Source organism: Drosophila novamexicana, unplaced genomic scaffold (genome assembly GCF_003285875.2).
Source record: "Drosophila novamexicana strain 15010-1031.04,08,12 unplaced genomic scaffold, DnovRS2.1 tig00004555-arrow-pilon, whole genome shotgun sequence".
Lineage (NCBI taxonomy): Eukaryota > Metazoa > Arthropoda > Insecta > Diptera > Drosophilidae > Drosophila > Drosophila novamexicana.
Window position 1 is genome coordinate 4225712 of NW_020825052.1, and position 60948 is coordinate 4286659.

General features: G+C 42.2%; 2 protein-coding genes across 2 annotated transcripts; one reads left to right on the forward strand and one right to left on the reverse strand.

Annotated features, from left to right (window-relative positions):
* Positions 1-38926: 38926 nt before the first annotated feature.
* Positions 38927-40204, reverse strand: LOC115770336 (odorant receptor 67d). The gene is made up of 3 exons (XM_030715574.1): positions 39444-40204; positions 39190-39379; positions 38927-39136 (listed from the first exon to the last, which is right to left on the reverse strand). Exons 1-3 carry the CDS (start codon positions 40202-40204, stop codon positions 38927-38929), a joined length of 1161 nt encoding a protein of 386 aa, XP_030571434.1.
* Positions 40205-45642: 5438 nt separating this feature from the next.
* LOC115770338 lies at positions 45643-51838 on the forward strand. The gene is made up of 6 exons (XM_030715575.1): positions 45643-45792; positions 45911-46799; positions 46872-47001; positions 47067-50722; positions 50942-51690; positions 51770-51838. Exons 1-6 carry the CDS (start codon positions 45673-45675, stop codon positions 51836-51838), a joined length of 5613 nt encoding a protein of 1870 aa, XP_030571435.1. The 5' UTR covers positions 45643-45672.
* Positions 51839-60948: the final 9110 nt, after the last annotated feature.

Here is a 60948-nt window from a genome sequence, read left to right on the forward strand (position 1 = left end):
TAATTTAGCCGGCGTGTGGGTGGCTCGGCGTGCCAGCTCCGTGGGGCACGGGTGGGCGTGTGTCTCGACTTGGCGCGCAGACTTTGCCAGGCAGTGTCTTTTTGTGTGTTGGCTTCATTTGCGCGTTTTGCCTCTGCGGCAAGGCACGGCAAGGCAAGCCATCCTGGCATTCTCTGCTCTTTCGTCCTTGTCGCTGTTCGTTCATTTTCTTGCAATGAAATTAAAAACAGCAAGGAGTCGCTGCAAACACACACACAGTTACACACACACAGAGGGAGACGTTGCCAGGCAATGACACAAGGCATTGGGATGCCTGGCAGACGTTTGGGCGCCGCTTGCAGCTTTCAAGTTTGTCGAGCGCCTTGCCACAGCCCACAGGACTAAATGAAAATGAGTAAAGTTTGAGTTTTTCGCACCCACAGAAAATGTAGGATGTGGCAGAGGCTAGCAGGCTGCTTTGGAAAGCGCTTCTTCTTGATTATATGCACTTTCGCAGCATTATCGTCGCTGCCTACGTCATCATCATCATCATCATCTTCATCATCATCGGCATTATCGTCATTATCATTTTGCTTGTTTGCTTATTAACCCAGTTTCAGTGTTTCGGCTTGGTTGTTGCCACAGAGCTGCCGGCTATGCTGCCTTGCTCTGTTTCTCTCTCTCGCTTACTAGCTCTCTCAGTCTTTCTATCTCTCTCGCTCATTTGTGTGGGTTGTGGTGTTTATTTTTTGTGTCCTTGTTTTAATTTTAATTTTTGTCTGGTCTACGGTTCGTTTTTTTGCCTGCTGCCTCCTCTCACTTCTCCTGTTGCCAATTTGATGACGTCGTCGATGGTGTTTCCTCTTCTTCGCTCTTCTTATGGCCGTGGTTTATGTCGTCATCATTTGCCTGCCTTGCTTTGTTTCTAGGTCAAGAACTTTACCGGCTTTGTGACTTGTTCGGCGACTGCCATTGCCAGCGTTGAGATTCTGTTGATGACATTGAAGTTCGTCATTTGCGTGACTGACAATTGAATATGGGTGAGAAGTGGGCGTGGCTGTCATAAAAGCTGCAGCAGTAATGCCTAAAGGCGTACGAATTTACACCATATAATTAGTGGGTGTTATTAGAGGGAGAAAACATGTCTATTCGACGCCACATGGCGTATACGTAATATTTAAATATAAACTGAAATGCACTGGACACGTCCAAGAAAGAGGTTCTCGGAGTTGTTATACCATCTTGGTAGCTAGAAAAATATCATTTGTCCAGCACTTCGACGCCAAAAAAGAGATACACATCGACCGGATACTTTCTCGCATTCGCTGGAGCCGTCTTCGCTTTTGGCAACTGTCAAGCAAATGGCATCACGCACTATAATCATCAATTTTACTGACTTGAGTGTGAAGCTGGCTGAAGCCAAATCCCCGAAAAACGCAACCAAATTGTACCAAAAAAAGCTCAAGCAAAAAATGAAAACCTCCCACTTAAAGCTTAAGCAGAGACTTTGACATCGTGTGTTTGAGTTTGAAATATTCGCAATTGCGAATCCTGACGTATTTGTCACAGGATACACACACACACAGACACACACATAGAATCAACTACGTGTGTGTGTATACTAGTATTTAGATTGTAAACTCCGCCAAGGAAGACATTATTATGATGGAATCCCATTTGTTACAAGGCAAATGGCAAAGCGAACATAGCTGCCAGTGCCAATGACAGGCGAGACGTGTCGCTGTGTGTCGTCGGGCTGAGGGAGTGACGGGTGTGTGTCATTTTGAATGGGAGGATTGTAATAAATGGAAGGAGATGAGCTCCCAAGTTGCGAGGCGCGCAGAGTAAATTATGCTAATGTCTAAATAATGCATATTCGATGATGTGGGAGCTTCGATTTTATGTACGCCAGATATGTATACCAAATTTCTTATATACATGCTCACATTTCTATTTATAGCGAAGACTTCTACAGTTTGATTTTAAGATAAATATTTAGTGTGTATGCGTAGATGATGATGATATTAATGGCTGGACAGTAGCCGCAAAAGCCTGTATAAATCACATTTATGTTCGGCTTCAAGTGCCGCAACTAATGATGGAAATAAATTCACGGTTGCCGCGCCGAAGGACGACAGCAGCTGACTTTCAGCTGCCAACTGCTAGCAGCAGCCAAAAAGAAATATATATATATGTATATATATATATATATATATACATATTGTAAGCAAGTATGGGAATGGGCACAGAAATGGGGCTGCGGGCTAACTCCTGGGGGGCGTTGTGTGTGGGCCGGGAGGTCAGACTCGACTTACTCGACTGTGCCGCGCAATTTTTTGGCTGCTTTTGACGCCAGGCCAATATGCAGTAAATCTGCCAGAATGTGCCTCTAGATTTGGCAACACAGCAGCAGCAGCAGCAGCAGCAGGAGCATGTGCCTGCTTGCCGCCCTGCCTGTGATTGCTGGCTGGTCGCTCTCTTTGAAATGGGTTACATATTTTATGCTTAATATTTAACATTTTATTTCGCTGATGCGCGAATGCAAAACTGAGAATGAAGGAGCCAGGACCAAAAGGCAACGGCAACGGCAACGGCAACGTCAAACGCAAAGGCAAAGGCCTTTATGGCATCTTGAGAAAAGGAAACTTTTAACAGCCAACTGTACTTCAGCTACAGTTGTAGTTGTTCCGTTGCCTTCTTGTGTGTCTGAAGCAAAGGAAATTGAAAATTTGCTCTAGCCAACAACAACTGATTGTGTTGTATTTAGCTTGAACTGGGAACGCAAAGCACGCAGATAAAACCAAATTATAGCTGAAGCTCTTCAGCTCTGACAGCTAAACTTGAGAGTTGGATGGGCTCTACGGGGAATCGCTTCAAAAATGTAATCAAAATGCTGTCAAAAGCTGGCTGAATTTAATTTTACATTTTTTCGAAATATTGACAAATACTTGTAGCTTCTTGATTCAGTTCTATATTATTTCTAACACTTGGCCTGGGTCCTTCTCAGTTTTAATGCTTGCAAAACGCAAAGTTCTCTGCTCTAACCTTTAAATAAAATCGATAACAATTTTTCGCAAACACAATTTGCTTATCAAGCTGGCGCTGCCGTTGCCCGCCGCAGCAACCCTCAAGCGTCAACCCTACAAAAAAAAAAAAAAACGCAGTGCCTGACAGCGGGCGGGGTTGGGGTGCCTTTCAATAAAACGCAAAACACAACTTGAAGTTAATTTGCATATTTGCCAACACTGCGAACACGCACATCGCAAAATGTAAAGAGTCGAATGCAAAACTAATAAAAATTTGTACGTAGGTGACAGTAAAACTGTGGAAAGTGCCGGGCAACCAGGCAACCGGGCAGGGTGTCCTCTGTCTGACTGACTGACTACTGACGTTTGCAGAAATTTATGCAAATTTTTTGCGATCGAACACATGCGACGGCACACACAGAACTCGATCGTACTGACTCGGGTCTGTTATTGATTTGCCACGGTTGCAGCAGCGGCAGCAGAGGAAAAAAATAATATAAAAAAAGATACCCTGTTAATTTGCATAATCGCCAGGACGACGGATTGCGCAGCCTGTTTGCAGTCTGCCTTGTTAAAGGATTTGCGAAAATAACATTTTACTTTCTCTCGTTCTCTCTAATAAGCAAATTGATTGCATTGTTGACTTGCTGTATGTGTGTGTACATGTGTGTGTGTGTGTGCATTTGGTTAGGCAAATATTTTAGCTTTGAGTAGCCTGACAGCAACTGACAGCAGCAGTCAGACAGTTGGCAAGAAAACCTAAGTGAAAATATTTGAAAATTGGTTTTGGCGGCGCACCTGACAAAGGAAAACAGCAACGAAATCCGTGCAAATACAAATACAGATAAATTGCCACAGCAGCTAGTCGAATATTGAATGCCCTGCTCGGAGCGTGGCAGCTTGCCATTCGCCGTGCAGTCATAACTATTTGACTTTTGCAAGGACAACGCCCGAGAGGAGTCTCATGTATGCATAGATATAAATTCAATTCACTTCAAGACGCGCGACAGCAAGAAGACAGCTGCACAGGATGCGATGTGGCGTCGCGGGCGTGAGGAGAGTGAGGAGAGTGAAGCACTTGGCAATCCTGTCAGGCATTTTCTACATTTTGATATGTACTCGTATTTTTCGTTTGCCTGCTAAAAAGGATTACGCTAACACAAAGCAGTTGCGCAGACAGGGACGGCAAGCGGCAGAGTAGCTGGGACAGACAGATAGAGACAGCCGCCGAGACAGACAGAGAGATGGAGACTGAGTGGAAAACATATATAGAATATTTGGATTTTTGCACATGCCAATATGAAATGCAGACCCACCCAGTGAGAAACGCACAACCACCCACCCACCACCCACTTCCCAACAGCCTCGACCGATTCAGTCTCGGATTTTCATGTGTGTTCCACGCTTTTGTCGCATTTTTCTCGATTTTTTTTTTCTTTCTGTCGACGTCGCTCTTTGCTTTGTTCGCCAACGCAATCACCCCCGCCGCCATGTGTGCGCGTTTGTGTGTATCTAGAGATATGTGAGTGTGTGTGCGAGTGATTGTGTGTGTGCGTGTGTGTGGCTGTTGTTTGTATTTGTACAGCAACCATCAAACATTTGCTTATGTCTCTTGTACAAGAAAAACGTTAAATTGTAAGCTCGAATGTGCGTGTGTGCTTGTGTGTGAGCAACAAATTTGCACAAGCCAAAAGAAAATGGTTGTTGTTGTCGCGCGGGGTAGTCTGAACGGGGTGCTTGTGGGCGGCAATTTCGACTTTAGTTAGCGGGTTGAAACGTTTTAGATTGAACTATGGCTGTCATAAATGGCTTTGCATGGCATATCTAAAACGGCTTAAGTGCAGATTGATGGCAATACCCACAAAGAGGGAATAACCATAAAAACAGGGTAGAAGTGATTCACAAATATGGACGAGACAATATTGATTTTCTTATACGTAAAGCATATAAGCATATATATAGGAATAAAGGAATATATGCATTTGATTAAGTCTTATTTTAAATATAAAATATAGCTTAACTTATTTAAATATATCTTGATTAGAGGAATTACTAATCTATCTAAAGCTTATCTATGCTATTTGATGGCTGAAATGTAGAAATTCTCTTAAGTATTAAGAAGATTGTTTCCTACGTTCCCCTTTCCAACAACGCTGCTCTATTAACCATATCAGCTGCCTTTTATCACGATTTCTATCCGCTTGGGACCCGGGACATTTATCCTTTCGAACTTGTTAGTAAACTCTTTGCCCAGCTACTAAGTCCATAATTGCCAGCGGATAGCCCCTGGCGCTCGACAAGCACTCGAGTGCGTTGTGCAAAAATCCCAATCAATAGTTGACAGCGGAGTCGCGCCTGGAACATGATTTGCAAATAATGCACTTGAATTTGCATAAGGTTTGCCAAAAAAAAAAAAAAAACTGCCAAACAATTTATGCAAATTAGCTGCAGCTCTTTGCAATTAAATCTCAAACCCAGCGGAGACAGCTGCACAGCTAGCCCAGGGGCAAAGTAATCAGACCCGTATTCCTCTCAGGTAGACAACATAAAAAAGCTCATTTGCATAAAAACCGACAAAATAAAAACGAGAGTGCGTAGAAAGTGAAAGGGGTTAGCTAGCTTACCCCTCAACCCTGACCCAGCCGTACCTCATTAACAAAACCAAAAAAAAAAAAAAAAACAATCCAAACGAGAAATTCTGATGCTCTCTGGCAGCTGGCTGTGCCTGCATCCTTGTTGCCTCTTCAATCTTCCATCACATCCAGTGCTGCCAAGTTCAACGAACTGCGCCAAGCTGTCTCACTAACCCAAATTAAAATTATGTTAATGAATGAGAGAAGCCCGGCAGAGAGCCGGCAGTCAAATCACGGCCAAGGACGACGGCAACGTTTTTTCGTCCTGTGCTTCATTTTGCCTAATGAGCGCGCGACTGCGACGGCGACGACGACGGCGACAGCGACTGCGACTGTGATGAGGCGTCGTCGTGCTGTTTTTTTGGCTTTGGTCCTGGCTGCTCCTGTTACAGACGGCGCTCATTAATTTTGCCGTCGCCGTCGCGTTTTCACATCTATCTGCGCTGCCCTTCATTTCCGCAACGAATTTCTCCTCGTGCTTAATTTTTGTGTTTCATTTTTCATTTTGTACCGCGCTCATTTGGTGACGTCACAGCTTGTGTCTCTCACTTGCTCTCGTTCTCTTCTGCTGTCTCTTTCAGAGGCTCGGCTTCTGCCTCTGCCTCGGCCTCATGCTTGCTGCCGCTGCCGCTGCCAAAGCCTCTGCTTCCAGCAGCGAGCGCTGCCTTCGCATAATTAAGATTTTAATTTATGCAATTATTTTACCGGCTGTGAGAGTCCTTTTTACTCCCATTCGCCTGCTCAAATGTAGGCCAAAAGGTTTCGCCTTGCTTTGGTTTTTTGTTGTGTGTTTTTTGGGATGTGAAGTTATTTCGTTGCGTTGTTTCGTTGGGTGAGGTTGATGTTTTGTTTGAGCTGCTTGCGTACTTAATAACAACATTAGATAGTAAACAATCAAAATAAATAACAAATTGAAATCGTGTTGTTTTTCATGTGAATGTGACTACGATTCAAATTATAAAAAATAAATCCCAATAAATTCAACGTGAACGTACGCAAAGATATATTATATTGTGCTCGTGAAATTAACCAAGTTTATTTTAATCGAAATACTTAAAATTTAACAAAAGTTACGAATGGAAATAATATGTCAAATATGATTGTATTATCTTCACATATTTTTTAATTTTTGTTATAAACTTTTTTTGTTAAGCAACACATCTAAAAAACACTCGAATATAATTTTCTAAAACCACAACCTAAAAATCACAAAATGTCTTGGATCAAATATATGAGTTCAAGAATTGCAATTCAGTTTTTTTAAATCAATGCATCCACAAATAAATTAAATATGAATTTATAACTGATCGTTTGCTCACAGACTCGTTAAATTAAAAACCATCAAAAGTAAAATATTTGTTCACTTTACATTTCTTTAGCAATAAATGTTATTATTCGGAAAATAATTTAAAATAACTCAATTTTGCGCTTACCTGAACTTGCTTTCATTAATTATTTAAAAACAATTTTATTGTGCTATTCAGTGCAAAGAAATTAATTAAATATTTTAATAATTTTTATAATGTTTATAAAAATAGTTAGTGTTGCAAAGTTTCACAGTTTAGTCACAGTGTATTAGTAACAAATATCTTGTATTATCCTTGGCACTAGTAACTAAGCGCTTAGTAGCTACGCACACAACCGAACTGATACGCGTCGCGTTAAGAAATGATTTCGACTTTGACTCCAAAAAAATACTTTGGCGCTCAGTTCAGTTGGGTTCAGTTGGCGTCTCGTCGCGTTTCGCTTTCTTATCACACACACACATGGATTGGAATTGGAGTAATCACGTAAGAAGCAGGCGTACATGGAGCAGACGTCGTCGTCGGCAGCGACGTCGCTGCCAAAGATGAAATTCAGACGAATTCACAGACACAAAGCCGCCAAAGCTCGAGCGAGTGTCTTGAAGAGTCGCGTCTCTGAACTCGAGTCTAAGCCGGCGACGAGCCAAGAGCACACAGGAGACACCACAGCACAGCACGGCACTGGTCAGACCAGGACAGGACCAGGACAGGACGCACCAGCCGGGCACATGGCCCAACTGCTACTGCCCACAGCAATGCTGCCTGGCATTTGTTTTCAGCGTGGACGACAACGACGACGACAGCGTTGCCGCTGGAAGCACTCAAGCAGTCGAATTGCCACCCCCGAATGGCTGGCAAGTGCTGCGCTGCCGGCAGCGTCGGCCATGAAGTTTGAGTTCTGCGCAGGCGCACTTGATGTCCCTTCATTCTCTCGGCAGCAGCAGCAACCCCCTCAGGTGGATATTTCTTCTCCGCGCTGCTAAGGAAATAACTGCAGCACGCTTCCAGGCTTTGATGCCAGACCAAGCCGTCCATGGAAAACGCAGTGCGTGGTGCGTGGTGCGTGCTACCCCTCTGATATGGACCTGGCAAATCCACCACAGTTTTGAAATCATGTTGGCGACTATTCGCTGCCGCTGTCGTTGCCATTGTCGTTCTGGAGCTGTTCAAGTTGCGCAGCCGGCGCAGCTTTAAGGAGCAGAGCAGTCAAGCCCATCAATAGTTAGAAGAGCTGGCGCCTTATCAGGCAGCTGCCAGGCCACGCATTTTGTCATTTTTTGGTTTTGCGCACGCAACAAAGGCAAACAGAGGCGCCACGATGAGGCCGAAATGGGGCCAAGCACTGGGTATTGGTTGTGCGAGGGGGTAGGTGGAGGGGCGTGGGTACAGGAACGGGATGAGGCGGCGCTAAACTGAGCAGCTGAAGTAGAAATGCTTATACGCTGGGGATTTGAGCTTTACAAGCGTAACAAAATATGTAAAAAGAAATAAAGTAAAGCCCTGGCATGAGAGCACACGCAAATACACACACAGACACACACACATATATATACAATTGATGGTCTGTGTGTGTGTGTGCGTTGTATAGCCTCACGTATCTATGAAGTTCCTTCCGTTTGCCGCAGACATTTGCGCCAAGTGTTCACTGCAGTTGATGAATGATAGATGGATTATGATTTTGTTTGGCGTAAATTGAATTTCGCATATTTTTTACGCTTTACAAGCGACTCCCATTGCCCTCAGCAGAGGCAACAAATATTTAGACAGCAAAAATATTTAAAGCACAACAAAAATAGGAAAAACTAAAATTTTAAGTTAAGCTTTCAGCCGCTTCAAGCTGTCAACTTTTTCGATAGCTGCATTCGTTTGCCAGCGGAAATCAAGTTAACGAAGTAAAAATGTAAAATGCAACAGCGACAACAACAACAACAACAACAACAACAGCGACAACCGTATTCAACATGCCAGGAGCAGCAGCAGCAAATACAGGCAACAGCCTCAAATCGATGTGAAGGCTGGTCCAGGACCAAAAATAATAAATAACTACGGCCGGTAAAGCAAGCTGACGACTTGCAGCTTTAATAAACTGATTGGTTCGACTGAAAATGGAATTTAAGCAAAGAAACGTAAAATTCCTGAAAAAACTACGAACTACCTGCATTCAATTTGACGATAAGATTTCCATAAATAATATTGTTGAAAATGTTAAGCAGCTGACAGCCATAGATAACAAGGCAAATTCCTTTCAGAGCTAAAACGATTTTTACGCTTAACTGGGAATATGATTACGATATCGATATTTAAAAAGAAATCTGGACGCTTAATTTTCCAGTGGAACGCATTGATATATTTTCATATAAGGGTCCTTAATTCAAAGCATTTTTCGCTTATTAATTAACGTTAAATTTATAAATTAAATTATGCTTGGTATTTAATTTGGTTCTTTAGTGACTTCTCTGACCTTGATAGTTGAGTGCAGTGCTCAGCCTGTGAATTGCATTGCTCATGTAATCACTGCAAAAGTGATGCAGTTGATTTTGGTAGCAACCAATACTTGAGGTTAAAATCATGTTGCATGCTGCATTCAGTCAACCCACTCGGCTGTGCCACAATTTGTTATATGCCTTACGTTTTATGAGGCACTCGGCAACTACTCGTAAGTAGCAGCACTCGAGCAATGCTTTTGTGTTGTTGCTGATGTGGTTGTTGTTGCTGTTGTTGTTGTTGTTGCATGCACATACTTTTATGGATCAGCTGCAACTTCAATGCAAAGCAAGCATGCCTCGGGGTAGGTTTAACTTTCAGTTGTGATTTGCCCAGTGAACGCTTCCCGTTCCTGTTCCCATGCCAAACCCAAAGCCAAAGGCGAAGCTTTTGTTAAGCACACGCACACACAAACACAGATAGAGACATTTTTTTTTTTAACTATATAGTCCCTGACTGTGTGTTGTTGTCGACTTTTATAAGCAGCAAATTTTTATTTCCATCTCATACTTTTGCTTACAATTCGCATGCGTCATAACTCAATAAGCAGGCAGCAAAGCCAAGCATCAAAAGCAACTGCAGCAGCAGAGGCAACAGCAGCTAGCCGAGCTAGCTGTAATCCTAATGAAACTACAACACATATTACATACTTGTATTGCACTAAAGTCTGCTTCCCTAGCAACATTTGCATGCAACAATTTGGCCAAAAAAAAAAATAGAGGAAAGCCAAAAAAAGAGCTATGTGAAGGCAACTTCTGGCAACTCCTGGCGCAACTCATCAGGACTTGGTTGCACATATGAAACCGAATAAAAGGAGCCACTCATCGTTGGCATCTTGTTGCCCCTAGTGGAATTTATTATAAGATCCTTTTCTTTTCTTTATGTGAATGCAGAAAAGTTGTAGTTGTTGCCTGCATGAATATTTTCTACAACATTAAAAGGCATTTCGAGTTATTTGGCTTACAAAATATTTTATTATAATTTGTGTATAGTTAGCCCGGTATGTCAAGGGCATGTGGAGGGGCAAGAGACGCCTCGCACTTCACATGCCCCCCATCCAACTGAGTAGTTGGCGATTTTGTGCACTCAACTTTGGCATTCAATAAGCCAAATTCCTGAGCAGCGACTAATGACCGTAAAGCCGCTGGCAAAAGCTAATCAGAAGTGGTTTGGGCATCCAGAATTTATGCTGTGTATGTTTGTGTGTGTGTGTGTGAGTGGCGGCAGGCAAATTGCGTTTTTAGTATCATTAATCTGCCACACTCGGCGCAGACGTCAGCGGCAGGCATCGACTCAGTCAAAGAGATGATATGCTACCCAATCCACAAAAGGGCACATTAATTTCCTCTGCCCGTCTATAGAGGCATTACCTAGGCAGCGATTTCCCAGACCCGATAGCTTTAGCTGATTGCACAAATGAATCTGCTGTGCAGCCGTAGAAGCCGCGCCTCGAATATGCCCGTGTATTTGGGCCAAAAGTTTTAAACGTTTACACCAAATGCGTTGAAATACGATTATGTGGCATCCTTTCAAAGAAATGGGGGGAAGGAAGGCCTTGCGCAAGCAGGTTATGAAGAACTGGCATTTAAGTGCGCCATGGTGTGTCTTCACATTACGTATACGCAGCGTTTTGCGTTATGCCTGTTTGATGTTTCAACCGGCCTGGATTGAGTGCGTGTGTATGGCTCGTTCCTCATGATGACATGCCAAACATTTATGTAAAATGCTAATTTTAAGCCTGGTCCTAGACATTAGAGCCGTTTGGCGTGCGGTTAGAGCCAGCAAGGCTGTCTCTCTTGTTGTTTTTGTGCGGTTGAGAAAGCACTGCGACAGTAGGATATTTTATGCTATTAGTTGCACCAAATCGAACAAATCTTAAAATATTTAAAAACGTTTACATAAAGTTTTGAATGCTTTCTGATTTAAGCCGAAGTTCGACGTCCAAAGAACACTTAGGTTGATTTCAACCAAACAATAACAAAAATTGTTGTATAATTGTTCACGCTGAAGAACAAAGATAATTGAGATAAAGTTGCCAGTTAAGAATTAAGCCTTAGCAAGTTCCTTAAGATATATAGTTTACTTAATTCGTTATTCCCTGTCTTGATTTCAGAAAGTGAAAAATAGATGAAATGCAAAAATGGTTTATACTACGGACTATATAGACAAATTATGTACTTCTATAATCTTAAGCTTATAGAACGATTTTTGCATTTCATTTTACAAGCGTGAATATAATTGGTTCCACTGTGCTATTAAGTAAACGCCTCCTCATCAGCATAACTCGTCATGCATAACTCTCGAGCTGCCACACACTGGGGCGCATTTCTACAAATATACCAGAGGCCGGATGGCCGGATGGCTGGCTGACTGATTGACTGATTGACTGACTGACTCAATGACTGCCTGACTAAATAGTACTGAACACTGTGAGCTGAAACTGGTCTGTCACTTACTTGCCACGCCTTTAATGCATTACGGTGCCATTTTGCTGTGCGCACAACTTCATTACACGAAATATTGAAAATGGCTTAACAGGAAATTAAGCAAAAACAGCAGATAGTCGGATAGGCAGCTATATAGAGAGAGTGAGAGAGAGCGAGAGAGAGAGAGGAGGGAGATTGAGCTGGACTGATCTCTATCTAAATCTAATGGATATCTAACTGGCTCAAATCTTGAAGGGAAATTAGCTGCGAGAATGCTTAACGAATGCGAAATCGAATGCGAATTCGTAGCTTATTATAAAACCCCTCTCTGACTCCCCCGCAACGCCCCACAACCTAGCCACAATTGTGTGTCATTGTTGTTGCAAAATGTTTATTGTAATTCGGCAAGTATTTGTGGAATATGAATTGCGAGTATTTGCATAAATGAAATGTGTATGTAAATGGCAACTCGTAATGCCAATCAATCACCCCAGAAAGACCGGGCACACACACTCTCACACACACTCTCACACATGATTCAGCTCCTCCCACAGTCACACACAAAACCAATAAACTAAATTCGCATGAAAAAATGTGTTGGGCGAAAAAAAAAAAAACGAGAACAGAAAAAGAAAACGAAACGTAGCAGAAATCGTCAACAACTCAAAACCCATACATGATGTGAAGAAATATGTGAGTGTGTATATTTTAGTGTGTGTGTATGGGGTGTAGTCCAACCCTTATCCTTGGCAGGATATTACATGCTTCAACAATGTTGTAGCATTCCCAATAACAACAGCAACAACAACAACAAAAACAACAACAACAGAAACAACGCCTTAACATTCCTGCCGAAAATGAAATTCTGTTTTGCATTTTATGTCGACGACTCCGAAGCCAACAGCATAAAGAAGCAGCAGGACGAGGAGCGGGACCAGGCCCAGGAGCAGAAACCGAATGGGAACGAGAGCCAAACCAGCCAAAACATGACGAGAACAGGAGGCGACTCAGAATGATGGAGCAAAAGCAGAAGAAGTTGCAGAAAGGACGACAAAAAAATGAAATCTAAACAAAATGCGTTCGAGCGTGTGTGTTCAATTACAATGTGTGTGATTGCTGGAGCCAGCACGGGGTCAGAAGACGGGGAAACGCCCACACATACACACACACACACACACCAACACCCACACAAACTGGCATAAAAATTTAAAATGCGAAATAAGCGAGCGAAACGCTTTTTGTTTGCTGCTGGTCTTTGCCCGAACCCAAAGCGGCACCCGGACCCGGACTTGGACCCAGACCCGGACCCGGACCCGGACCAGCAGGCCATCCTTATGCAAATAACAGCGAGGGCACATAAAAATAAAATAATAACAATACAATATTTTTTGATGACAGCCGCCAACACAACGTTGTTGGCCAGGTCTGCCCCGCCCTTGCCTCAACGCTCTTGTTGCGCTTCGGTTTCAGGATCTCGACAAAGGCGCCCTTCAAAAAGACAGCGCATAAAAGAAAGGTTTAATCGACGCGCATTTCACGAGCGGAGCAGCCACGACATGGGCAGAGCGGGTGTAGGGGGGGCTAGAAGGTTGGGGACAGGGCCGAGGGCTGCCAACACTTTAAATGGGTTTTAGTGGAAATTGTGAAAATTTTCTTATGACACCATCATGATGCGTCATCAATTTGGATTTTATGTTTGCGCTGTACGAAATTTTGAAAGGGCCCATAAACAGCTAAGAGACACACTTGCAACAGTTGCCCCAGAGGCAATGACAAAAATTGACTGATACATAAATATGCGGCAGACAGGGTTTACTTTGCAGATCCAAGTTATGAAATCTAAAGCGACAAACTCAAGATAAAGTGGATCTAGTCGTTAATAGAAAAGACAATACTATAATGTAGAAAATATTCATTAAAAGACTCATTATTCCAGAATTTAGAAGTATAGTATACTATAAATCAAAGGAACTTCTACATGCGTGTTATACTTAATGTCAAGATGATTTAAGTCAGACTTGGTTTAAATTTTAAATCCTATTTAATTTAGGGAAGAATCCACATTGTTTTCAAGTTCATTTGAGTGCATAAATCAAAAGGTCAAAGCCAGCAGCCCGCAACAAAGCTCCTCCTACTTGGGGCCACAACTTACACGTATGCACGGAACCCAAACCCTAGAATCGCAAATCACAAATCAAATTCCTCGCATGCCAAACGCAACAATCTAAATAATTATTTTTGAATACAAAATGTTAAACAAATAACATGAGCAAAGGCTCTTAAGGGAACGGGCACAATGGAAACGCGAACCGGAGCGGCCAAAGGATGCGAGGATACGCTTGACGAGGACATATGTATATATTTAAAAAGAAAAAGAAAATAACTCAACACAGAAATCACATTTGAATAACAATCATGCCGCATGCAAGTTATTTCGATTGGGAGGGAACTGTAGTCCTGAAGAGATATTGAAAATATGAAAGGAAATAAAAGCAAGAAAAAAATACACACAAAATCACAAAGAATTTATAATAAGCGTCATTGTCATGCGAGAAATGAATAAAAATCAAACGACAACAACGAGTGAAGCTCGTTGAAAAGGTAAAAGGGGTACGGGACGTGCTATGGAAAGAGGGGGCAGGAGCTGTAGGGTATGTTGAATTGAATGTGTCGCACAGGATGCGTGTTTCGTTTTTGAGTGTGTATGCAAGTGTGTCTGTGTGTGTGTGTGTGTGTAGGTATCCAAGGTTGTACTGGATCGTCAACAAACATCATCTGCATATGTGAAAGGAGAAAGCGGCAGGCTGCGTGGGCTGCATGAATTTTAAATACCATGCCAACAACTTCAGCCAGGAGCAGCTGAAGCTGAACGAGCACAGGACCAGGAACAGCAGCTATGGCCATTGTGTGTGTCAGCTTGTACTGCTTGCGCAACGGAACGCGCCACTTGAAGCAGGATGTGCCCGGAACGAGCGTACGAACGAGCTGAAAAGAACCATACCCAATGCCAGACCTCAGCCCACAGCCCAGGTCGTGGACTCAGTGAACCAATCCTTGCTATGATGTTGCGCCTTTGTGCGTTGACAAATTGTTGCCAGTCGCTTGTGGCATTTAATTTTCATCAGACGCCCGCCAACAGTTGCTGTCATAATTGATTTCATTAAATATACTCCAGGGAATCAGCAGCAACAAGTGGCGCACGCCCCGCAAAACTTTCAGCTGAAAGTAAAAACAAATTAAGCTGCAAATAAATGAGCCGTCGACCACGTTGACTCGACGTCGAGAAATAATTGAGGGAATTCCCACGAACGCTCCAGACAGCCCAAGGACGTAGATGAAGACGCAGGCCAAGCAGAAGGAGCAGGCAGCGCCAGACACTTTGACATAATTTCCCAGCCAGACGACGAGGGCGACGAAAACGACGCCCGCACAAGGACACGACCATAACCAGCCCCAACAAAGTTTTAATTAATTGCGCTCAACTCGCACACACACACACAGAAGCCCACACACAGAGACACACACACACACACAGATGCCAAGACAGCAGCAGCAGAATGGCAAATGAAAATGAGCCAAAGCACAAAAAGTTAAGAGCACATTTTCTTACGTACACAACCACTGAAATTTTTAGTCTTGCCACGGTGGTTGGGTGGCTTCAAAGTGTGTTGGCCAAACAAGAGATACAAGCCAGCATTAAAGCCGCTTCATGCAGGTCCTTGCTGGGGTTGAAAGCTTTATTGAGCTGTAGATACAACTGCAGAGTAAAATTAATTATTTTCATTTAATTATTTAAATTAATTCCTAATTCATTTAAAAAAGGTTTCAGTCAGAGTTTCGTTGTGTGTATACAGCGCATATAACTGTGAGCAAAACTATGATGTAAAGTTATGTCCAAATTAATATTATTTTTATTGACAAAGAGCGAAGCTCTTTCGCAAATAGAGCGAGTGAACCCCTGGACAGAAACTTGACTATACTTTTGTCTTTGTTTGATGCTTGCAATTCGCAACTGGTTAAAGCTACGACTCAGTCGAATGCAAACTCTGCTGTTGACTTTATGCTAAAGCCTTTTTGTTAGTTCATACAAGTATTTATTAAAATTAACATCAATCTCTAATCCAGCTTAATTAATCTTTTACATCATAATTATTCATTATTTTCACAAAGTCTTGGCTATTAAATAATTGACATATAGGGAGCTCTCACACAAATATAAGTATATTAACGATTTAATATGCTTTAAGAGCTTAAGTGAGAGTTTCCACGACGCCTATGTACCTTGTCCCTGCCTCGCTAACTAGAAAGTTTGTAAAGTTGCGACTTTCAGTTTTGAAATTTCGCGCAGACAGAAATTTTTCTTTTGGCAACAGTTTGCAAATGATTTGCCACAGTTCAGCGGCAGCCCAAGCGCCATAAAGAAGCTGCATAAAATTATTAAAAATAAAGCATAAAATCCTCAATCAAATTCATGATGCGTGAAGAGCATGCGGCTCAGGTAGCAAAGAAAATGCCAGGATACCCTTAGAAATAGGGGCAATGTATGCAGATGATGTTTAACCATATGCAAAGAATTCTAGAGACCGTCGCATCCCACATCAGCAATTTGAGCATGAAATCTACTCTGAAACTTTGGCATCTCTTTCTGTGTGTGTGTGTGTGTGTTTGCTGTTTATAAAACTCTAATTAAATACAACCACAGACACTCGAGTCTGTGTTTGTGCGTAGCGAGAGGTAGAAAGTCAGGTACCACAATGCCAATACCCATATGCCTGTGCCCGAATTGTCTAACCCTTTTGGCAACGCATTTGACAGCAAAACCAACAATCACACACACGCACACACAAGGAAAAAGGATGCTCTTGAAACCCTTTTGTCTGGCCCATTGTCTAGTGTGCCATCCGAAGGCGATTTATTGCCGATTTGCGCCGAAAATCGAAAGTGGTTTATCGATATTCCCGTAAGGGGCAAGGGGTATGTTATCAGTTGGGCCAGGGCACGGGGCCAGAGCCATGGCTAGGGGAAGGGGGTGCGGTTGTGCATCGCATTATTATAAATTTGCCTTTTAATTTACGTTACGCCGATTCTAAACAATGTCGAATCAAAAATCGAACTATGAATATTCATAATGCCCCCTTGCCAACTGACAATTGTTAATGGGCGAGCATATGTTAAGCTATTGCCAGGGTAGGAGCAGGGGTAGGGCAGAAGCTGCATTCTGAGTTCTCTTATCTCTGCAATTGCATAAAAAAATTGTTGATTTATGCGCGCCGCTTTGAATTTTATGCCAATTTTTCTTTATGTCCTGCGCGCATTTAACAAAACATTTACATGGTAGTTTTTCCCTATTGGTAATATATTTTGATGGCACGGGCAAAGTTTGATAGCATACTGTGTGCCCAAAGGGTTGCCGATACATTGGCCCTGAGTTCTCTGAAGTGCCTGACATGTTTTATACAAATGTTAATATTATGTTATATGGAATATTTAAATTTGTGATTTTAATGTGGAAGGTAACTTGTAGGGCCAAGCTAAAACTATCAATAAATATTATAAGCTTACCGGTTACAAAATCTATCAACAAAATAAAATCCTGTGGCTTAAAATTAATGCCTCCGAAAAGAAATAAACGCCCGCTCATCAATCAAACGCCACATAGCTAGCCAAACGCACGGAAATTTGTCAGCTGATAAGCCGACCAGAAGGACGAAACCTCCAAGGGCAGCCAGGACCATTTCAAAGTTGGCCATTCAAATTCGCTGAGCTACGATTGATGTGGGCATTACGTGACCTGCCAGCCGCAGTAGCTGCATGCAACGCAGTCAAAGGGGTTTTTTTTGGCGTAATTTATGCGCCTGCGTAAACGCCTCAACAGAGACAGACACACGGAAGCTGAGTCTGCCTACCTGTGCAAATGGGCAACCCCTCTCGCAGCGGGCTCTGCTGCATAAATTAAAATTTATTGCGATTTGCATCACTGAAACAGTCGCTCGACACAGCTGCCAATCCTGCCCAGCCAGCAGCTCCTCAGCGCTGCCCCGTTCAGTTTGTGCGTAAAGTTCGGAAGTGTTGGTTGCGTTTGATCCGTGGCTAGCACTTATTAATTAACAACACATCGTAATGCAGTCGTAATAGAAATATTAAAAGAGGCCACGCATGCGTAAACTTTACGGTCAAGTAGCATTGCGATTAGCTCAGAGGCACTGAGGAGCACCCTCATAGGCCGCACATTCTGTGGGCGGCCACTTCACAGGCGGCTCTTCAGCTGTGGCAGCTCTCTTCACATGTGAGCTCCATGGCACATACTACACTCAAGTCAAGTTAATAATATGAAAGAAATCACTTTGCCGCTTTGTGCATTGTTAAAAGTTTTTAAGCTGCGCCTCAAACAGACTCAGCCTCGCTGCATATGCAGAAGCAGAAAAAAAGAAAGGAAGAGCAGCTCGCATGTGGCAAACAAAGTTGTTTGTGGTAGCGCTTTTGTGGTCCCCTTTCAGCGCCTGGGCACAAGGTACTCGGCAGTGGGTAGTTGCTTGCCGCACATTGGGCGCCAGCAAACTTTGCTGTTTATAAAGTTCTTTTTTTTCCGCAGCAGCAGCAGCAGTTTTTTGCTACGTCGACAAGGAAGGAGCAGCCGCTGCGTAAAACTTTTCACTTTGACTCCACTTTATTGTATTTCTAATACTTTGCCTTTCAGCCAAGTTAGTCGCAACGGCAGCATGTGAACAATGTAAGCGGCCAGCGCGTTGCCAAACTGAGCAAGCAGCTATGAAAATGTGCTGGCTATTGGTGTGCTCAGTCCCACTCTCTAGATTGGTTGGCGCCTCAATAAGGAGTTCAAGCGCACACCACACAAATTGTAGACAATTGAAAAATTTTACATTTTATGACGCTGCGCAATTTGGTGGCTGAGGTTGGATTCTTATACTCTGTACACAAGGTGAAAAGCAGTATATTGGCTTTGTGCAAGGTCAGCTGGATGGACCATCTGGTCGACTGACTGTTCTTCTGTTTGTATGAAACCACTTTATTCGGCGCTATAGAAGTTAAAGATTTTAAACTTGGAGGAAGCAGACATTAACAAAGATATAAAGTCTTAATCACCAACAACAGCTGAGAATATTATTCTTTTGACTACACTCGCTTTTCCACTACTTAAAAAATGAATATATGTTGCTTCATGGTACACTTATATTATATAGTTAAGACCTTTAAAGCAGAACAATCGCACAATAAGTGCAGAACTAATGTTTTCTAATGTGAGGCTGATAAAAGAAGAAGCACTTCCACGACTAGGACAATTGTTCTAAATTATACAGGGTATTTCAGAGTCGACTGCTACGCTCTTACTTGGCTTTTATTCAACTTTTTAGAGTTACATACTTGGCAAATTGCTCGTTGAATTTGTTGAGTAGGCGTGGCCAGGTAGATGGAACATGGAAAAGTTCTGATAAGGCCGGAAATTCGCTGGTCATCGAGGCATATTTAAAAATTGCATTTTCTTACAACTTTACATGCATCGAAACAATTTATCAAAAAAAGATTGTTAAGATCATATAATAATTTGAAAATAGTAATTCTCGCTACCAATTGGCAGCTGCTAGCACAGCTTTTATCCATTATTTGTCCGAAGTTCCGAAGCTTGAAATATCAACCTTCTTTAATATCATAACGATGAATCCTAAATACAGCAGGTGCTAATAAATGAACTTTTTGTAGTGTAGAGCGTCAAGAAATAGAATGTCTTGCCTAGTCCTTTAAATAAATATGTGCACAATATGTGTTGTATTCCACTCTCTCTCTCCACTCTCGACTCAAGTACTTCTTGTTGTGTATTTGCTGCATATTTTTTAATCATTCGCTCGCCATCTCATATCGTGTGCTTGCCATTAAGTAGAGTTAATAGAATTGTTTATATCGTCAAATAAAATTAACTTTACGTGCAATAACAACAAAATGTTTGTTTGCAGTTAGCATCAATTGAAGGCTTTCGTCACAAAAACCCATTAGAAACTCCGACTGGCAATTTTGTGAAGAAAAAAAATAAAAGAAAAAAGCCCCGAATTGGAAACACATTCGCAACGGGAGCCAGGATTAGGATAAGGTTGAGGTTGAGTGCAAGTAGAGTTGGGGGCGAAGAGGATGCTCTGTTGGTCTCTTTGACTGTTTGACTCGAGTCAAGTCAAATGAAATGTGATGAATTGTGTAATTTTGACTGAGAAATGGCATTTGCATGCGAGGCATGCCAAAGTGAGCGAAATTTGTTTGGTCTGCACTAAAAGCGCAAAAAGGCGAAATAAAAACCAGGACAGCAACAAAAAAAAAACGCGTCAAACTGGCAAGCGACAGTTGAAGTTGGCAAAAACAGAACGCGTCAAGCTGGCAACCGACTGTTGGAGCTGGCAAAAGCTGCGGCACTCACATCTCATTAATTTGTGATTGATACGCTCTGCCACCCCATCCCCTTCCCCTGCAATGCCAGCGTCAACCACTTGGCTGTTTGTCTGACGCACTGTCTGTCTGTCAGTCTGTCAGTCTGTCTGTGTGTTTGTGCGTAAAGCGTCACAAATGAAATTGAAGTGTGTTTGTGATCCCATTACAAATAAGCGAGCACTGCCGGGCTCGGTGGGGTTCGCATTTGATGGATTTGCACGCGTTGTGACACAAGTCACTAAAATATCTTATTACACACACAGGCACACACATGGCTGCCTGGCAGCCATTTTAATTTTTTGGCGCACACACGCATAGGCTGTATAAACAAACAGGACACGGCAGCGGGACTCGGACGAGTCCAACATACAACTTCGGCAGTTGTCTTCCATTTATTTTTAAACTTCGATTTTTGCTCAACGCAAATTTTTCGATTTTTTTTTTTGCAAATTGACACCCTCACGCAGGCACACACAAACTCATATGCAGAGAGCTTGTTAGCGAGTCCTGGCTTGCTCTTGTTGTTGTTGTTGTTGCTGTATCTATCTGGCTGTCAAGCTGCGGCTGGGACGGCAGCAGCTTCATCAATGTTGCTCGCACGCCGGAAGCGTGAAAATCTACAGCGTTCAGCGCAAAGGGAAAAGTTCACAAATGGAAAATTACGGGTGCACACGTGCACCACACACACACACACACTTACATACATATTGCGAAGAAAAAAAACCCACCCACCCTGTTGCCAACAACCTCTGCCACTCTGTTCGTTCGTTTGTCATTTCAGGTTGTTTTATTCAATTTCGAGGCAAGCGAAATTTGCAAAAAAAAAAACTCTTTGAAAATACAACGCGCAAAATGTCATGTGATATGTCACACATGTAGCTGTAGCTGCCACGCCCCTCTCCACCCCCTGTCATGGTTTGCCTTATCGACTGCCATATTAATGTACTGGAAATTTGCCATTTTCCTTTGCAAAGGAAGCGCTTTTCATTTAGCTGCCGCCGCTCTTTAATCTTATTTACAATAAAGAGCATTGCCAAATAAAGGCCATTAGGCATAAATATCAGTGCAAATATATATATATATATATATATAAGTATATACACATGCTAACATATATATTACGTATCTTAATATCTTAATATATAACGACATATCTGCAGCCATAAGCCATTCAGTTGCAGTGATGCGTGTCGCTTGATTCTAATCACAAACATTGGCGAAATTCAACCAGGCAGCAAAAGGCAAAATGAAACTGTGAAATGCGTCGGTGGAAACTGTCTTACATAGTGCCTTTTCCTTCCTTTTGGGCGGTGTCCTCCCCAGCAAGCAAAAAAGGTCAGTTAAGGTACTGTTGCCTTTTGGTTGACAGTCAATTGGACTTTTTTTTATACTCTCCTTGGTTTTTGCTCTTTTCTCTGCTAGTTTTTTTTTTCGATGCGAATTGAAGCAGCTTTCCTTTGAATTAGCACAGAAATGACTTTCCTTCGGGCCAAACAAAAGAGTTGAGCAAGGATGAGAGATTGGTCAAAAAAAAACGGCATGATTGCGCCATGTGCAGATAGTATCAAGTTGTTGTTGTCCTTATTGGCAAACGTGATTTGGGAAATTGTTTCCACACAGCCGTTGCTCACTTCAGTTTGTTAAGGTCTTTCAATTAACTATGATGAATATTGAGTTACTTGATAAAAATAATTGGAAACAAAGCTCAAGAATTATATTTTATTGCTTAAACATAAAAATGTTGAGTTCCAATGCCTGTACCCAAGTTAAGGATTCCGCATGATAATATCTTTGTGTATTTACATACAGTTTTCTTCTTACGTGCTTATTGTGCTAATCTTATATCCTGGTTCTTTAGCTAAAACCTAAACAAAGTTAAATGCTTAAAATATATAAATGAGTGAATTAGATAAAAAAGGATTCTCTGAGTCAAGTAATTTGTTAAATAAAAACAAGTATTTTAATAATAGTACAGCCAGACTTTTTTGAAATATGAAAAAATGTAATAATAATAATAATGCTAATAATAAATTAAATAGAAAGCTCGCTAAAATCAGCATGAAATTATAATAATAATGATAATATATATATTAACTGGCTTGAAATCCGTGATGATATTCAAAATAGCAATAATAAAAATAAAAATCATAATAATAAAATCAATAAATAAGTCCAAATTCAAGCTTTACAAATTATTTTGAAGACCTCTAAAAAAAGTTTTGATAAAATATATGCAAATCAAAATAATTTCTTCACATATTTAAAGACCTTTAATTATTGTATATCAAAAACCATTTTGTAAGTCTTGTATTTGAATGCTCAACAGTTCCCTAGTCCAATGCGATTTCCGGTTTTTGGTTCTTCCATTTTTCATTCAGCCAAACATTGCGAACACTTCCACGCGCTTTGGCCATTAATTTATTTCGCCATTTTAATTTCGCTTTCGCTTTCATGTTTCGTTTGCAAGGCCAAATGCACCCACATTTGGCCAGGCTGCAGGGGGTGTGGGTGTGAGGCAGACACACACACACACACACACACACACAGAAAATAGAAAAAGTTGCATTAAAACGGGAGTGCAACAGCCGGCAGAGGGAACGTCATTGCTGCTGCTGTGTGAAAATGAGCCAAGTTCGTAGTTAGTCAGGGAGCATCGGTCGACGTCGACATCGACTTCGCCTCGCTGCTGCTGCTGTGGCTGTTGCTGTAGCTGTTGCCGTTGCCGTTAGCGCTGCAGCTGTTGCTGTTGCCGCTGAGCTCCGCTTGTTTCATTTCATTTATTTCAGGCTGTTAGTCCCCGCACCTACCTGCCCGCGCTGCTAGCGTTATAATTTCGTTCAGCCATTAAAAATTTACTTTACAACCCACTCGCTGCTGCTGCTGGTGCTCCTGCCAATGCTGTGGGCTCTGCAGCCGTCGGGTTGCGTCGTTCTCGTCCTCTTCCTGCGTTCCGTTCGTTAGTTTGTTTTGGCGCAAGCCACAAGAGAGCGCCAGTCGGCGATGCCGTTGCCGCCGCCGCCAAATGAATGGGAATGAATGAAACGAAAATGAATAAATGATAATGAGAGCATTCGCAGCTGATGAGCCGGCCGTGGGAGCATCACTGGCATCGCTGCCAGCGAACCCTGTGAGGGTGTTGGTGTTGGTGCTGCCGCTGCTTCGCTCATTTTCATTTTCGTTGATGAGATAATGGTTGTGTCTCTGTGTTTTTACTTTGCCTTTGCGCCGGCTGCTGCTGCGACGCAGCCTCCGTTGCTGCTGCTGCTGCTCATGTTGATGATGACGATGATGCTAATGATGATGATGAAGTTGTTGCTGTTGCCTGCGCTAACGAGTGAATTATTTTAAATGTGGGTTTCAAGGTCAAGGTGATGCCGGCGCTTCCGCTTGGAAGTTATTGTTTTGCATTCTGCTTTCGCTTCGCATTCATTAAGCGACGCCAGCGTCGTCATTATCATCTGGTGCTTTGTTGACTCTACGCACAGCGCAGGATAATGAAGAAAGGTGAATAACCTGGACTGTACTCACTGAAGCCCTGCAACTGGTGGTTGTTCAGTCAAATGTGTTCAGATATTTGGATTAATTGATTTAAGCTCTGACTTAAGCCGCATCAAGAGCGTAGCCTGCTTCCAGGCGCAGCCAATCGACAGTTATATGAAATTTATAAAATATCAAATTTAGCACTGTGCGAGACAGAATGAATGAACGAGAGACTGTCAGTCTGTTGGTTGGTTGGTTGGCGGTAGAGTCGAACGACAATGACGCACATCAAAATATGCAAATTGGAATTTCAAAAATACAGCAATATTGTTGAAGCGATGGCGCCCCACTCCAGTTCCAATGTTGCCCAGCCCCCACCCAAGCCACCCAACCGCCTGTGGATAATGCGCCACTGCCTCTGTCTCTGTTCGTATACACATACACACATATAGTTAACCCGATTTTGGGCGAATGCAAATTTCATGTACAGCCCCTGCGGCTACCAGCGTCGCTGCTGCTGCTTCTGCTGCTGCCGCTGCCGCTGTCGCAGTTGACGTTCTGCCTCGGGCAGCGAGAATACCAGCAGCAGACCGAGCCACCATTATTCGCCTTTAGCGCTGCACACGCTGCTTCGCCGGCTTTACGACTGTCAGGGGAAGCAGGGCGGCGGCAACAGAAATAGCAGCGTCCAGTGCGCAAGCGTCCTGCCGCTATCGTTATTCTCTCCATCCCTGTCACTTGCAGAGCCCAACAACTGCTCACTCACTCGCACTGCTCTGTCAAAGTGAGTGTGAGAACAACTACAACTACCACCACCACCACCACCACCACCATCAGCAGCAGCAGGAGCAGCAGCAGCAGCGATGTTCCATTCCGTTTCGTGCCGCATAATTGCTGTGTGGAACGTTTTGGCATTCTGTACGTGAAAATTAACACTACGCCCCGAACACGCAACCGAAGCGACGTGGAGCTCAGCATGTAATGAATGAAAATGAAAATGAGAAACAAAGACTACCGAAAATTACCCAAAAATGAGTTTTTTCAACAGCAGCAGCCGCAGCGACAGCGACAGCGGCAGAGCCATTGCCATTGGCAGCACGGGAAACCCAAATTAAATGACGTAACGTGGCGTCGGCGTCGCTGTCAGCAATTAAGCAACAGTTAAATTAAACGGGTTTCTAGTTCAAGGACACGCACCAACAACAAAAACAACAACAACAATAGCGACGTGCCGGCACAGCAGATGCCCCGGCGAGTGCTGACGGTCCTGTGCTCTTGTGGGTGCTGTGGAATGGGTCATGGGATTTGGTTTGCTCTTGGTTGTTGTTGTTTTTTAATTGTGAATCAGAGCTTGAGAGGAAGAGACAGACTGAGAGAGAGAGAGAGAAAGAAAGGGCAAGATAGATGGAGAGCAAGTACATTGGGTAAAGTAAAGAGCATATGTGGGAAATTTAATATGGAAGATCTTGAAATTCATTTAAGTATTTAAGTATCTAGATATGAATAGATAATGAGATAAATAAAAACATGCATCAAAGAAAAACATATTAAAAGTAAAATATATATACATATGTCGAGCGTGCAGACGATTTCCGATAATATATAATGAAATAATATAATATGGAAACGCAATAGCACTATTATGTATGTTGAAATTATTATTGTGTAGAGGAAAATTTGTTTAAAATTAAAATATTTTGTATTCACACTTAATGATCCTCAAGGATATAGTTTTTAAGGATATTTGAATATGTTCACATAGCTTTCATCGCAATTAGTCGCGTCCAGTTTTTGCCATCTCTAAACTCTCTCTTTCCTGTTTAGGAATCGGCAACACGTGCTTCAGCGCTCATTTTCATTTGCGCGCTTTTCATTTTCATTTTCATTCATTCGCCCACTCGAGGCCGTGCCCCCTTCCGTTTCCCCCGCTCTCGACGGCTGCCGCTCACTAATGACGACAGCGCAGCAAGAGCAACAGCTGATGACGTCGTCGTTTGCTCATTTTCTTTTAATTTTTCCGCGACTTCTGTTACGAGCTTTCTTTATTTTTATCGCCATTTTCGCACGCGCCAGCCGAGCAGCTGTTCATTAAACATCTGCAAATGAAAAGCCGAAAAAGGGTTGGGCACGCTCCAAAGTAGGCAATGGAAAATCGCAAATGCTTGCAGGAGTCTATACGGGCCAGATTTGGGGCACGCTTTAGTCTTTCGGTGTTTAATTGTGCGCATAAGAAATATCGATTGTTGCCCTAAAAGAACAGTAGCCTTAGCCTTAGCCCTAGCCGTCGCAGAAGGCGCAGCAGCGGCGAGGACACCCAAAGGACAACGGCATGAAAATCGCAACATGAAAAATATATAAAAAAGTGTGTTTTTTTTTTTTTTTTTGACACGGCCTCGTCGAGCACACTGGGTACAGTGCTACATGCAAACATATATATTTTTATGAGATAAAATAGAAAATTTTGTTATCAGGCAGCAACGGCGAAAGGATATAAAGCAGCACACACACACACACACACACAGACTCACACACATGTGCACGCTTTTGTAGTCATGTGGGTGTAAGCGCGTGTGTGTGTGGGTGTGAGGCACTTGAAATGGCAATGCCAGCTACCCTCAGCTTGCTGGGAAGCTGCTTTCACCGCACTGCTACCGCCCCATTCCCGCGCCGAAATACAGAGCCCGCTCTCAGTTGGCGTTGCCACTGCCAACGGAAAATGTCTTCGGGTTGAGTGCTTTTCCGGAGAAAATGTAATTTTCTCATGGCAGTCAACCTCGTTCCTCGGTGTCGTTGTTATCCTCGTCGAACGTCGCACGATTGAAGTGTCGGTCGGTAGGTTGGTTGGCTGCGTCTGTCTTGGTACCGGCATGGTACCTAGTCGAAAAGGAAACTTAAAGGATGCTCCGTGCTCCTTGCGCTTCGCCTCGGCAGTTTCCTGTTGCCCTCTTTCGCCAGCGCCTTGCAAATTGCTCACGCTTGTCTTGTGCATATGTGTGTGTATGTGTGTGTGTATATACCTAGCTGTATGAGTGTATGTGTGTTCGGTATTGTCGTGGCTGGTGCTGTCTTTGTCATTATCCTTTTGGGGGTATTGCGACGTGTCAAAGCAACAACGCCACGCTTGGATGTCTCTTGCCTCATCCTGGCTCAGTGTGCAGTAGCATCCATCAATTTGATGGATAAATATATGCAAATTGTGTATTAGCTGTCCTTGTTGTTGTTATCCTTTAGCAAACAGGCACACACACAGACACACATACACATGCACACACCCACAACAGCGCAGCTCACATCAATAGTCGCCGACGATGGCATGCAAATAAATTTGGCACACGTGTAGTTGAGCACTTTTTAGGCAGGTGAATTGAGCTACGAATAGGGCTCGCCCGCCACATTCGATAAATCATTTTAACAGCCAGTCGAAATGCAATACATAAACAGTTGTGCCAAGTGCAAAACTTTAGATAAAACATCAACAAAGTTGCCAGCGTGCGTTTTTCTATTTTCATTAGATTCTTACCCTAATTCTCAAAGTCCAACCAGCTCTAATTGAATTACTGCACGAGTTCACACGCCTCGAATTAATGGTTCATTCACTATTTCCACATGGACATGTGTAAGTTGAGTCCTGCGGCAGCCCTTATGCAAATTCCTTGACACTCGGGGTTGCAATCCTTTCAGCTAAAAAGAAAAATGATTTATATGCAAAATCGGCGCGAAGGAAAAGTCTGTGCGCAGAACCTGAACGAGGATCAACAAAACAGAGAAAAAAACGATCAAATGTCGGCGCTGTTGTTGTCATTGTTGCCTCATTTGCATTTGCATTTGAATGCTGGCCGAATGCCCATGGAAAGGATCCAGGACGCGTCACACTGTGAAAATTAATATTTTGGCTCGTTTTGGTTTTTGCCATTTCTGACATTGCGCAAAATTTATGCAAATTTGTCACTACATGACACACAAAGGAAGTTGTAACAGTTTTCCTTTTATAAGGTGTGAAAGGGTTTTCTTTTGTTTAATTAGTACACAAAGGAGAAAGGGATGATGCACTGAGAGAAAAAACGTCAGAGGTAGTTGCTGTGCAAAAGCTATTTACCGCGTAAAAGCTGAATGCTATAAAGTTGCTGTGATAAAAAATGATGTATCAGACCTGTTCTCCATGTTTTTCAAAAGTACCAAGAGTCGAAAGTCTGAGTATTAAGAACTATTGAGTTTAAGAAATCCATTTAGAGATTGTTCGTACAAACTCCCAGTAAACGACCACCGAGCCGCAGTCAGCTCCCTTAATCTTGCTGCTGGCGCCATCTGTTGCGTAGCCTTGAAAGCACGAAGGACACGCAGAGCAAACAAGCAGTGCAAGGATGCTACAGCCGGCAAGCAGTGCGCCGCTGCGTTGCTACGCGAAGAATGAAAAAAAATGCCTCGAAATAAAGATAACTTATTGAAAAATTTCTCAAAATAGTTTTTTTAATGAGTGCAGCTGCGGGAAAAGTATAAAATATACTCGCTTAAATGTTACGAAACGATTCACAATAAACAATTATAATTTTAATTCGGTACAGGAGTATGTAAAACTTGTTAATGCAAAAATTCATTTTAATAATTTCCAACAAGATGCCACAGCAAAATTGTAAAAATTCTTCTGAAGACTGAAAATATTAAAAAGCAATTAATAAACCGTCCAAATGCCTATTCGTAATTATGGGGCATGGAGATGCGCAGCTCGCCCCATGAATTATGTTGTAAATGCCGCGCATACTAACAGTCTGACCAGTCTGGTTAAGCTCGAGCCCGGCCGACTGGCCAGAGCCGTTGCAATTTCGATGGTTAATGAAAATACAGCAGGTTGATGCCGTTGCACTGTTGCACCGCTGCACCGTTGCACCGCTGCACTGCTGCAGCTGTTACTGCATTTGCGCATTAATTTCAAAATAAACGCTGTCCATGGGCGGGCAGTGGAGACCGCAATGGAACGGGTCTGATGAGTAGAGAGCTGATCGACCGACTTCGATTTGATGATTGCTTGTTAATTTGCGTTAACGATCGAGACTCGAAATACCAAAAAAAAAAAGACAACGAAGGGAACAAAAATTAAAGGAAAACAAACAAGAAATGTTTAAGCCGTTAAGCAACAAAGCTTGCAGGATCGGTGTTCAATCGATCAGTTTTGGCCAGCAAATTATCTCCTCTTTTTATGGCAGTTTTTGGGGTGCAAACAAGAGCACACGGGGATAATCGCCAGTGTAAACATGCATCACTTTGCGTGCCGATGCCACAAGACATGAAACCCTTCAATCAGCCAGCAGACTCTGCCGGAGCGGGTGCGGGCGCGGGCGCAGGAGCTAAGCAACCGGCTGGCCGGCGTTAGGATTCGCACTGTTAAACAAACAAATCGACATCAGGCAAGGAGCAGGGGCTATTCACAAAATGCTGTTGGACGCATTCTTGAGTGCGCTTTACATTCGTTCGTTTCAAATTAAATATAATTATTTCTGAGTTCCGTCCAAAATGCAATGCATCCATCATCGTAACCTTTGCGATGTGCCAGGCACATCCGTGCGGACTAAGGACAGCAGACCTAGTGAATGGACACATGGAAAGCCCCAGTTTTTGCTTTTGGGCGTGGTAAGCGAATCATGTTGCGCCTTCTATCTTGGTCTTGAATGGCGCATCATTTGAGACGCTCAAAGGTAAAAGGTGCAAAGGCTCAAAACTGGTTTTGATGGAAGTCTGAAGTCTGAAGTCTTTAAGATGATTTTTAATTTAACTGAGGTTCGTCGGTTTTAATCGCAGAAAAAATTAATTTTCTCTTCACCTTAATATATCAAGGGCTTAAATGGAAATATATATTTATATATATTGAAGTTTACAATTGATAGCAAAAAACTTGGCGCTATTTTTATGTATTTATACACATAATATTTACATATATATTTATTTATATTAGCCTTCCTGTTTCTTGGTCAGCTTAGTGAGCTATTTCATGTCAAAAACAAATTACAACAAGCGCCAAAAAATTAACATCAAAAGCGCATAATTCAATTTTGCCATATACTTAATAGCCCTGGCATTGGTGTTGTGCATTCTAATTACAATGCTTGGGTTCTTTACACGCAAGAAGCCAAGTCCGACTCCGGGCCAGATGCCGTTTCTGGAGGAGCTTCATTGGCTGCGTGAGTCGTTATGTCTTCATAAAGATGACAATCAGGCTAAAAGCTGCAACCGGGCCATGTAAACTGGGCCAAAAAACCTGGCCCTAAACTACTAATAATAATAGCCTACAGTGTGTGAGTGTGCCTGTATACGTATATAGTACTTACACACATTTCATAATTTATGTTATTATATTTATTTTTAAACATATTGCGCGCTGGTCGACACTTTGCATGATTTTCTGCTCGAATGCTTGATTAAGTCGAATGGTTTGCAGAAATTGTAGAAGGGAACGGAGGAGGAGGAGCTGCAGCAGGAGCTTCATTTCAATGACGCTCAGCCCTCGAGAGTGTACGGAGGACAACGCTGGGCAAACGATCTGTTAATAAACACCTTCCTACCTACATCCCGCTCTCGCTCTCACTTACTCTTTGTCTGCGATGCATCCTGCAACCCCGACTGCCCACATACTTCACATGTGCATGCATTATTTTAATGACAGTGCCGCGCACGCTGCTTGTGACGCACGCCTCAGATATTAAGTACGACAACGAGGATAGCAACGACAACGACAACGACAACGACGACGACGTCGCCCAACTCGAACAACAACAACAGCAACCGCTGAATACGCGAAGGACAACGAGATGAGGAGGCACTTCTCAGAACGGGAACATCGTCGCTGGGCACTTGTGTTAATTGCAAGGCGACATTCGCCGCCAAGTGGGGCGGGTTGGGTAACGGCAACCGGCAACCGGCAATGGGCAACCGGCAACGGGCAAACCGGCAACGGGCAAACCGGCAACTTGGGAATGGCAACTGCAAATTGTAAATTGCGCTTACACAACTCGCCACTTGCAACCTGTGTCACTGATCGAAAGTTGGCTGCCAGGTCCAGTTGCAAGTTTCAGTTGCACACGCATACGAATTTCGAGCTTATTATGGGTCAGTTGGCGGTTCGTTGATGATGGATCGATATGTTTATGTATAGGATGAGAGAGACACATAGAGAGAGAGAGGGAGAGTCCGATGCAAATTACAATGCACACACTTTGCCCTGTTGCAGTTGTTTATTTTGCATTAATGAGTTTGTAGTTGAGTGTAATGACAGTCTATAGTACACTGCACTCGTTGTCCTATATAAGCCCATGCGCAAGCCCAAATTATCGAAAGGTAAACCAAGCCGAAGGCGTTGTCTACAGTTTGACAAGCACTGGCTAGTATGCCACTTAACGCTAGGGAGCGCTGCAGTGTTCAGATTGTGTATGGAATATTGATTTAGGGGTTGCTTTCAGTTGATTGGGAGATCAATAGTTATTGGAAATGCGCACAGCTGGAGTGGGAAAACTATGAACGAATGGAAAGAGTGCAGTAATAGAACGCCCAATGAAAGCGAACGCTATTGTTAAGTTCATAAGGTTAACAATTAATTAGAGTATAATATTCGATCTGAATACATATATAGACTATCTAAAGTTCTTAATTTGTTGCTTACCCTATAAAAAAAACGCAGATTTAAGTGCACCATTTCTGCATGTTCACAATAGCTCCAATTTCGAAAGCCATTAGGTAGTGTGCAATCTATCGCCTCTACTTCCATCGACATATCCATCTACGACATCCTTCCTGCAGATAATGCCCCCCAGCACAAATGACAGCGAACAGGGCCAAGCAAACAAACACACTAAATGTGTCTCAGGTCGCTTTAAATGCGCTACCCCTATCCCGTTTGCCCTTTGCCGTACCTATGCCCTATGACCTCGGGCACAAAGGCTAGACAACCCTTTCTTTGCACAGTGCCCGTATCGAGGGCATGGCAATCAGTTCTCTTTCTATTTTTTTCCTCGTCGCTTGTTTTTTCAGCATTTTCTGTCAAATCGTCATGATTTAATGAAAAAATCAAGGGAAAAAACTTATTTGCATACGGATATAATTTAGCATTAAACGAGCCAGAGACAGGGCAAAAAAAAAAAAGGATTTTATAGCGAGATTTCCTTTTTTTTTTATATAACGATTATGCAGTGGAGTTTTGTCTATGTGTGTGTGATTGTATGATAGGAAATGCCTCGACGCTATCTGTTTGTTTGAGATTAATATGCCGTGCATCTGTCGGTCTGCGTCTGCCTGGGCCTTTTTGGGGGATTGTCCCATAGTTTTCGGCCTGTCAGCTCGTTTTCAGTTTTTGTTCTTTGAATGATGGCACGAAATTAGCATGGATACGATTTCACTTTTATAATCAGCGGCGATTTTTTGTTTTGTTTTGTCAAGGTTCGGTTTGGCAGTTGTATAAAATATCATTAAGCTAGAAGTGAGGTGGCAATCAGTTAGAGGCTGGGAATTGTTGATCTCCCGCTGTTTGTAAGAAGAAAAAATATTTTGATGATACAATATGTGGATTTTCAGTTTATAGACAGAACTTTACCTTTGCGCCTGATGATGTCAGGGATATACTGCATCAAAGTGTTCTGTGTGAAAGTATTTTTAAGCCTTAATTCAATATTTTATTTAGTACTAAGCACTTACTTTAAGTACTTATGGAATTAGTGATTAGCAGGGATTTTCTAAAGAGGTCAGCAGTTGGCCATTACAATTTCTAAAGACTGTAACCTCGCCCAGTGTAACAGCTCCGATGAGTATACATATATTTAAAGAGTCAAGTCACAGTCGAATGAACATTCGTCATACCCAACATACTGCTTATGAACAGTACTGATAAAATTCTTTCAAGATTAGATCCTTAGCAATGGCAAACGATTTGTGTCTTTAGCTCTAGCTTAAAGCACAGCAGACGCCGTCAATGCATATCATTATAGGACAATCGAGCTGCCCAACCACCACTTGCAACACGCAACTTAAGCTGCAACTGGAATATTTATTATAACTTAAATTACCTTCTAATTACGGCGAACGCCCTCAAATTAGCATTTTTACCTGCCCGATACCCAACCCTGCCTCCAAAAAGACAAGCTGCCCCGCCGAGCTCTGTGGAAAAACAACATGCAATGCGGCATTTACATAAGAAATTAGCTTGTAAAATTAATCCGCAATAAGCTCGCCTCGAACAGCAGTCGAGCAGCCAAAATTACCGTATTAAAAAGCAATTAGCATTTAAATATTGGGCTACAGACCGAAGACAAAGGGCGCTACCAGGGACGCGGAATCAGAATTGAGGCACCAACAGCCAGCATAAAGTCGCCGCATATGGGCGGCATTAAGTGGAGCTCTCTGGCTCTGGGCGATCTCTGGCTCCCTGAGTTAAGGAGTGCTCAGGTTGCCGTCAAAAGTTGCTTGGAAATTAAATTTCCGTTTAGTTGCCGAGGCGTCGACGTCGACGACGACGGCATTAAAATTAAATTTGCGCTGGGCGCGCAAAATCAAATATGGCCAAATCAGCAATGTTGCCGATAAACAAACGCGTTCGGAAGCCATTAAAAATTATCATTTGCGCATATTGATTAGGACCGAAGCGGCCGAAGCCGAGCGGGGGTGGTGGCTGGTAGGTGGACCGCCGGGTTGGGGGTAGCAGCTACAACAGTAAACATCAGCAGGCCTCGGGCTTGGGCCTGGGCCTGGGCCTGGGCCTGGGCTGTGTCATGTGCCCCTGAGACGCGCACGAGGCGCATTAGCTTAGGCGGACGTCTGTTGGGTGGCTGCTGCTTGTTATAGAAAACAAATATCGATTCCATCCCTTAAGTTTACACCCACAGCGTGGTGGCACAGCCGTATCGTTACCCTCAATGGCTACCAAACAAAGGAAATGAAAAAAACGAAGCAAAAAATACGGAAAACCAAAAAAAAAAATTAGAGAAAAAAACACCACCCACAGGCAGGCGGGCACGGGCACACCCCTGACAATGCCAGACGCTCGTGAAGGCGCCGGGGATTCTGACATCGACTGTGAGTCGGACTGGGAACTGTTTGCCGGGACTTGGCTCTGCCGCTGCAGCGCCTGCTCAGCCGAGCAGCGAGCAACCATTAAAATTTCGAAAATCCATCATTGGAAAAATGGTCGAAAAAAAATGTGCGCACAACTTCCGTGGCCATGTTATTTTTTTTTTTTGGCATGTTTGAGACTCTGAGCTTGAGGGTAGCTGGTTGTGGGGCTGCTCGAGACTTTTTGCAAATATTTCTATTACATTTTTCAATATTCATAAATTTTGTTGCATAAACGCAGAGAGCAAGTGGGCAACTGATTTGATTTTCTAATTTGCCGCAGCGACCAAAAAACTCAAAACGAATTTGAATTTGAATTTGGGTTGTGTGTGTGTGCGTCTCTGCTTAGGCAGCCATGTAAACACAAATCCAATCAAATAAACGAAATTAAGTGCACGTTGATTGGAGCCAAATCTGTTTTTCAGCCTGAATGATGACAATCAGCCAGAAGACTGCGACTGAGACTGAGACAAATCGAATCAGCATCAGACAGCGACTTTCTCTTTTTTTTATTTTTTTGGTTAGTTGTATATAGCAACAAAAAATTGATTTCTGCAAACGTGGCACAAAAAATTTCGAATTATTTTTATTTGAATTTACAAACATCAGCCACAAAATATGCCACACACAAATTTGCATTAGGCACCTGTAATTTCTGCAGGGCTGTAGGCACTGGCAACCGGCATGGCAATTTCCAGGCCAACAGCCTCGCTTATCCTCTGCTCCAAGATTACGAAGCGGCTGCCAAAGCAACGCCAGGAAATTTTGATTGTTATTTGTGGAGACAGTAAGAGCCAAATCGCTTGGCCGGCCCAACGCCGTGTTTGCGAACCTGCAAGGCTCTCACAGGACACTGGATACAGCACGCAGGATACTGACAGTGGCAGTCGCTTTTATTATAATGCGCACCCATACCTTGCACGAAGGTAGCTGGCGTGGCCTACACAATCCTGGTAGGCGGGTAGCGGTTAGGGGAAAGTGAAAGCGAAAAATTGAAATGTGAAATATTTTTAAAAACCAATTTCGTTTAGCCGCCGCCCCACAAGTGGGCCGAGTAGCTGCTGGCCAAGGCAGAGGAGTTGGTACCAAAAAAAAAAAAAAGAAAAAATGCCATAAACGAAATTGTTTTGTGCTGAATTTGTAAGAATTTCATTGAAGCTAAGCAACAATAATGTGAACAGACATATAGTAAATGTTATTGCAGCTTGCCTTCTACAAATGTACAAGAGAAGTAAAAAGTTAGACATTTAAATAATGTTAAGCCTATTTAAGTGCAACCTCCCTTTCGAAGAGAACCCTAGATGCGTATTGTTTTCTAATTTAACACCACACAAACAAAACCTGAACTGACTTTCAGTGGCTGTCATAAGCACTTCATAATTAGCACACCCAAAATTGGCACACTTTATTCAGAGGCCAACCCTCGATGGCCGCTAACAAAAGAAAGCGGCTTGCGGTGAAAGTGAAATTGCGAAAATAGGCGCAAAAAGGCAACACACAACAAAGGGAATTAGCAAACATGACAATGTAAATGACACAAAAGACAAACACTCACACACACACACACAGGGATTACGACCCTCAGTTCGACTTTGTGACTTAATTGCTTTGACATTTGACGCTGTCAATTTGGCAAAACTGCAAGAGATCGATAAACGATTGGCAAACAGCTACAAACGAGGGTTGTTGCCTTTCCCTTAGCGAGGGGATAATGTGGATTTGTTAAATTGTCGGGGCGTTTTTGCTAATATTGCAACCTGTTGAGCTCCATTGATAATTAGCTTATAGTTGGGTTCTTGGCGAACTGTTTGGGCATCAGATTGTAGCAGCTGCGGACATAGATCAGCCGTAGGCAGCCGTGACAATTAGCGTCCTGGGAGTTTCTCACGCGTCTTTGGCTTCGCTTGCATAATGCATGAGGCCTGCTGCTCCTGGAGGCAGCCACTCTCAGAAAACGTGCCCTGACTTGGGTCTCATCGCCGCCTTGGCCTTTGTCAGAGGCTGCCAGCAGCCTGCGTGACAGGAAGCAAATGTCCTGTTGTGTCACTCATATGCAAATTGCCAGACTGCTAGGCTGCTTTTTAGTCTTATTTTTTTTCACCGTCACATCGTCTGCTTCTACCTATTAATTAGAATAATAATTAATAAAGCAGCTTCTTGAGTAGGCTGCACGTGCGCAAAGTAATGCACGAATCTTCAACCCCTTGGCTGCCGTGCGTCTCAGAAGCGCATAAATTAGTTGCCTCATTGGCAGCCGCTCAGCGGTTGAGCAAGAGGCTGGGCAGATGCTGGGGCTGGTGCAAGTTACCTGCCAAAAAGCAAACCAATTAAATTACAACAAACAGCAAATGATGCGTACTTAAACACGTCGACGTGATGTGAAAACGAATACCGAATGAGAGCCAAGACCCTGCCGAAGTGTAACTAAATATGATTTTGCTGTTCGTTGGGTTCGACTGGAATTTTAGGGTTAATCGAAAACTCAATTTAAATTTGCATATGATTCCTATTTTATTTACGAAAAAAAAAAAATATATATATATATATATATGTATACCCAAGTTAAGGGGAGGTTGGGTTGAAAGTCGAACTTTTTTTTGGTTTTTGATTTTTTTCGTTTTTTGGCTGGACAGCTGTCGAATGACTGGCAAAGTTTAGCCGCATTTTTGTAGCCATTTCTTTGACGTTGTTTTCCCTGAGTTTCAACAACATTTCAAATGTGCACACACTTCCTGCATAGACAAAAAATTACGACAACAACAACTCGAATAGCAAAAGGACCGCATCCGCAGCCGCATCCTGCTCAGCTGCTGCCTCATCGGCTGCTGCGTATGCAAATTTTTTCCTGAAACATTTTCGTTTTGTTAGCAACCTTTTTACGAGCATTATTTCATTTTTTGTTCCTTTTGGGACCCGTTTTCCCGATTGAATGCAGAGTGAAGCATTCTGTTGTCTCGACAATATGTAACTGACACTTGAAGGGGTGTTCAAGCAACATTTGATGTTGTTGTGATAACCGAACACGACAAAAAATAATGTTAAAATAAAAAAAACATCAGCTACAGTCAACGCGCAGCAATCTCTAATGTAAAAACTCCATTAGCAGCATTAGCAGTCAGCATTGGAAGAGCGTAAACAGTGGCCCCTAAAAGTTGTCGCATGTTTGATGATTTACTGAAATATAAGCCTGATTTATGATGCAAAAAATTTACGGGCAGGCCACAAAAACAAGTTGCCGTTTTCCAAATGTCGTCTAGTACATTAAAAGTGGCCACATTCTTGACAAAAAAAAAACGGATAAAATGGTCAAAAAAAGAAGAAAACCATCAGCCGCAGCATGCGTTTGAGCCAAATTGATATGGGCCATTAGGGTGGCTAAAATTCTTATATTTTTTTGATGATTTTTCTTCGGCTTAATGCTCCAGACACACGTGTAGCTCCTTGGATTTTCTTCGAGCTCTTTTCAGATGGGCAATTTATGGGGTTGCAGCGCATTTTATGAGAGCTACATTAATCTGTACAGCAGTTTTATACATAATAATAATAATACATAATCATTTGTGCAATAATATTGGCAGTAAATAATAGCTAAAGAAAAATAAAAAAAAGGAAAAATATTTCAAATTAAATAATAGAAAATGGCATTGTTGTGGAAATACCTTTAAAATTAATTGAATTCCAGAGCTGAAAGATTGTAATAAAAATGTTCTCCGCCAGTTTTTAAAATTCTTGATACCTTTTTCCGGCCACAAGTCGAACACCTCCGAAGAGTGTGTATATCGTTTAATATGCCTCATCAAAAGTGGAAATTTTCCAACTTTTCTCCACAAAAATACGCGCAGAAGGAACAAATATGGCGGCGCTTGAACAGCTTTGGGGTCGCCTTATCCCGAGGCAATGATGAATAACGGTGCTTAGGCGCCGGACATTTGATTAATGATGCGTTTAGCGCCCCAGCGCGGGGCAACTTGCGCGCGCACACAATTTTCTACGCCATTTTTTTTTCTAAGTAAAGAAAAATGAAAATAAAAACGCAGCGCACACTATTTCTCACAATTTTCAGTAGATTTTTTATGCCTGGGCATAACTTTATTTTATTAGCACTACGTGGCAATCTGCTGGATTTTCGTGGCATTAAAAGACAATTTTTACAACTTACCAGAGATGAATTTTTCTTTGCTTGTTCATTTTATACCCCGTGGCCACAGCTGATGTTGGGTATTATAAATGTGTCCTTTTGATTTTCACGTTTACATAAAATGCAAGTAGTTCTCTTTATTCTCAGCTTTAACTCAACTTCTCAAAAGAGAAAAAATTGAGTTAAAAACAAAATTAACGGATACAAATTTGACTTTTGCCACAATATTCTTGTGTCATGCGATAAACCAAATGGAAGTGGATATATTAAGCACGCGGTATCTGGAAGACGAGTCTTTACACAGTTTTTATATTTCACTTTATACACTTTGTGGCAGACGTCCGTCATTTTTTTGTGGCCAATAAAGCTGCAGACCGATGTTTATTAAATTCTTGCGGGCAAGTTCATTAGACAAAAAGCTGAAATTAATCAGCAGAGCAGCACTGCCTCACTCCCCGTCACATCCATGCTCCATGTAAGCTGACAGTCGATTGGCCATACTGTAGACATCCAGCATCAGCTGCAGCTCATTGTGCTGACATGGAATGCAAAATATTGTCCACGGAGAGGGAGAAAACACTGCTCGGATAGTGGCGTGTATATGGGCAATCAATTTAGGGAATATGCGACAAGTTGTCCTTGAAGAAGGAATAATTTAAATACTATGTTTCACAATCCTTAGTATTAATACTGAATCAGATATGAGATCGCTCGCCAAGGGCTCACTTGAGCACTGAATGCGATATTTAAGATTATAAAAACAATCATTATTACGACAAAGATGATCAAATACATGTCGCCATCAAAATTATTTTGGAGGAAAAAAAAACAAGTCAAATTTATTAAACTTTTCTGATGATATATAAAACAGATATTTATTTATTATACAAAGAGCTGTAAGCTTTATGTGAAAATCAAATTTTTTTTGCTTCCCGTTCTACAAGTAGGTAATTAGCATCATGCTAAAACTATATATACCCTTGGTTAACTGCAGGGCAGTAGCCATCGAAAGTGGGAGTACATCAGCTGCAGTTAGAACCAGTTCATTCTGCGACTTGGCTAGCATGAGAATCACGATCTTTTGCTCTTTAACCGGCAGCTCGTACCACAACAAAGTCGAGTAGATTTCATTTGTAAAGTGTTCATTCTATAGAGGAGTTTTTGATAATTTTCAGCTGATTTCAGCTAACACATCCTTACCGTGTTCTCCACTATGGTGCCCAGACCGCAAAAGGTGTACAGTACTATAAACGAATACATCAAATAGGCGGGAGCTGAGGGCCAGACCTTCATAAACATGCAAGAAATGGTGCACAAAATGCTGACGCAAGCCGTTGAAAGCTGGACGAACATAACAGTTTTGAAGACTTTCTTCGTTCCGTGCAGAATTCTAAAAAATTTAAACTTATATCGAGATTGTTTAGGGGACGTGAATGTTGACTTTACATACATACTTTACATACTTTTGGTGCCAGGCCAGAAGTTCCCAAAATATGCTGTGCATCTCCTCATACTTATCGTTCTGCAGGACCAGCTCGTTGAGCTCTTCGAATTTCACTCTAAATATGTCCTTTAGTAGCGGCACATTGATGATAAACAAAAAGAGGTACATATCGCCACCAAAGTTACCAAATGCACCAAAGATCAAGCACATGATGTGCAGTGTGATCAGCATCAGATGTCCGCTGTCGCTATTGTGATCGATACCCGGCACTAGGAAATGTAAGACCATCAGCTTCTGATTGTAGGCGACGAAATGGAACAAGGGATAGCAGATCATAAAGGTCACGAGACTCGTGTACACCCATATGAAGGCCACCATTAGGTTCCAGAAGGTATTGATGCGCTTGTGCAGATATTTTGTATATTCCCCGTCTTTTCCCTCGTACTCCTTGTAAATGGACTCATAGGTGCCCTGTATGTTACGCATTAGTGACGCATTTGCCACACAGGTCAACAACTTCGTTAAACCCTGAATCGCTGAAGCAGCCACGGCAAATGCTTGCAATATTATCGTCCAGTCGTTATTCAATACCACGCCCACATAAATCGTATACAAGGTACAGGCAAAAAAGAAGATAACGGAGGTGATTACAACATAAGTCAGCGCCCACATTCGATAGTTAGGATCAGAGACATCTGTGCCACAGAAGCCTGCACAAAAGCGAATGACTTTCACGATCGCACAAAACCGGGATACAGCCGTTTTGGTCATTGTAAGAAAATGTAAACAATAAAACAGTCAACAATAGAAGCCTTTACCAGAGACTGAGAAGCAATACGCCAAAAACATTCCTTTTATTGCTCTAAGAAACTGACATAATATGTCAAAATATTGACAACTTAATGGGCCAAAAGGATTCTTTTTTATTTAACAATATAATGGGTCAATTAAATTAGTTTTAATTGCCTTGCCTTAATAGGTCTAATTGTTTTAAATTGCAGAGGAACCATACTAAATGCTCTGTTTTCTGTTAGCCATAATATGATTTATATCATTTAACGTGAGGCGCTTCCGGGCCCACCCGCTTTATGCATGGGCACATTCAACACCCTAACCAAAAGCTGCACGCAATTGATTTAATATACAATTTTTTAATAAAATCTGCTGTCGAAAAAGAGAAATGTAAGCCAAAAGAAACGAGAAAAACTGAAATGAGCTGGACAAATTTTTGTTGTGAAACCGACGCTTAAATACCTTACAAAATATTTATATTATATGCCACCATATACTAAAATATCTGAAATTTTAAGTTTATTTAATCAGATTTTGATACGCAAGTTGAGTAAGGATGCTATAACAAATTGAGAAAATAATTATGTTAGTCAAACTAGTTTTTTGTAGGTATTTAATAATCTGAACCTAACTAAAAATTCGAGACTTTTAGTATACTTAGAGCAAGATACGCTTACCCTCCTTTATCAGGAAGTATGCCAAAGTCCAGCTAACAACTGCTCTAATATTTCAATAAATTTATACAACGCACACGCTCCCTTGGTAAATCCTGCTACTTCTGCCTGCTTCCAAATCTCGCATCAAATTTTTTTTCTCCCAAACCGGAAGTGGAAAAGAAAATGTAAAGCGCCTAAGCTTGGGCCCAACAACTAATAAAGGCTATCAACAACAGCTCAAACAGCACCAACAACAACAACAACAACAACAAAGTCCTAACAACGTGCAATGGACAATGGAAAACTGGCGCAAAACAAACAGCAAGAAGCAGAAGAAGAAGGAGCAGCAGCACGCGTTGCTGGCAGCGGAGTTGAGAATATTTCTTCATACGCACTCAAGTGTATATTTTCTCATTTTCTTGCATTTAACTTAAAATTTGCTTTGAAGTTTTGACATTTCATAAAGCAGATTTCGTTTCCCACCCAATGTAGATTTTTATTTATACACAACAAAAATGTTCTTCCTTTTTTTTCTATCGAAAATCCAAGCAAACAAAAGTAAAAGCTACGTCGACGGCGCCTGCAGAAAATTTCAGTTTCAATCACCCCTGCGGAAGGTGTGGCCTCAACAACAAAACAGCAAAAAAAAAAACGACCCTCACAAGCCCTGGCCTGTGCGTGCTCCCAGTCCAAATCCCTCCCTGCCCAGACTTGTGCTCACATAAGCCAGGCGCGGCGTATACTTAATATGAAAGACGATGACGAGGTTGGCTTAAAGTAGCCAAGGCGACGTTGAAAAAGCTGCCGCAGAAGTTCGACGTAGGCCTTTGAGGCAGCTAATGCTGCCTCACAAAATTACTGGCTCGTTAGTTGCCAGGTAGCAGCGACGCCGGCAGCGCAGCGACAGAGACAGCGACAGCGACTTCCTGTCTCACATGCTCTCTCACGATGTGCGTTTATTCCTTACTCGCTTGCACACGCACAGGCCTCTCGGTGGTTGAGGGGCATGGCTGCTGCCTCAGGATACGCTAATTTCCAGTCACACATTTCCAGTGGAAAGTGCGTGTACAACTGCCGCTGGCCGACAGGCGGCGCCACCGTCCACGCGACCTCGTCTCTACTAATTGCCAGCTCGTTGCCACTTGTTTTGGCTTGTTTATCTCTAATTATATTTTAATTTGCACAATGTTTCTGATTGTCAGTTTTTCTGCGTTTTTATTTTTCGCGCACTGCCTCAAAGTGTTTGCTCTGCACGCGCGGCATCCCGGCGCACATTTTAATTGCAATTATGGAAGGCCGACGCTTCGGCGATTCTCAAGGCTTGTCCTTGCCACAAGGCGTTGTGCTTGGCACGTAGCAGCATCAATGGGCCACTAATTATACCGGCAGGACCTGGCTACCCGCCACGGCACCAAATTTATGCCGAATCTTTCAGTTGTTTGGGGGTAATTACTTTATGGACTCAAGGAAATTGAGCGAATGCACAAATTCGAAATTTTAAACAGTGCCATCAGAGACAATTGGGAACAGTGGGCTGAAATATCTTAAAGTGGCATGTCTTTTCGTGAGTAACTCGTTTGGCTGTGTTCAGACACCAGAGAACTGCAAGTCAGGCAACTTCTTGAGAAATGCTGCCAAAACTTCGCATCGAAAAAATCAACCGAATATTTTCATAGATGGGTTTTACTGAAGCCAGTCACGTACGGGGCAGCTCATTTCCTGGCCACGGGTCGCAAAGGTGTCAAACGGATGTAGAGACGTGCCGCGTATGCACAATGTCCTGCCGGAGCTTGTGGGCTCCGCCCGGTAATCAACGAAACCCGAGAAAACCGCGCCCCAACTCAAGTTTAGGCAAACTTTAAACGTTTCCTAATTGTCAAACTGCCGCTGGCCGACTTCCTTGCGTACAGGACACGAAGTGCCACACAATTAAACAGCGCCAGCAAAACCGCCAAAAGACAAGAAAAGTAAAAAGTAAAAAAAAAAACAAACAGAAAGAAAAGAAACCCCAAGCAATGCCGTAGGAAAGCTGCAGGCGAACGCGCGCTATGTTAATTAATTTGCCAGGACATCCGTGACGAGAATCGGTGGGAGGAAGGGGGCAGGACTGTAGCAGCGTGTTTATTTTATGCCGTCGCGCTTAAGTGGTAAGCCCCATTAACAACTGCCTGTCGTTTGGCAGCGAAATAATGGCGTTAGATCATCGTCTCCCTGGCCAGGACACTGGCTAAGGACGAACGCTCAGCAGTGTGCGTCATTTGAGCGCTGAAAGCTTTCAGCGTAAACTGTTGAAAATTAAGAAATGTTTCTCCACACTCCACACTCCACGCTCGCACACAAACACACCCACCCAACTAACCAACTACACAACTGAGGTCCCAGCCGCAGTTCTGATGCCCCCTGGTTCAGGTTCCATCATCGTCATATTTCATGGCTTTTCTGGGTTCTGCTCTGTTGTTTTATGGGCGCCATTTGGACTTGATGTTGTCCTTGCTGTTGTTGTTTTCGTTGAGTAGTTACCATTGTTAATGTCCTGGCAACCACAAATGGCGACCAATCTGCGCCCAACCACCAGCGCAACGGGCGACGGCCGGTCTTTGGTTTGTCTTTTGCGGTTTCCTTCTGTATTTCTCTCTTGGATGTTTTTCTTTAATTTTCTTCCTGGCCAAGTGGCTTGCTTGTGGGCGCGCTTACAATAATTAGATGTAACGGATATTGTAATTGGTGTTAAATTGCGCCAGAGGCCGCGTTATTGCTTGTCATATTTAAGGCTGCGGGGGCGTGGATACGATATTTTTCTAAAACCAGAACACGCTAAGTTTTTTTGAGTATTGAAAACACGATTTTGGGCTCATTTTTTTAAGACTATAATTTATTAACGTTAAAGCAGAATTAAAAAATTTCTTCGTATTTCATATAAACATTTCGTTAAGCTATGATAAAACACAACTCGAATACTTGTTTAGTTCTCGAGCACATGCACTATTTCAAAGTTTCATAGAACTTCACGCAAGGACATATAAGAACAAACTGAATAAACGTATCCTGAACAAATTTAACGTGATCAGCGACAATCTTACCTGACTGTCGACTGTCTCCTGGCAAAAAAAACTCTCAGATTCGAATCTCAGCCTTCTCATGGCCGGCAATTAGCATGACAATGTCTGGGATAAATTCAGGAAGCGAGGGCACAATGCTGAAAGGGGTTAAGCTAAAGCACAAACAAGTTCTGATGGGCACACAAAAGAGGCTTGAGCCTTATGACAGGATATGATTGAGTTTGAATTTGAATGTGAGAGGCCGTCGGTGCTGGCAATACAAGCACAAAAGAGCAACGCGTGTGAAACGATTAACGAACTAAAAATTCTTTAATTCAATTTACAGAATCTCGACTGTCTATATACTTATTTGTCCCCAAGGAGTAAACTTGCCAGGCAGACCTCGTACATGAATCTCATAGCAGCATTTGCATAAGTTGCGTCTGCGCTTGCTTTGGCTGCCCTTTCAGAACTTTGTTTCTAACTCTCTAATCGAATTAGCAACAGTTAACCGGAAGTGCAAAAATCTGCCACCGCGTTCACCTTTGTACTTGTGTGTATATCTCATTGTTTGTTGTGTTTATTTTGCACTGCAGTTTTTATTGTGGTGCGGTGCATTTTATTTTTATTTGATTGTTCGCACATCAGCGGGTAGCCTTCGCCGCCGGCCTCAGCTCCTAAAAGACCCACCCAAAATCGAGTTTGCTTGCAAATTTTTGCATTCACATTTGCATTTGAATGTGGCTCGCGTGCGGGGCATGAATCATTTATCGCTGTTGCTGTTGATGATGATTCAAGTATCGATTTGCATTGATTTGCATTTCAATTGCACTTTTTCGACACTTTACAATGGATTATTTTGCAGTTGCATAAACTCGATCCCATCCAAACAGATGCGGTCCAATGTGATGTGATTTATTTATGGGCTGCATTTCATTTCAAGTGATTCGCTTGCGGTTCAACTGCTGATGCTGTCGTTGTTGTTGTTGTTGTTTTTGATATTGTTGTTGCTGCTGCAAATAATGAGGCTTTGTTTCTAATTGTCCGTATCTAATGATAGCCCTTGAGTTTTGACATTTGCATGTACATATGTACTCGTAGAATTAAATACATTTGTGCATTATAATTTCGCCTTCAAACTGTCCAAAAGACAAGCCCCAGCTGCCTTGCCAATCTCCGAGTATCTACATATGGCATCTATTTCCTCAACGCGCACAGTTTTCGCATTTCGATGCTGTAATATTTCATTGAATTAAATCATGTCATCATTCGGGCTGAATCACATTCAAAGTGCAGCAGCCGTTTACTGGGAAATGCTGGGTTTCTTATTGGATTATATGACATAACTTAATGTACAGCATTTCTCATGTAACCATGTAACGCAGTTAATCAATGCTTCTTTAATACCGTTAAAAAACGTTCTAACGTTAAGAACTATTTAAATATAAATCTGTTATTCATATGAGTTTTTTTATCTACTGACCGCGGCTATCAACAATCAACTACGTGCTAAATCTAGAGATGAGCGGAATTGTGATTTGAGTATCACTGTAGAAATTGCAGTCTTGACACATTCATAACAATTTTTAAATCGATAGTAATTTTGATAGTAATCATTCCAAAGCAGTTACTTTAGATAGTTAGTCGCAGTGTGAATCGATGTACTATTTTTGACAGCCTCGAGTCTTCTGCTTTTTTTCTTCTGTAAATTTATACAGATTTTGCTCAAGAGTTATAAATAGGTGTTTTAATTATGAAAAAACAAAGCGCTAAAAAGCGACCAGTTACCGAAGATGAAAATAAATCGCGAAAGAAAACAAAAACAGAGAAATTTCCAATTGGTGATGGCGAAAGAGCAGACACAGAAAGATCAGTAAGTAAATAATCATATTGTATCTGGACGGCGTGCACCAAGGCACCAAGGATATGACAGTCTGAAAATATGATATGCTATGAACAATATCGGCAACAATTAAAATATTCGTTTACAGTTATCATCGAACACACCAAGCTCGTCGTCACAAGAATCTGAAGTATGTAGCTTCAAGGACTTTCGGTCAGATCTAACTAACGTTACGATGTCAAAAACCGAACGCAGTCTAGAGCCCTTACCGTCAGATGTGGGTATTGGGGATACTTTTGGACTCCCATTTATGTTCAACGACGATATGCAATTTGTGGAATCATTTGATCTGCCGAATAACGTTGATAATCAGCAGTATAACTCATTCAAGCCTCCAGATTCAGATGTTGAGTTAGATACAATCGTACAACCCATTTGTTTCAATGATATGCAAGTATTCCAAAGTTCGGTGAACGAACAGGTCAATAAATACAGTCCTAAAACTAATCGAACTAATGATGCTTTCGAGGACAAAGAGGAAATGGAAAATAAAGAACTAACAGCTCAACGGCTTTCCAGTTTCGAAGAAGAGTTATTGGCAACACTAACGACAACAAAATCGAGAAAAGACGAACTGTGTTCCGATGATGATATTGAAGAGGCTTTGGCAAAGCTCCCTCGAAAAGCCCTGTTTAAAGATAGGAAACACTCACTCCTACAAAAATTAAGCGATACGGTGGCAAGCAGCAAATCTAATGCTGAAAGTTGCGATAATTCCGATTTCGAATTTAGCGATTCGATATCATCGGAAATTGGACAGATAGACGATTCCAATGACGAATCACATTCATCTTATTCACCCATTTCCTTTGAAAATTCTGATGACAATTTGGAAAAGGAGGGCGAGTCTAGTGGGAGAGTGAAGAAATTAAGTCGCAAACACTTGTCCCCGAACTGTGATAAAAATCCAAATATCTTAAATATGGAGGTCGCCCTTGCAGGACTTGTGAATTTGGATGATGTTAGGCCCACTACTGGTGAGGATCTTTTGTGACAAGGCACAGCCATAATATCATGCCATACGTAATTCTTAACCAACTTCCTTTTAGATTCTGCCCCGAAAGCTACGAATCAGAGTTCGAAATCAACGAAGTTTCCAACACCATCAAAAGTTCAGCTGATGCAACGATTATTGAACCAACAAACCTCATCTAGAAAGAATAACTCCACTCACAAGAGGTGATTCACATATAAATTTATAATAAGTACCTCAGATAACTAGTATTTAACCTCATATAATTTAGCCAACCGCTTTCGCAAGAACCGCTTTCGTTTATCGCAGAGGCGATGCAAGCAACAGACCCCATATTTCCCAATTTAAAGCCTGTGGAATTGACGGAAACAAGTGAGTCGCCAATCAAATCCAGTGCATCTCCAAAAAGCCAATCAGCTGAGGAACAAAAAATTAACATTGATTCACGCACGCAAAGTGGCGATAATAATAGCCCAGGAAATTCAGGAAGCAGAGAATCTTCTTCTGTTAGTTGCGCAGAGAAAAAACGACACCTCGAAGAGAAATTAACGAAAATGTCAAGTACTCCGAAGGAGAGAGATGAGAAGTGCAACATTTCACCTGGCAGTAATATGTTTTCGCCACGTTCAGCTAAGGACACGGACAGCGATGATTCGGTTTGGCGACGTAAGTCTCAAGCGTCGAAAAATGATGGTCACAGAGATTTTTACGAAGATGATAGCACATTTGAAGATGACAAGCTTAACTCTGACGATGATGAAGACCATACGAATTCGGATCTACCTTATTCAAATCTGCTAAACGATTACGAGCAACTCTTTCATGAGATTCGCAAGATTATCGATAGAGTTCCCAATCGCTTTAAGTATGAAATATACAATCTTCTGTATCCAACGTTGGCAGTGGTCTATCTCCGAATGATTTCCAGCGGGAAGTACCGAAAGGGCAAGGCGTTTGTGGAGAGCTGTCTACGTTATATTGATCATTCATACATGGCTCGTGTGGATAAGCTAATGGTATTGCAAACCCCGGGTGATATGCCCAATAAGGCTAGAAAGTTGATCAGCGACGAAAACGCACAGGTTCCAGTCTCCATGTTTGAAGAGACTTACTATGTATTGCTGCTCTGCATGGAGTCCTGGAGTCGTTCCCTACAGATGACCTTCATAAGGCATTTCGACCTATATCCTGACTATAACAACGGCGAACCCCGTCAGCATAGTCGCATTGGCTCTGTTATTTTGGATAAAATATTCTGGGCTACTCCCGAAACAATCAAAGACAATAAAGAGAGCAGTCCGCGACCAATGCGGCGCAGACGCTTTAAGAAGGACAAACCATCTCCCACGAGAAACGTTCATTTACCATCAGGCAATCGTCTCTATACTCCCACTCCAAAGCGTTGGGATTTGGAACGCCATAAAGACGACGAGGAACGCCGGGTGCCGCTTAACCGCAACAACCTGCCATCGACTTATCTATACACGGCACTTGAGAGTGTTGAGACTATAATCTGTGCCACATTCTCCAACAAAACCACAATGCTCTCAATTGGCACCGCCTCCTCCGCAATCCACGTTTTCGCGCTGACAGCCTCAAAATTGGTGCAGATCAAGTCGGCCAAGTGCCTTAAGAGGCTTGACACAAGCATGTCCGGCATAGACGAGAGCATGTTGGACGCGACCAAAAGAAAAACAAGACGCACACTCTATGGACACCAAGGAGCCGTGTACGGATGCACATTTGCTCCACATGATCGTTTCCTGCTCAGCTGCGCGCAGGATCGCACTGTGCGTTGTTGGTGCCTGCTCTCCTGGAGCTGCGTTGTCGTCTATCCGGGACACTGTGGGGCTGTCTACAGCGTTAGCTATGCACCGTTAGGTTATTATTTCGCTACAGCATCGGATGATCGCACGGCACGCATTTGGACGCAGGATAGCAAGAAGTCAGTCTGCATACTTGTCGGACATTTGGCGGAGGTTGTCTGCTGTCAGTTCCATCCAAACAGGCATTACCTGGCCACTGGCTCCGCCGACTGCACTGTGCGCATGTGGGACATTGTTAAAGCCGTTCAGGTACGCATTTTCAGTGGTCACAGAAGTACTATTAATGATCTGGCCTACTCCATGTGTGGACGATACTTGGCCTCCGGAGCTGACGATAACTTTCTTATTATTTGGGATGCTGATAAAGAGGAATTGGTTCGCTGCCTGTCTCATCACACTGCACCCATTAACTGCATTAAGTTTGCGCTGGATAATAAACTGTTAATGGTAGGTGGCAATGACTGCCAGATGACCATTTGGGATTTCGAGCGCTTGGTTCAAGAATATGATCCTGAGAAACAAAAAACGACTAACAGCCATAATAGCAGTGTCACGGCAACAGAGCCCAATAGATCAGAGCTAAGCAGTGAAGATTTCTTGATCAAGGCATATGCCAGCAGGGGAACCCCATTCTATACATTATGTATTACACGAAGAAACCTCCTGCTGGGTTTCTGTGTCAAGCGAGCTGATTATGCATTAAAGGAGTCAAAGCAAACATCTACTAACGATGCTAAATACACGGAATGGCTCGAATTTTTAGACATTCTAAAGCTGAAATCGATCTTTGCACAGACAAACAAAGGGGAATCGAATGAAATCGAAAGGATGGGAGAGCGAGAACAACTAATAAACCTCGATGTCGAAACCTCTGATGATGACCTTGAAGATTCATTTAAGTATGCACATGACGAATTCTTTGAGGATAAAGAAGATATGGAGTCATTTAGGTATTCTGAGTATGAATATTTTGAGGATGATGAAGATTCAGACACGCTTAGTAGTCCCGGTGTAGAATCCTTCGAGGATGATGACGAGGATTCGGAAATAATAGAGCATCCTAATTGCAAAGACACATTAAGCAATTCCAATACTGAATACGATTCCGATGATAGAGATGATTCCGATATTGAAAAGAATTCCAATATCGAAACTTTTGAAAGGGATGAATGCTCTGAAACATTAAAAGCCCCCAGTAATGAGAATATTGAAGAAAACTCTTATGGTGATATTAATGATAAAGAAACTGAGCTATCACGGAACTCCGACGTTGTATATTCTGAGGATGTTGAACAAGAGGCAGATAAACTAAAGAGTCCTAAGGTTAGAATAAGGAAGGAGAACACAAAATCATTATGCGGTTCCGATATTGAATATTTAGATAAAAATGAAGATGAACCAAAAAAAATAAACAAACCCTCGCATAATAATAATAGAGGATCCGAAATATTACCGAATAGCGATGCTGATAAAGGCACAGAATCATTTAGGTATCGGGGTGTGGAATGTTTTGAAGATGACAAAGAAGTATCTGAAAAAGTACAAAATTCCGATGAAGAATACTCTGAAAATTATGAAGAGTGCGTCGATGATAATAATGAAGAGTCAGAATTATCAGAATCTGTGAACGATCTTGAAACTGTAGAGGACGATGAAGAGTCAGAAAGTCTCGCTGCTAGATCCTCTGAAGATGAAAAAGACATAACTGAACCATTACTGAGTTCCGATGGCAATGATAAAGAAGAGGAGGATTCTGAAGAAGATTCAGATGAATTAAAGAATCCTGATGTTGGATGCCAAAATAATGATGAAGAAGCAACGACACAATTAAAGCATCACAATGTTGACTTTAAGGATAACGAAGAGGAGTTAGAAACACCAAAGACTTCCGACACCTTTGATGATGAAGAAGACACAGAACCGTTAACAAATCGGGGTAATGCAGGCGATTCAAAAATATCAAAAAATATTAAACAAAAGGTCAAAATAGTAGAGAGTGTCAATGTTGCATCCTTTACTTCTGATAATAATATCGAATCCCTAAAGAATTTCGATGTTGAAAATGAAGACGAAGATGATGAGGAGGAAGAGGATGATGAGGATGACGAAGATGACGAAGATGACGAAGATGATGAAGATGATGAAGATGATGAAGATGATGAAGATGATGAAGATGTTGAAGGTGAAGATGATGAAGATAAAGATGAAGACGAGGTAGATAAAGTTGAAGAAAACTTCGAAATTATAATAAACTCTGATGCTGAGAACTCTCACGATGACGGGAAGAAAGATAATTCCGATGTTGAATTCTTTGATGCAGATAAAGAGACGGTAGAGGTACAGAATTTTGATGTTGAAACCATTGAGGAAGATAAAGATCAATCAGAAATAATATTAAGTCATGAAGATAAGAGCAAGGAGGATGACGAGGAAGAGTTAAAAACAGAAGAGAACACCGATGTTGAATCTTTTGATAATGATATAGTAGAAACAGAAACCTCAATGGATTCCGATATTGAATCTTTTAAGGAAAACGAAGAGTCGGAAGTTGTGCAGAATATCGATCTTAAGAAGGTGGAAGAAAAGAATTATGGCGTGAAGCCAACGGTAGAAACTGATGATGTTGGAATAATAAGTAAACCTGATGTTGACAACATAGATGATGATGAAGAGTCAACAACTTATGTTAAATCTATTAATGATTATAAAGAAGTGACGGAACCATTCATAAATGCCGAAGCTGAATCCTCTGAAGAAGGTGAAGAAGTGTCGGAAGAGGCACTGAATTTCGATGCTCGTGAAGAAAAGCAGGATGATGAAGAGGATCTAATAACAGTAGAAAATGCCGATGTCAAATTATATTATGACAGTATTGAAGAGGCAGAATCCTCAAGGAATTCCGAAGATGAATCCTTGGAGGAAAATGAAGGGGTAATGAGAGATAATGAAGAGGAGCAAAAAATAAATACCGCTGTTAAATCCCTTAAGGAAAATGAAAAGAAGCCGGAAATAGTTAAGAATTCTGATCTTGAGTACTTGAATAACAATGAAAATAATTTAGAAATGGAAGTAATTCCCAATGTTAAATTCACTGAGGATGGCATGAGACATTCATTGTCCTCCCATTTTATATCCCTTGATTATATAGACGGGACAGATCCATTCAGCAATGTCGATGTTGAATCTCTTGAGAAACATGAAGGAGTCTTACAAATAGTAAATAATACCAAAGTTGACTTCATAAAGGGTGAAGAAAAACTTTTAGAAGTAGAAGATAATCCTGATGTTAAAGTTGAGCTATTTGTGAAGGATGAGGATGAATTAAAAACAATAGAAAATGGCAATGTGGATGAGGATACAAAAATATTAATGAAAGTCCATGTCGAATCTTTTAGAGACAACAAAGATACAGAACCATTTAATAAACCCAATGCTGAATCCGTATATAATCTTGAATTAGAATGCTTAGATAAAGATGAAGACCAACAAACTACTAAGCATTCAGAAGTTAGAAAAGCTAAAAATATTACACAATCCCGTTGAAACTTACGAATGCCATGAAAATTACGTAGCACTAAAAAATCTACATGTTCAATCTGTAAACGATGATATTGAGTCAGAAACATTAAGAAATCCGATTAAATATATGAATGTTCAATCCATGGGGCATAGGGAAGAGTCAAAAATGTTTAAAAATAATCCGAAGGTTGAGGATGTTGTAAAAAAATCAGAAACAGAAAAGACGATTAATTTGAAGCTCTTGAAAGCTAATAGTCAGCAGCATTGATTGATTTTGATATTGAAACAATGGATAATTAAGAGTCAGAAACATTAAAAACCTTGATTTAGGTTTAGAAATTAACAAGTACCGACGTTGAAACTATGGACGATCAAGAGCACGAAAGCTTACAAGATCCCACGTAACACATCAAATGAGATATAAAAACGTTATATGATTGTGACTTTTAAGCCAAAGAAGCTAACAAGAAAAAGGATGATGAGGACCCAGCAATATGAAAGAACCTTGATGTTACGTCCTCACATAATACATAGTCAGAAATAACAAAAGCTGCTGAGAGAAGAATTGAGAAAATTCGGAATCATTTGTGAATCCCAAAGCTAATGACATGAATGATAATGCACGCTACATTCGAGTACTGTGTACGAACTGAAATAAAACGATCAAAATGAGTGTAGTTGGTAAAAGAATAAACTGTGTTAAACTTAGAAGATAGGGGGCGATATATATTCCCACCTATAATCTATTTTCTTAATACATGCAGCTCTAATTTTGAGCCGCATTTTAAACTGTTGAGATTTTGTAAAAAGTAACCAAACCGAAAAAAATAAATAAATAATTCCTGTAGCAATAACGCTGCTCGACTACCCCCAAAGGAGCAGAAACAGTAACAATTTGACAGTTTCAAAAACTGGCCAGGCCACGTGCACCGCCCACCATCCGCCCAGCCACAAAAGGCGTGCAAAATTTATAGACGCACGCATTAAAAGCCGCCAGGCACGCTCGACTAACAGCGTCGCACTCATCCGCGTCCACGTCCTTGTTCAGTTGCGCAACGCCCACGGCTTGTTTCTGGATAGTGTCCTGTTTGTAGGTAACCCCCTTCCCCATTCTACTCCGAAGGCCGACGGGACAATATATTTACGCAGCTTCTTATGCTTTTGTGGTGGTTGGCGATGTTGTTATTGCTTTTGCTGGCCCCCAAAAAAAAATATAAGGAAACTCAAGTACTGTCCTTGTTGTCCTGGCTGCTGTTGTCATTGTTCTTGTTTTTGCTGTTGTTGCTGTTGTTATTGCAGGCAGCATCTTGTGCCTCGTTTGTAGCAGTTATCTTTCGGTCCTGCTGAGCTGGCCGCGCGAAATGAAATTGTTTACTCCACTGTCATGTGCACGTGAGACGTGGACAACGCCGTGTCCTGGCTGCTCCTTACGGCACACTTGGTCTGCTACTATCAAAAAACGAGAAATCTCTTCTCTTTCTACTTTAAAAAGAACAAAAAAAATGAAAGAAAATTCAACGTAATAATTCTTTTCCGCTCGGATAAGGTGCGATTGGAATGAGTGCGGGGAGAGCTGGAGGAGTTGCCTGGGCTTTAGCCCCGTAATTGTGCGCAATTTTTGTGGCGTTTGTGCTGCCCATTTGCCCGCAGTTGTAACATCTTCTGTTCCGAACATTTTTGTTTTTCAGCTTTAGTTGTTTTCCTTCTGAGTTGTATGTGCTTCTGGCTGGCGGGCGATTCCCTGTCGCATACTCTCATTTTACCACTCCCTGTATATGTGGCCAGTAGCCAATTGTATGCTGATGTGCCTCACCATTTTGGTCAGCACACACATGAGATTTACACAAACCACCCGCCCACATGAGCAGTTGTTGGCGTGGCTCTAATCCTCAGCCCATTATTCATGGGGCTTATTAAGAGACAGCGCGTAAAACTGTCGCACCAAACAAAATAAACAGTACAGTCCATTTAACTGATTTCAGGGGAAAAAAAAAACAGAGCACAAAATAAATATTTACAAAGAAAATAATGTGCTGTCGCGGGGGCGTGCGTCCTGCTGATGATGAGCAAACAACTTGAAGCGCAGGCATTTTAATTTACAACTGTTACAGGCTGTACTTTTCCCGGGGCTCGTCCTCGACTCCTGTGGCGCATCAGACTGCACTCGACAGCCCGTCACCAGTCCCAGGGTGGGCTCCCCAGCTTAGCCCTTTGTCAATTTCCCTTTTCAGTAGCATTGGACTTCGTATTTAGACTGCTTCGCGCCCCGATCCTTGCACCCATTAAACTAAAACCGCATATTAGCAGGCCATAAATACAGGATGTGTTTTTGGACTCGGTACTTAAATATGATAAATGCGTGTATTGTATTACATTTGGATTTAGGGCAGCGCCAAAGACAATAAATTAGCCGGGACACACACCAATAATTGCACACATGCTGCGCCTGGTCGTACTCGTTGCATATGCCCCCCAAAAACAAAGAAATTTAGAATCTGTTTTTTTTGCACCGAAACTAAAATGCTCTTTAATTAAAATATAATATTATTTATATGAATTACATTTCAGAAATATCTCTAATGCAATTAAATAATATACTTACTAAACATTTGAAGAAAAAAAAACAGCGCTCATTCAGCAATAAGTCAAGAAGCTAAACGATTCCAACTTAAAGATCAGTAATTTATACAAAGTCAACAACCAACTGTCTAATTTCCCTTGGTAATAGGCACGTACTTTATATACCATATGTATTTATATATATAATAAATTGAATAGTTTCCATAGTTTGCATTATCGTTAACGACGATTTGTGGTTCCATAAAAGGTATTCACTGCTGCAAGACTCAAGAAATATTGTACCCTTCGAGTCAGTGTATATAAAATGCAACCGGTAATTATGTATGGAAGCGAACAACATGCTCTCCTCCCAGTAAACTGTCCAGTTGGCTGCCCAGCTTGGTGTCGTCAATGCAACGTTTGCCAAATTTACACAAATTCCAATTGCCGGGCGACTACCAACTACCGGAGTTGAGTTGGCCTCTGGTCAGCGCTGCTGCTTTATGAAGATTGCCCCGAAACGTGTTTTCGACTGGCCAATAAAGAGTGGTGGCCAAACTTCTTCCTCATCTTCGGCTGGGTCGATTATTATGGGCAGCGGAGCGCTGCAATTATGTCGTCCAATTAATATTAACACAGCGGGCGGCGGCTGATGAAGGTGTGGGGCACGGGAGGCGGGTTTGGCATTTTATGCATAAGCTATTTATGAAATTTATTGTCTCCGATGGCATTCAATGAACAACGGCAGTTGGTTAACCGAGACTGGGGCTGGGGCTGGGACTGGGACTGGGGCTGGAAGTTGGACTGGGGCTGGGACCACCCGTTGGTCGTTTGTAGTTCGTAGTTTGTGATCGCTGAACTTATGCAAAATGATTCGATCGGTTTTGCGATTAGGCGTAAAAATGCTAAACAGATGTCGGGATCGGGCAGGCCAGGCATCAATCAAGCTGTCAATATGGCAATATATGGTCAGTGCAAGGTGTCTGCATAATTGCGGTGCCCAAAGTTAAAATTTATTATAATTTCCACACTTCAGACGCGAGTCGAACTTGAAAGCTGAAAACTATTCAGTATGCTGATCATTTTTTTCATGTAACTCAGTGTCATTATTTTGATAGACGTTGCACAAGAGGCAGCTGCCATCGCTGCGACGTGACATGCCGCAGGCTGGCAGGAGCAAGAGCATGAGCAGAAGCAGGACTTGGTACAGGACAAACGAGGAAACACATACTGCGCGCCCTTTAATTAACAATTAAGTTGCAATTTTATGAGCAGTGTAAAGTCGACTCTTTTAATCCCGCTGCGAATGCGAACCGCAACTCTTAATGGCTCCTTCTAGTCGCCTGCTTATTATGTTATGCGTTCAGCTCGTTTCTCACACGTGCATGAATATTAAAGGTCTGACAGAAAATCTTCCATTGTGGCTAGTTCAGGCTGTAGTAGCAGTTGCAGCTGCCACTTGGCCGCAGATCCGACCTACCTGATAATGGCCCCAGCTTATCTAGGGCTTGTGGCTTGTGGCTTTTGGCCACTGCCACTTATCGTATGAGCTGGCTTTAATTGAATTTGCGCCGAATACGCGTCAAGTCCATAGTTGACCGTTCAGTATTTTGCATGTAGCATTTTATTTTATTAACATGTTAAGGGCCACGTTGTAATTTATATTCGAGACAGTTCGGAAAAGTACACAAAAGAGCTTTAGGGCTGGCAGCGCGATGCGACACGCTGATGGATTACAAGCAAATTGCTCGCAACTCTACCATAAATTTTGATGCAATTTTAATGAAATTAATGGCCTGACACACTGGCAAACAATGCGAACGCTAAACAGCTCGAACCAGTTTCAGATTATGGGGAGATATCCCCAACAAATGCGATGAAAGCACACAACATTTTGTGCAGATCATAAAGGTAACTGCAGGGTGATGAAAGTTGGTCGAAACTCTGATCGTTTAAAGGGGCGAAATACCCTTAAATTAGTTGCTCTGCAGTTTGCTGAAAGTCTTCTGCTTTAACATTCACTTGAGCAACGCCTTAAGAGGTGCTTATCATTATTCGAGCTTTCACATTATTAATAATATATATTGTGCGAGTAAATGTATATATAGTATATCATTTGGCAAGTTCTGCATTAAAATTCTAAGCATGGCTCGCTATGATAATTAGGCTGCGGCATACAATTTGAAAATGCATTTTACATTAACTTAATTATTTTCCATCAAAAAACATGCCAGCAGCGACATGAGAATGCGAATGCAATTGGCTGGCTTAAAGTGTAGTTGGCATTGTTTATGGCCCTGCCGCACGCACTACTTTGCTAGGTTCAGGCAGAACCTGCCCTCCCCCTCGCCCTTCACCCTCCGTGCCACTGATAGTCAGCGCTGATAACTGCCATCACCGAAGGTGGAGTTAGAGCTTGTGTCAGTTGCACATTTGACGGGGTGGCATGGACAGTGCCACAACAAAGTTGCATACCACATGCAAGTTCTGGTTCCGTGGAAAATGCAAACTGGGGTAACGCCTAATTACAGGACGGGCTTTATCGCTGGCAAATCGGCCATCAAATATGCAGCACAGCGCGTGCATAGATAAAAGCAACATAAATTCTCCAAGATATACGAGCGCCAATCATGAAAAGCAACGACAGGCACAAATCCCCCAGCAATTAACACATTATACTCTTCAATAAATTGAATGTGTGTATGACATTGGCTCAAAATTCAACATGTGGTGAATAGAGCAACGTCCTCTCACCTGCCCCAGCCGCATTCGCGCGCCCCTCTTGCTCGTGTCGCAACAACAAAATCGATACGCATGCGATGCGGCTGCTGAGACTGAGCCGAGCTGCTGCTCCAAGCCAGGGCCTCTGATAGCATGACGACATGGCAGGGCGCACAGGAAGCTAGAGCTGAAGCTGAGCATGGGGCAAGCGACAAGCGAAGCAACATGCGCTCGGCATTATTATGCCAGACGCGACACAGACCGACCCCACGCACACACACACATACACACACAAACACACTTACATATACACATGTATACATACCCATATAGACAGGGGCAACTGCTAAAACGAACTGCTGACTGGCAACGTTAAAACCGGTAAATCTTCATAGAGTTTGCTGCGTACGTTGCTCTGCGCTGCTGTAATACCCTACACTAGTTGGGTCCATTAGCGTCAGCTCTCCGATTAATGATTTTAGAAAAGCATTGGCAGCGCGAATTATGCTCTCATTAAATTCATACAAAAAGCAGTTAAGTAATCCTTTCAATATGATTTTCGGCATTTGGCAAAAAACTCAAGCCTTTTTAATAATAGATTTAAAAAGTTTCGCAGCCCCGCCATATGCACTACACAAAGTCCTCTATGGGTCACAATAATTCCCAACTGCTTATAACAGAACCTTTTTAAGAGCAATTTAAGTTCGCATTGCGAATTTTCGACTTGCACTGCAGACAACGTAGCTGCCGTTGACGATGAGGGTTTATTTCATGCTTACTTTGGCTTTCTTGCCAGTGCCGTAAGCAGCCCCCCAATGTTAAGCGCAGTAGATCTACCACCAACCAAGCAATCCACCCACCCAACCCAACCACCCAGACACCACTGAGTTTTCTCTCTGGCCAGCTACTTTTCCACATTCTTTTCAATTTCGACGGCGGCGCTGGCTTGTTTGGGTTGGCTGACTGGCTGAGGCATTTTCTTTTGCGAAACTTTTGCAATTTTCTATTAAAGCAATACACATGCACACATGGGTGGCTCTCGTGGTGGTGCTGGTGGTGGCGCCGTATGTTTATGTGTGCCTGTGTGTGTGTTTGCTTTTCATATAAAATGGAAAATTTTCTTTATGTGTTGGCGCATGGCTTTTGTTAGTTTTTGGCTCGTGTGTTGCCTCCTCTGCCACTGCTCTTTCTCTCTGCTAATTTCTGCAGTTATTCAGCAAATGTATTTACAAGCAGCACCGCCATGTTTGTTCGCACATAACCTCAAAACTTTATACGCATTTTGCCAAATTGCGTACGCCTTCTTTCTCAGCCAGAGATACCGCACCACCGTACCACCACATCGCCGAACCGCTAAACAACTTTCTGCCATTGACTTTTGCCATTGAAGCGTTGCATAGTTCTTGGCGTTTTGTGTGGCTTTTGCTTTTAGCCAAATTTGCATCCGCCGCCAGAATCCAGCAAAGCGCTTAAAGCCTTAAAGTAACTCTAAAAAGTCATTGGCCCGTGTCTAATCAGGCAGCGTGCTCAAAGCTCATTCATGCCTCATTGATGAAATGTGTTAACACTTGAGCGCCACACGCAGCACACCCAACGAGAATCGCATAGAAAGGGTTGCGAATATGTTTTGCAATCGTTAAGAGTATCATGCGTAGGACTTCAAAGGCTTAATGCGCTCATATATGAGCAAATAACTTTCTGAATACTCTGCCTATTCGCAAGGCGTTTGATAAACCAAAATTTACTGGCTTTACTTTAGTATTAAATATTTAAACTCGGTTCTTAATAGAAATGGAAAAAGTGTAAAAAGTTGTATTGAAATCGCCGTAGAATTTCGTATAAGATGACGGGCTTTGGCTCGTAGCTTTCCTGTGTGCACGTTCACCTGTGTCCAATATCAGTGGACCAGTTGCGTGTGCAAAAAGTGCCATCAGCATTTGGGCCAACTGCCAGTCATCGACATGGTCACTGGCTACTGGTCGCTGGTCCTTGGTCCGTGGTCCGTGGTCCGTGGTCCTATCTGTGGCAGGAGTCTAATGTGCCCGTGTTGTGCTGGCAAAAGCGTTCAAAGCCATTTTCTATTTTTATGTGCGCACAAACTGTAAAAAAAATGTGGGTAGACGTTATAAAAAGGCAGTTTCGCAACGTTGGGCATAACAACGTGGCCAGAGCCAACCCAACGGCCAAGTTAACTGCATTTTAACGCGCATTTCAATTTGAAACGGATATAATTTATAGACGACTGACTGGCGCTTGCTTATGTGTCCAAGTCCACGACCGTGTCCTCATCCACCTCCACGTCTGTGTCCAAGTCTGAGCCTCAATGTTGTTGCTTCCAAATTGAACTGTGCGCTTGACTGCTTGCCCATGCCCATGCCCCAGCCCACCCGCCATCCCCTCCCTTCAGTCCAACACCCACAAAGTCAAGGCAATATCTGCATGCCATATTTATCTAGATTTTGTTTTGCCAGCTGCGACGTGGCCCGTTAATGTGCAAAATTTAATAATAAAGTATTACGAGCCAGCGGCGGTTAAAGAGTTTAATGTTGTTTAACTTGTTGTTGCTGCTGCCTCTGCTGTTGAGGCGGTAAATGCAATTTCATGTAATTTGCAGTTGCAGCATATACTATCCCTGCACTCCGCCTTAAAGTATGCTTCCAACTATTTACTCGTCAAATTTAGTCTATGACTGCAAGTGACTGCCCGGCCTGACATTTGCATCGTCTCGCTGATGTCCTTCTCTGCTGATGCTGAACTTATTTTTCTTTCTACTTGTTTTTCTGTTTTGTTATCGTTCAGCATTTTTCCACTTTTCCAAATGTCTGCGTGCTTAAATTGAACAATAACCCTAAGTTGTTGTCGTCGAAATAATATTTTCTGTGCCCTCCAATGCTGATTTCTCATACAAATAAATGTGCCTCGTTCTGCTACTTCTCTCTCTCTCTCTCTACCTCTCTCTCACTCAGTCTATCGCACTTTCTCACACTGAGCCTCAGCTTTTCTCTCTCGCTCGAAGTATTTCTCTGCTGCTTGCGCTACTTGCTTAACAACAGCGAAAATCGCAAAGCAATCAAATAAAATTTGAATAAAAGATTTTTGTCTGTCGCTGATTTGCGAAAAGTACAACAACAATGACAGTGGAAAAATTGAAAATAAGAAAATGATGGGCGGCAACTTGTGCGCATTTTGCCTGAGATCTGCTTGGGGTTGGTTGGGGTTACATACATACTTATGTACTGCATGTGAGGAATGGGTGAAAGCTGAAGTTGTTGCAAGGTAAATAAAAGTACAGTTTTTGCTACATTTTTTGTGAATTACATGCGTATATGTGGCATGAACAGACTAAAGAAAATGTGCTTTAAATGAGGAGTACATGATGACTTATTTAACTATACCCAATACCAGAAGCAAGGAGTTTCACTCTATTTTAAGTCATTTAGAATTTTGTTCAATTGTTTAAATTTTCCCTTAAATTTGTAAAGCAATAATAACCTTCAGCCACAGCAGGCTGACCCTGACCCTGAACGT

Excerpts from the sequence above, each read along its gene's own strand:
- LOC115770336 (XM_030715574.1), bottom strand. The coding sequence starts at position 40,204 with ATGACCAAAACGGCTGTATCCCGGTTTTGTGCGATCGTGAAAGTCATT. Across the intron at positions 39,380-39,443 it reads TGGCACCAAAAGTATGTAAA|AATTCTGCACGGAACGAAGA; the intron begins GTATGTATGTAA and ends TAAATTTTTTAG. Across the intron at positions 39,137-39,189 it reads GCACCATAGTGGAGAACACG|AATGAACACTTTACAAATGA; the intron begins GTAAGGATGTGT and ends ACTCCTCTATAG.
- LOC115770338 (XM_030715575.1), top strand. The coding sequence starts at position 45,673 with ATGAAAAAACAAAGCGCTAAAAAGCGACCAGTTACCGAAGATGAAAAT. Across the intron at positions 46,800-46,871 it reads TGATGTTAGGCCCACTACTG|ATTCTGCCCCGAAAGCTACG; the intron begins GTGAGGATCTTT and ends ACTTCCTTTTAG. Across the intron at positions 47,002-47,066 it reads AATAACTCCACTCACAAGAG|CCAACCGCTTTCGCAAGAAC; the intron begins GTGATTCACATA and ends CATATAATTTAG.